Source organism: Carcharodon carcharias, chromosome 36, assembly GCF_017639515.1.
Source record: "Carcharodon carcharias isolate sCarCar2 chromosome 36, sCarCar2.pri, whole genome shotgun sequence".
NCBI classification, from domain to species: Eukaryota; Metazoa; Chordata; class Chondrichthyes; order Lamniformes; family Lamnidae; genus Carcharodon; species Carcharodon carcharias.
This window is the reverse complement of record NC_054502.1, coordinates 3,976,786-4,048,272: the sequence shown is the minus strand read 5'-3', so window position 1 is coordinate 4,048,272 and position 71,487 is coordinate 3,976,786. Positions and strand designations below refer to the sequence as shown.

Sequence of the window (71,487 nt, the reverse complement as noted above, 5' to 3'; positions counted from 1 at the left end):
TTCCTTCCTTATCAAACTTTGTAAATCTTTGCTGTTTTTTATATTCTGTCCAATCTTCTGACCTGCCACCCATCCTTGTGCAATTATATGCTTTTTCTTGAAGTCTTTAACCACAGATGCCGGGGTCCACCTGTTGGAATTTTTCTTTCTTGTTGGATTTTATCTATTCTGTGTTTTCTGAAAGAAGACCCTTAAATGCCTGCCACTGCATCTCTGTTAACCTAACTTGCCAGTTCACTTTAGCTAGCTCTGCTTTCATGTCCTCATAATTGCCCTTATATAAGTTTAAAATTCTAGTCTGAGACCCAATCTTCTCTCCCTCAAACTGAATGTAAAATTCAATCATTTTATGATAGCTGCTTCAGAGGGGTGCCTTGACTATGAGATTATTAATTAAACCTATTTCGTTGCATCATACCAGGTCTAGTATAGCCTGCGGCCTGGTTGGTGCCAGAACATGCTGTTCTAAGAAACTATCCCAACAACATTCTATGAATTCTATATCTAGGCTACCATTGCCCATCTGATTTTTCTAGTCTATATGTAGATTAAAAACCACCAAGATTGTTGCCTTACCTTTCTGACAGGCTCCCATTATTTCTTCCTTTATACCCTGCCCTACCATATGGTTACTGTTAAGGGGCCTGTACACAACACCCACAAATGACTTCTTGCCTTTATCATTTTTCATTTCTACCTAAACCGCTACTACACCCTGGTTTCCTGAACTTAGGTCACTTCTCTCTATTCTGCTAATATCATCATTAATTAAGAGAGCTACCTCTCCATCATTTCCTAGCTTCCTTTACCCCCTAAATGTCATGTACTCTTTAATACTCTTGTACTCTTCCTGCTCCTGATTACCATCCAGTGACCCCTGGGTTAGAGAGACAGGAAATCAGCCAGGGTTCCTGCTCCTGATCGCTGTCCAGTGACCCCTAGGTTAGAGAGAGAGGGGAAATCAGCCAGGGTTCCTGCTCCTGATCACTGTCCAGTGACCCCTGGGTTAGAGAGAGAGGGGAAATCAGCCATGGTTCCTGCTCCTGATCACTGTCCACTGACCCCTGGGTTAGAGAGAGAGAGGAAATCAGCCATGGTTCCTGCTCCTGATCACTGTCCAGTGACCCCTGGGTTAGAGGGAGAGGGGAAATCAGCCAGGGTTCCTGCTCCTGATCACTGTCCAGTGATCCCTGGGTTAGAGGGAGAGGGGAAATCAGCCAGGGTTCCTGCTCCTGATCACTGTCCAGTGATCCCTGGGTTAGAGGGAGAGGGGAAATCAGCCAGGGTTCCTGCTCCTGATCACTGTCCAGTGATCCCTGGATCAGAGGGAGAGGGGAAATCAGCCAGGGTTCCTGCTCCTGATCACTGTCCAGTGATCCCTGGGTTAGAGAGAGATAGGGGAAATCAGCCAGGGTTCCTGCTCCTGATCACTGTCCAGTGATCCCTGTGTTATGGAGAGAGGGGAAATCAGCCAGGGTTCCTGCTCCTGATCACTGTCCAGTGACCCCTGGGTTAGAGAGAGAGAGGGGAAATCAGCCAGGGTTCCTGCTCCTGATCACTGTCCAGTGATCCCCAGGTTAGAGAGAGAGAGGAAATCAGCCAGGGTTCCTGCTCCTGATCACTGTCCCTAGTTTAGAGAGGGGAGTATAGAAGGACATGGTGTGGGGGCTGTACCTGAGGGAGGCTCAGTGGGATATTGGCATAAAACAGGAGAAACCTGGCTGACTTATATCTGTGGGTAAAGTTTAAATGCTGGCCCGAATGAAGAGCTCATGTCAGTCGTCCATGGGTTATTTTGTAAATCCCCTTGGTCAGAGTCAGCCCTACAAATGGGAATGGGGAAACTGATGGAGCCCCTTCTAACATCACCTTTTTATTTTTGTGTTTCTTTCTCTCTCTCTCTCTTTCATGGTTCTGCGGCTGCCGTTGCTGACGAAACATTGGTTGGTGCTAATCTACCTCCTTATGTGTTGGACTACTCGGCCCGTGTGCCAAACCTGCATTACATCTACAACAACAAACCCCTCCCAATAACAAACCCGTTTTTCTTCCTGAGCTGTTGTTTTTGGGACTGTTGATTTTGCTATGTGTGTCTGTCTGTCTGTCTGTCTGTCTGTGTGTGTGTGTGTCTCTTGTTCTTTGCCTGTCTGTAGATCATCTTGGGGAGCCTTCGATGAAGATGAGGAGAATGGGCGACCGGGGATCGCGGCTTGTGTCCTACAGCGGAGACTCATCAGATGAAGAAGAAGAACATTCCAGAAGGAGGCAAAGCATGGCGCATGGCTGGAGTGCAGAGTGCCACTACACACTACCCCCGCAGCGGGCCCAGCAACAGATGCCCTTCTGGATGGCGCCATAGTCAACTGGTTCTTCAAGAGTAAGCCTGAACCAGCAGCCAACCCCCAACCCAGCTGAAGATTATGATGGCCCTTGATGTTACTGTGAACTATTGGCATGCAGACTGGCAAAAAGACACTTGGCTCAGTGGAACAAAACTCCTTGGCCCTGTGGTGAGGGTGCCAGAGTTCTGCTGGTGCATGGTTAGAGTGTTAGAGCTTCAACCATTATGCTTCTTTTTTTGGGAGGGTGAGGTGGGGAAGTTTACCAAGAAACACTGAGTTCTCAAACTTTGAAGTTTACTTTTTTTTGTTTCCCTTGTGGTTTGTTGGAGTCTTGGGGACTGGTGTGGTAATGTCCTCACATTGGTGCATGGTGATGGTCTCTGCACACAGGATTGCCACGTTTGTATACTGGCTAATGGAATCCCTACTAACGCTCAACGAACTGGCTCTGGAAGGAACTAGAGCTGCACTGACTGATGTTAAAGGTACATTTCCCATTTTACTGCCTGGGAGTCTCTAATCAAATCACAGACTGCGTTATGCTGTAAGTTTCTATAAATGCTGGAGAGAGACACAAAGTTGTGGGATTCTGATTTAATGCCTGCAACTACTAGAGCAGCAGCCAGACATTTCTGCCTGTGTTCCTTCTTGCTAAGGGCTGGCCTGTATATTCCAGAACATTTCCCCTCCATCTCTCCCAGGCTTTGGCCTCGCCATTCTCTATTCTTCATGTGTATGTTGACTGAAATGCAGTTGGCTGAGAGTTTGCAGAAAACATCCCAACCAAATCTGCTGCTGTTAGCTCCTGACCTGTCCACATGCAGGGCAGGAACCCTGCTCCTTGGGATCACCCTGACTGCAGCTCTGACCTTGCTGGGGAGTAAATTCCACATTGAGCTTGGTCCCCTGGGATCAGCCACCAAGCAGTGAATTACCTAGCGGGATGGTGTGGTCTGGGAGGAGGTGATCTGAAGGGCATGGCACAGAGTGTTTTCTATCCAAGCCCTGTTAGCCATGTTGTTGCTGAGACGTTCAGTCATCTGAACTTCAATGCAATTTGTGTGTGTGGCCCTGGAAACCAAGCCCAGTGTTTCTCCAGGCCAGATCAGAACATCTGTGTTTTGCTTGGCTGTTATTTGGCAGTGCTGATCCTAGAAGCCAGAATTGTGTCATGTACACACTGCAGTCAAGCTGGATTGAAGGTGCTGTGTTAGAGCTCACAGTTGTTGTCACAGGTGCCCAAGATAATAAGAAATAAGAGCAGTAGACCGTTCAGCCCCTTGAGCCTGCTTCGTTATTCAGTAAGATCATGGCTGATTTAATTATGGCCTCACATCCACTTTCCCTCCCTGACCCTTGATTCCCTTGTAGTTCAAAACTCTGTCAAACTCAGGCTTGAATATTTTCAATGACCCAGCTTCCACTGTTCTCTGGGAAAGCGAATTCTAAAAGCTAACGACCCTCTGAGAGAGGAAATCCTTCCTCACCTTTGGATCAAATGGACGACCCTTTATTCTGAAACTGTGCCAAGTTTATAGATTCCCTCACCAGAGGAAACATCCTCTTAGCATCCTCCTTGTCAAGCCCCCTCAGGACCTTATGTTTCAGTAAAATCACCTCATTCTTTTAAACTCCAGTGGGTGTAGGCCAGACCTTCCAAAAAGACAAACTCCTTCAACCCTTGAAGATCCGTTTTTACTGTCTTGATTGCCAGCTATACTGCTGGCTCTTAAGAGGCCTCAGCAGCTTCTGATCGCATCCTATGGAGCAACCAGACGAGCTGTAGTTTACAAGTGCAATAATCTGTAAGGAGCTTGCTGTACTCGAGAGATTTCCTGGGTCCCGTTCTCACAAGAGAATTGTCTTAGCTCTTCTGGAAAGGCACCTGCATTCTTGGGCATGTGTGTGTTAAATGGTTAAGTATTGAAACGCATGTGAGCTTTAATTAGTATAGAAAAAACACCGTCCCCTCCCCTCCCGGTGGCTGCCCTTAACCAGTTCATCAAACTTGAGCTAACATGAAGGGCCAAACCCAATCTGAATTCACTGCCTGGAACTCAATTCACAGCTGTGGTTCACTGGATAGTACTCTTGTGTGCATCAGAAAGTTTTGGCTTTGACCCACGAGCACAAAATCTAAGCTGAGACACCACTGTAGAACTAAGGGTCCTCAGTACTGTCAGAGGGTCAGTACTGAGGGATGCCGTGTTTCTGGAGGCTCAGTACTGAGGGAGCGATGCACTGTTGGGAGGCTCAGTACTGAGGGAGTGCCGCACTGTCGGAGGTTCAGTATTGAGGGAGCGCTGCACTGTCAGGAGGGACAGTACTGAGGGAGCACTGCACTGTTGGGGGGGTCAGTAGTGAGGGAGCACTGCAATGTTGGGAGGGTCTGGACTGAGGGAGCGCTGCAATGTTGGGAGGGTCTGGACTGAGGGAGCGCTGCAATGTTGGGAGGGTCAGTACTGAGGGAGTGCCGCGTTGTTGGAGGCTCAGTACTCGGAGTGCCGCGTTGTTGGAGGCTCAGTACTCAGGTAGTGCTGCACTGTCAGAAGGGACAGTACTCAGGGAGTGCTGACTGTCGGAGGGTCAGTACTGAGGGAGCGCTGCACTGTCGGAGGGTCAGCACTGAGGGAGCGCTGCTCTGTTGGAGGGTCAGTACTGAGGGAGTGCCGCACTGTTGGAGGGTCAGTACTGAGAGAGCGCTGCACTGTTGGAGGGTCAGTACTGAGGGAGCGCCGCACTGTCGGAGGTTCAGTGCTGAGGGAGTGTCGCACTGTTGGAGGGTCAGTACTGAGGGAGCGCTGCACTGTTGGAGGGTCAATACTGAGGGCGTGCAGCACTGTCGGAGGGTCAGTGCTGAGGGAGCGCCGCACTGTCGGAGGGTCAGTGCTGAGGGAGCGCCGCACTGTCGGAGGGTCAGTACTGAGGGAGCGCCGCACTGTCGGAGGGTCAGTACTGAGGGAGCGCCGCACTGTCGGAGGGTCAGTACTGCGGGAGCGCCGCACTGTCGGAGGGTCAGTACTGAGGAAGCACCGCACTGTCGGAGGGTCAGTACTGAGGGAGCGCCGCACTGTCGGAGGTTCAGTAATGAGGGAGCGCCGCACTGTCGGAGGGTCATTGCTGAGGGAGCGCCGCACTGTCGGAGGGTCAGTACTGAGGGCATGCAGCACTGTCGGAGGGTCAGTACTGAGGGAGCGCCGCACTGTCAGGGGGTAAGTACTGAGGGAGTGCTGCACTGTCAGGGGGTAAGTACTGAGGGAGTGCCGCACTGTCAGGGGGTAAGTACTGAGGGAGTGCTGCACTTTTGGAGGGGCAGTAGTGAGGGAGCACTGCAGTTGGAGGGCCCATTTTTTGGGTGAGATCTTAAACCAAGGCCTTGTCCACCATCTTTAAAGATCCAATGGAACTATTTTGAAGAGCAGTGTAAGTCTTGCTGCTGTCCTGGACTAGATTGATATTTACCTCTCAACCAACATCGCTAAAATAGATTATCTGGTCATTAAGTGGGATTTTGCTATGCACAAATTGGCTGCTGCATTTCCTACGCTACAACAGTGAGTAGACTTCAAAAAGCAATTCATTAACTTTAGTGCATTGGAATATCGTGGCAGCGAAAGATGCAGTAGAAATGTCGGTTTTTCTATGACTGGAGATAATTCATCAACTTAGTGTTAAATATTAAGGTGTCATGGATTAGGGATATTTTCTCTTGCTCAAACTTTTACCATTGAGAGTTGAATTTGAGCTGAATTAATACATAAACCTGTGCACGCTTCCCTTACCTGCATGTGTTCTGCATGCCTTCAAAAGGTAATGCTAATTATATTCCAAGGGTGGGCTGAATGCTCAGGGGAGCCTGAATGATGGGGGTTAATTTCTGGCTATTATACCTGTGTTGGTTATAATTTCTGGCCTTCTGTAAATATTGTGACAAAGTTCTTATCCTGCCCTTTGTAAATAAAATTAAGCTGAACATTGTTCTCTGAATTCCTTTTGAGCTGCTCAGAGTGCAGCCTTTCAATCCATCAGTTTGTTCAGCAGCTCCAGCTGCTCTTGTCTGCTGAGCCTTAACCAATTGAATCAGGCAGCAGTCAAGGAGATTAGAGCCCAGTCTGTTAGCTGAGTTCCCACTCGAGTTTGAGCAGCATTCCAGGTACAGGAATAGGATTCAGACTGCATTGGTAGCAGGTGTGTTTGAGGACAGTCTGGTGAATGGCAAAATGATGTGGATTTGTTGGAGGTACTGCCTTTGGGAATCCTGGCTGCCGCCCAGTCACCTTTGATTTTGCAGTTGTGGTTTTCTATCCACGGCCCAGTACATGGCAACTTTGGGGTATGGTTTTACACTTTTTTATTCTTTCACAGAATCTTTACAATGCAGGAGGAGGCCATTTGGCCCATCGAGTCAGCACTGCCTCCCTGAAAGATCATTCTACCTGGTCCCCGTAATCTTGCACATTCTCTCTTTTCAGATAGCAATCCAATTCCCTTTTGAATACCTCGATCGAACCTGCCTCCACCGACCTTTCAGGAAGTTTGTTCCAGACTCCAACCACCCTCTGGGTGAAAAAACTTTTCCTCATGTCACTTTTACTCGTTTTGCCAATTATTTTGAATCTGTGCCCTCTAGTTCTTGATGGTCTCGAGTGGGAATAGTTTCTCACTATTTACCCTTGGGATGTGGGTATTGCTGGCAAGGTCGAGCATTTGTTGCCTATCTTTCATTGCTACTGTTGTAGTCCATCTGGTGTCGGTGCAGCTACAGTGCTGCTAGGCTCAGCTGTTTCCTAACTCTGCCCCAACCAGTGAATCCTGGACCTCCTGTGAAATTGGCTGAGCAAGGAGCGATGTCTTCACCCATGGAAAAGCCCAGCTTCTTGCTAGTGAACCTCTGGGTGCTCCAGCCACAAGTGTAACAGGTATGTGTTGCAGTAGATAAGATGGATGTTTGCAGGCTGCATTATATTGTGGAGAGTAGCTTCTATCTATTAAATCAATCCTGGTAGAGCACTGTCACAACCTGCCATGCAGTAAACACTTTCAGAAATTAACATCTTAAATACAGGGTTTTTAAAATAATTTTATTTTTACCAAAAGAAAATCTTCTAGATGGAGATGTATTTGAAGAGAATGAAACTAACTCTACTGGATCAGTAAATGTTGCCAACCCTTTATTGCTGGAAGTGGGCCCAGGTTATGAACTGCTGTTACACATAGAGTTAGAGCTGGGAGTTCCTGTCTTACCAGGACCACCAATGAGGTACTCAGCTCCAACCCAAGAATTATAGGGTGGAGCTGGAGGAACAGCAATCTCACTCACTCTCTTACTCATCTTGAGAGATCAGTGGCCCAGACTGACTCTCAGCCCATGGCCAAGAAAAGGGGCAAATGTGGGGAAATAAAGCAATTATTGAAAGGTGATTACTGATTGAGGGCTGCATCCCTTCAACAGCAGCAACAACCCACATTTATATGACACCTTTAATCTAGAAAAATGTCCTGAGGATTTCACAAAGGTGTAATTAAGAACCAAAGGTCATGATGGAAAGCTTGGTTAATGAGGTGGCTTTTAAAGAGAAGGTGAAGCAGTTTTGGGGCTGGGGGGAATCTGGGCATGGCTGCAAAGGAGGCAGAATTACAGACTGTGTTTCTGGGATGAGGTGATGCTGAACGGATATAAACAGGATGAAAATCTTAAATAGGGTGATTAGGAAGCAGCATTTAAATGGAGGGGAGTGGTGGGTGAATGGAATAGGAAGGAGGTAAAGTTTATAGAAGGTAGAGGTTGGCCATGAGATAATCTGGAGGTGACAGATCCCTGGGCTTTAACAGCTGATAGGGCAAGGCTGGTTTGGAGGTGACAGATCCCTGAGCTTTAACAGCTGATAGGGCAAGGCTGGTTTGGAGGTGACAGATCCCTGGGCTTTAACAGCTGATAGGGCAAGGCTGGGATGGAGGTGATAGATCCCTGGGCTTTAACAGCTAATAGGGCAAGGCTGGGATGGAGGTGGTGTATCCGGTCCTTATGACTGAGAGGCACTGAGTCAGAAACTTTGGGTGGAAATTGACACAGAATTGTGATCAGTCTGGTTCAACAAAAGACAGTGGCCAGGCCAGGGGATGGAATCAGTGGAGAAGGCACTGATTTTGTGGTAGGAAATGCAGTGTGTTTAACAGGAGGAAATTATGGATCACCTATGACTGAATTTCTAACAACAGAGTCGATACAGAAGTAGAAGTGGGTGTTGTCAGTATACAGGTAGAAGCTGAACATTAAAGTGAATAATTGGGGCTGATCAGATTCCCGGGAAGTGGGGGGGGGGGAGGAGGGGTTATACGGGTGGGGTTCAAGTAATCCCAGGAAATGTCTATGTTCTCAGAATTTATAAAGGAATCTGATGTCACACTCGGCACTTCCACTCACCAAACAGTCCGGTACTCGGGGAATTAATCTTACAACAAACATGGTGGAAAAACACAAATGGCCCATCAACAATACAAAGGGTTGAAAAATCAACATCCTGCAGAGTCTTGTGATCAAAACATGCATTAGAGAGAAAAAGTTCAAACATTTAACAAACATCTTTTACAAAAATACATAAAAACCAGTTTTCATTTCATTGGTACTAGCTTCCGCTTATAAGATTGACTACAGGAGGTTGTTCCAGGACTAGGTCAGATTGATGGTAAACCACTGGGTGTTTAAAGCTGTGCTGTTTAGTAACGAGGTGTTGAGGTACTAGTGAGTGAGTAACAAGAGCATTTGCAACCCCTGCAAGAGACCCAGACCTGGGTTGCTGCAGGAGAGTGAAGCTCAGAGACAGGACTTTACTTGAGGGTGGATTAGTCTTACAGCAGTATCCCACACCCACACCACTCAAGCAGAAACTCGGTTAATTTCACACGTGTGAAAATAGTTTTTGGCATATCACGTGTTGAAATAAAAACCCAATGGCTCAAAACATGTGAGTGACATTTTTAGATTATTTTAAGATCTTTGGAAGACTGTGCACGATGTCAGTGTAGGTATTCATCCACTGCCACCTCACAGAACTTCTGTCATTAAAGGCCAGTGACTGGTTTCAGAAAGGAGAACATCATCAATGTATGCTTCTGAAAGTTCACTCTAAACCTTTGCAGTCTGCAGAACTGGCTGGGATGTGGAAATCCAGCTGGGGTGGTAGGCAAATCTTTTCAATGTGTCCCAGGCAGAATTATACAGGGCTGTAAGCTGCCAAATATTGTCTTATGTGATGGTACTTCGGACAGGTCGCTATTTAGTTGTACTCAGAGATCATGGGTCTTAGAGAAAGGGGAACAGGAAGAGCCCATTCATTCCCTTGTGCCTGTTCTACGATTCAGTTATATCAACATTTCTCATACAGGTCCACAGGGGCTATCCAGGGCTCTATAAAATAATTTGAAAGTGCTTGCTGAATTCGTAAGTGAAGGAGTGGACTGTGGCTGCCATGTGCAGCATGGCATGTACTGGCTATCTCACCTAGGAGAGCAGCATGCAGTACATATCTACTTCCTTAAAAGCATCTTAAAAACACACTTTACATGCAGCACTTCCATAATCTGAGTATTATAATTCAGTTGTGGGGCAGGGTTCGTGGTTACTAATCCACTGGAAACCAAATTTCAGCCATGGGGAGCTGTGTTACTCTTGGTCATGGTATCCCTGATCTAGGGAAGGGAAAGGTTAGTGAGCACTGCTGCAGAGAGAGAGACAGGAATAGTCTTCAATGTTATCCTCCCTCCACTCCTTATTACTTTCTGTAGCTCGGCCTCCATTAATTCTAACAGAGCTGGATTTCCTCACCCTGCCACTGCTTCAGATGGGGAGATTAAAGTTGAAATTTCAGAGTTTACCTTTCAACTGATTTATTTCAGTAACTTGATAAAGCTAAAGGTGACTGAAGAAAATAACGGGACATTTGTATTGTGAGTCTTAGTCACATCAATTCCCTTCTCGTACCATAAAAGTGAAATCATTGTTTATTTGAATCATGTCCTAGGATTGGGAACAAAGTATCTTTTGGTGAAAAATGGAAAGCTAAAGTCATCAAAACAGTAGCAACGTCGGAACATAATTCAACTAAATTCAAAGTAAACATTACATCTGTTGTAAATGGGATCTTGAAATAGATATAAAACACCCTGAATAATCAGGAATTCTAAATAGGATAATGTAAGGAGATTGTAAACCATGTATAATGGAGGGAGTGGCCCCAAGACACCATGTTATTGTAAACACTGGCCAAATGCACAGGTTCAGACCAGATTCCCCAGGGGATGTGTCCACAGTTGGAGGGATCTCCTCCACCTCACCCTGAGGCTGTGTAACCTGGGCCTGCAGCTGACTTTGGAGGAGGTGTCCTGCCTGACCCCTGCCTCCAAGATTCAGTAATAGGGGAGAAAGATGGGTATTTTGCAGACAGTGCCCCCTCAGTCCTCTCTGCTGTGGTCTTTAGGGCAATGCCTTCAGACAAGGCAAAACAACTTGCTTCCTACAGAAATGGTAAAAACGTGGGGGAAACTTTGGTATCAAACTCAACAATCTGAGTGCATGGTGATCTTTTAAAAACTGATATTTAAAATGTTTTGATATAAGGATTGTGTCTTTTTTGTATCATTGTTAAGATGAATAACTTTTTTCAGACAAAACAATTCACCAGAGTTAGGAGAGTGTTTATTTGGTATTGTATGAGAAAGGGGAGGACGATGATGGCAGGTGTCAAAGTAACCCCTTGTCTCAAGCTGACACTGCTTAACGTTTCTGACAGTCATGGGAACAAGAGGTGGCCACTCCAAATTTGGAGGCGGGTGGGGGGGAGAAAGGAGATTGTGGGACATCCTCGAACATAGTGAAATTAGCAGAAAACCTCCAGGTCAGGTTGTTTGTCTGCGTCTTTGGTCTTGGTGCAAGGAAGATCTCTTTCTTTCTCTCTCCTCTGATCACTCTGTTTCCTGGCTCTCACATCAACACCAGCCCTGGAGGCTGAGAAGGGATATGGGGAACCTGAGAGTCAGCTCCAGAGGGTTTGCAGGACACGATGGCTGCTTACTGACCATCTCTGGGAGTTGAAGCACAGTTATTTGATAAAAAATAAAGATAAATTCTATCACAATGTTCCTAAATCTCTAAAATCTTTGGATGCTTCTCAGCCAGTTTAAAATATTTGGATGTGTAAAATCTTATTGCGGGAACTGGAGGGATGTTCCACACACCCTTCAGGGTGTGGGGGAGCTCCCCTGTTGTATGAGTAGAATGCAGTGACACTGGAGGTAGTTCTACGTCAGTCCCTCGGTCACCAACACTGGCGGTTCCCGTGGATGTGGAGCTTTAAAAAATGGCTCAAGTTTGAAACATTCACGTCAATTGAGGTAGAAATCTTTGGAGTGCCCGATCACACCGGGTTAGCATGAAGAAACCCAGTTAAAGCTGGTTATAGACTGGTTAAAATTCCAGTTAAAGCAGGTTTCCGATACGGTTTCCTAGCAGGTTGGAAGCCGGTTTAGGACTCATGTCAGATCTTTGGATCAGAGAAAAAGAAGAAATGGAAATGTCAGGATGGTGGAGCTGACGTCTCTGCTGGATGCTCTCAGGGTTTGGGTGCTGTTGGGTGCTGCTCAATCACCACCTGGAGCTGGCTGGAGGCACCTTCTCGACTGTCCTCTGAAGCAGGATCTCCATTCTGAAACCCAAGGTGAGAATAGCGTCAGGGTGATGGTGAGAAACACATGATGAATAATTCCTAATGCAGTAATTAATTTGTACACGGTCTCACCACACTGACCAGTTCAGTCATCTCCATTACTCTCCCAACTTCATCCTTTTTATCTGCCTCCACGTGGCCATTCTGTCCCTCTTGGGCCATGCTATGTCCAGCCTGTGGGACTGTCCAACTTTCCTTGATGCCCTTACACCCAAACAGACTACAACACATGGAGACAGAGTGAGCACTTCATCCGAACACACCAGATCTCCTGCTCTCCCATCTCCCTCCTCCTCCCCTCCCACCACCTTACCTTTCCTCTCCTGCCCCTTGTTTTTTTCTTCCTCTTCCACCAGTTCCCTCACATTCTACCCTAGCCCATCCCCTCTGCCCCACCCTCCACTCTTGCTCCCTCTCTCCATCTTTTCTTTCCTCCCCCTCCCTCACTCACTCTCTCTCTCCCCTTCCCCTCCCTCTCTTCTCTCCTTCCCTGCCCCCTCCCACCCACTCGTCCCTTCCCCCTCCATCTCTCTTCCCTCATCCCAGTCTCTCCCCCTCCCTCTCTTCCCCCCTTCCTTCCCTCCCCATCTTCCCCCTCCCCTCCCCCTCTTCCTCTTTCCCCCCTCTCTTCTCCCTCCCACTCTCATCTTTTTCTCTCCCTCACTTGTCCTCTTCTCTCTCTCCCTCCCTCCCTCTCCCCTCTCCTGCTCCCGCCTCACCTTCTGCGATACCCAAGCAGGAGGAAGAGAACACAAAAGATAATGCAAGCCATTCCAATGTGAATGCCAACCACAATGCCAGTCAGTGGGCTTTCTGTTGACTTCTTACAGTCACAGCTGGGGTCTTGCAGAGCTGTGAGCAATGACAGGTGAATTAGTGAGCTCTCAGTGTATACTTTAACACACAAATAGGTACACAACACAATCAGTGTACACGTGCCTGGTATCTCAGTGCTGTCCCTCAGGGACACAAATCGTCCAGTTGTATTCCCATCTCCATGCTGGTTAAAAGCCAATAGCTTGAGCTCGTATAATGCAGACGGTTCTGCAAATGAAATGAATATATATCTCAAACAGCTTAAATAACCCAATAAAACATCAACATTTTGCTGACTTGAAACACTGAGTAGCAGATGCTGCCAGCCTTCTGACTGATATTAACTGCTCTTCTCCTCTGAGGGAGCTCCACACTGTCTGAGGTGCTGTCTTTTGGATGAGATGTTAATCTGCGGTCCCTGACTGCCTCCTCAGGTGGATGTAAATGATCTCACGGCCACAATTGGAAGAGAAGGGGAATTCTTCCCTCTGTGCTGGGACAATGTATAATCCCATAAACTAAAGATCAGTAAAACAGATCGTGTTCATCGCTGTTTGTGGAAGTGTGTTGAGCACAAACTGGCTTCTTGCCTTTCCAACATTGCTACAGTGATGATGCTTCATAAGTGCTTTGCAATGTCTTGCACATATAAATGCAATTCTGCCTTTCTCCAACCTTGTACCCACCCAAGCCACTTACCCAGATGGGTAATGGTGAAGCTGGTGGCAGAGCTGGACAGCAGAGTGGGTCCCAGGAGCTGGGAGCTCTGCACCTTCCTGTAGTAGAGCTTGTAACCTTCGATCAGCTCCTGACTGGGGCGTCGCTCCCAAAACACCTGCACTGCTGAAGAATTCAATACCCGTGTGAAGAACATCACTGCGTCTGGAACTGAGGGAATGATCATGGTAAAGGTCGATAATAACGATATATCTCAAAATCAATTGGTTTAGAAATTGCAATTAAATGTGATAACAGCACACATTTAACCAAAAGGCTTAATGGAAGGATAAATGAATTGAAGGAATTAAGGTAAGGGGACCAAAACTGCACTCAGTACACCAGGTGCAGTCTAATCTAGGTTCCGTACAACTGAAGCAAGACTTGATTCCTTTTGCGATAGAGTACAGGAGTAGTGAAGGCTAACATTGCATTAGTCTTCCCAATTGCCTGCTGCACCTACATGTTAGCTTTCAGTGACTTAGTGACGAGGACATCCAGGTCCCTCGGTAGCATCTACACTTTCTAATCTCTAACCGTTTAAGAAATACTCTGTGCATCTGTTCCTCCTACCAACACGGTTAACCTCATGGGGGGGAAAGGGGAGAGAGTGGGTACCACAGCATTTTTTTTTTGTTGCTCTTTCAAGTTGTTGCTACCTGAGGAGTAGGGGCATTTTTCATACTGCTCTGGCTCAGTATTTATCCTTCAGTCAACACCACAGCATTGCTGTTTGTGGTCGACCATCAATCAGCAGAGAATTTATTTTCCAAGACAGTAGGATTGAAGAAGGGTCCACAAGGAGGAAATAGAGATTTAGGAAGGGAGGAAAATTGTTTTGGGACATCCTGATGTGAAGGTTTGTTTGAAGAGCTCACACACCAGGTTTCCACTGGGAGGCACTTTTACCTTCTCCTGCTGTAGTGGCAGTGACTAGCACAGAGGGTCTGCTGGCTCCTACAGGGGAATAGGCTTTGATATACATGGAGTAGGTGGTGGTAGGTTCCAGGTTGGTGAATACATGCTGGAACGCAGTCTTGCTGACGGCCTCTTGAAACTCCTTCCCTTCCGGATCTGGAGATGAGCACATGCAAAACGTCAGGAAACAAAGATCAGGGAAAAACGGGGGTCAGGGGGAACGGGAGACGGAAGAGGGGTCGGGGAGACGGGGGCACAGGGGTCGGGGAAACGGATAAAAGCAAAAAACTGCAGATGCTGGAAATCTGAAACAAAAACAAAAAATAGCTGGAAAACCTCAGCAGGTCTGACAGCGTCTGTGGGGAGGGGGCACAGTTAACATTTCCAGTCCGATTGACCTCATTGGAAACGGGCCGGGGGGGGGAGGGGTAAGGGGTGGAGGGGTAAAGGGCCGGGGGTGGGGGGACGGAAGGCTGCGGGGAATGGGGCAATCTACCTGCAGCCGCTCGGATGTGCAGAACGTAGCCGATAATCTCCTCGGTGACGGCCAGTCCTGGCTCCTGCCAGGATAGACGTATGGCGTTTCTGGACAGAGCCTCGGCTCTCACATCGTCGGGTGGCTCGGGCAGCTCCTGGGACAGAGCCACAGCCAGTCGTGCGCTGGCCTGGTTGGAGCCGGCACCGTTTTTGGCGATGCATTGGTAAATGGCTTCATCAGATGAGGTGATGCGGTTTATAATCAGCGTGCTGACAGGGAGAGGCAGAGTTACAGTCACTCAGCATAAACCCCACTCAAAAATACCTTCAATAAAATTCCAGCCCAGGGCACTGACCCCCCCTACGGGAACCCTGTATTCCCACGGGAACCCCGTACCACGCCACCCCCCCCCCCAAACGGGAACCCTGTATCCCCACCCCCCCAACGGGAACCCCGTACCCCCCCCTCCCACGGGAACCCTGTATCCCCAGACACTGAGTCTGTGAGTGGGCTGAGGTAAAGGGAGTGTCACAACCTGAGACACTCTAGGTCAGGCTTGTCAAACCTGTTTGAGATGGGGGGGCGGGGGGGGGGGGGGGGCATGTTTCAATTTTTTTCTCACTCGAGGGGCCCCAATGAGAAAATTTCAGTGAGATAAGGTTTTAGGGTAACACTAAACGTGAATGACAAAAAAATAAGCTCACATATGAAAAGAAACAACTTGCTGAGCAAAAAGATGCCAAAACAACGGTTAATTTTTAAAAATGAGTAACAAATTAAAATGATCGTTTGAGTGTCAGTGTGTGTGTGTCAGTGTGTGTGTGAGACTGTGTGTCTGTGTGTGTGTCAGTGTGTGTGTGTGTATGTGTGTCAGTGTGTATCAGACAGTGTGTGTGTGTCAGTGTGTCTGTGTGTGTGTCAGACTCTGTGTCTGTGTGTGTCAGACAGTGTGTGTGTGTGTCGGTCAGATTCACTCCCAGTCTCGGGTCCTCCCTCATCCATCCTCCCACCGTGAGAGTGGGTGAGTGAGGGTGAATGAGAATCCGGAGGGTGGGAAAGAGCCATACAGACTCTCCCCCTCCCTCCCACACCCCTCACTCTCACACTCACAGTCCCCCCCCACCGTATCCCTTTCTCACACACACATACCCCTAACACTCAATCCTCCCTCTCAGAGAGCGGGGGAAACAGGGGAGAGAGTGGGGGAAAGGGCGGAGAGAACGGGGGAAAGAGCAGAAGAAAGGGACAGAGCGGGGGGGAAAAAAGAGGACAGAGCAGGGGAAAGAGGGCTGAATGGGGGAAGGAGGGGACAGTGGGGGAAAGCGGGGAGAGAACGGGAGAAATTGGGGAGGAAACAGCGGAAAGAGGGGAGACAACAGGGGAAAGCAGTTAGAGAGGGGAGAGCGGGGAAAAGAGGGGATGGACCATGGGAAAGACGGGAGGGAGCGGATGAAAGGGGGAGAGAGCAGGGGAAAGAGGAGAGAGCGTAGGAAAGCAGGGAGAAAGCGTGGAAAAGAGAGAGAGCAGAGGAAAGCGGGGAGAGAGCGGCAGAAAGAAGGGACAGAACAGGGCAAAAAGCAAGGGGGAGATCCAGGGAAAAGCCTGGCCCTGTGTGCCCCAGTCTCTCGACATATTTGCAGCTGCTGCTGCTAGACTCATTAGTGACTAAGTGCCAAACACAGGAAAGGAACAGGCTGTGACTGGAGGTGCAGGCCCTTGCAGAAATCTTCCAACTTCACTGACTTGTCTGAGTAGCATTTTGATTAGTGGCTCCATGGGACACCTAGAGGGGCTTCGCGGGCCACAAAGCGGACCATCTGCTACCGGTTGGACAAGCCTGGTCTAGGTGACTGATCTCAGTCAACAACCTCGTCTAAATAACACTTGGCATCTGATAGAGCCTTGAGTTAACATCTGGATCTAGCTAATGTCCAAGCTGCAGAACAGGAAACCAGAGTAAACAGATACTTGTACTGCCCTGCCATTCTGGTGTAGACCATTTGATATGTTAGTAGTGAGGTCTGGGCCTCAAGCAGTCAGGTTCCCAGAGGTAAAGCTGTGTTTCTCCCCTGTAACAGATAGAGACCAGTTACTGTGCTGACCTGTTGCTGTGGGTCAGTTTGATGTTTTCACTGGGTGTTGTCAGTACGTTGCCATTTTTCAGCCAGGTCAGGTGTGGCTCTGGGACCCCCTGGGCCACACAGGTGAAGACAGCTGTAGTTCCTGCTGGTTTGCTGACCGATTGTGGCCATTGGACAAACTCAGGTGGTGCTGTGGACAGAAGCAGAGAGTGAGTCAATGGCACAGGACAGGGGGCATAAAACAGCAAAGAGGACAACTTCAAACCTGTTCAGGTTATCCCTTCCAACCCCATCTACCTGACTGCCGACCCCCATGCCTGACCCCCGATCCCCATGCCTGAGCCTGATACATGACTCCTGACCCCAATAGGGCTGGAGAGGAACTTGGAGTGGGAGGGAAGGGATCCAGTTGTCATCATCTACGTTGGTACCAATGATATTGATAGGACTAGAAAGGAGGTCCTGCTGGAAGAATTTGAACAGTTAGGAGCTAAATTAAAAAGCAGAACTTCCAAGGTCATAATCTCAGGATTACTACCTGAGCTAAGGGCAAACTGGCATAGGGTAAATAAAGTCAAGGAGTTAAATGTGTGTCTCAAAGATTGGCATGGGAGGAATGGGTTTCAGTTCATGGGGCACTGGCACCAGTACTGGTGTAGAAAGGAACTGTTCTGCTTGGACGAGCTTCACTTGAACCACGCTGGGACCAGTGTCCTGGCGAATCAAAAAACTAGGGCTGTAGAGAGGGCTTTAAACTAAATAGGTGGGGGTTGGGGGGTGGGTTCTGGAAAGGAGATACATAGGCTTACGAAGCAAAAGGATATGGCAGCCTTGCAGGGCAGCTATTTAGATAATGATATCCAGAGTGTGACAGGAAGGGGCAGAATGTACAAACATAAATAAACAGCAGCAAATAGGGGGGAAAATGGTAAAAAGGCAAAATTAATGGCTCTTTACTTCAATGCACATAGTATTCGGAACAAAATAAATGAATTAATGGCACAAATAGAGGTTAATGGGTATGATCTTATATTCATTTCGGAGACATGGTTATAAAGAGATCAAAGCTGGGAACTAAATATTCAGGGGTATGTGACTTTTCGAATGAACAGGCAGGACAGAAAGGGTGGTGGGGTAGCTTTGTTAGTATGAGATGGAATAAGTGCAATAGCAAGAAATGATCTTGAATCGGAAGCTGTAGAATCCATTTGGGTGGAGGTAAAAAATAACAAGGGGAAGAAGACACTGATGGGAGTAGTCAATAGGCCCCCTAGCAGCAGCTATACTGTAGGACAGAGAATAAATCAGGAGATAATGAGGGCATGTAAAAAAGGCAGTACATTAATCACGGGTGACCTTAATCTACATGTAGATTGGGAAAATCAAATTGAGAGGTAGCCACGAGCAAGAATTCATAGAGTGTATTCAAGACAGTTTCCTAGAACAATATGTTGTGAATCCAACCAGGGATCAGGCTATTTTGGATCTGGTAATGTGTAATGAGGCAGGTTTAATAAATGATCTCAGCGTAAAAGATCCCCTAGGAAACAGTGACCATAATATGGTAGAATTTAGTATTCAGTTTGAAAGTGAGAAACTTGGGTCAGAAACAACTGTGCTAAACTTAAATAAGGGTAATTACAAAGGAATGAGGGCAAAGTTGGCTGGAGTGGACTTTGGGAAAGGAGTTTAGCAGAAAAAATGGTTGATGAACAATAGCAGATGTTTAAGAAAACAGTCCTGACTCACGACAAGAAATATCCCAGGAAGGGGATAAACCAACCATGGCTAACCAAGGAAGTTAAGGATAGTATCAAATTAAAATAAAAGACATACAATGTGGCAAAGATTAGTGGTAAGCCAGAGGATTGGGAAAGTTTTAAAAACCAACAAAAGATGACCAAAAAAAAGGGAGAAAATAAAATTTGAGAGTAAACTAGCAAGTAATATAAAAATGGACAGTAAGAGCTTCTTTAAATATATAAGAAGGAAGAGAGAGGCCAAAGTGAACATTGGCCCCTTAGAGAATGAGGCTGGGGAAATAATAATGGGAAACCAGGATATGGCAGAGGAGTTAAATAAATACTTTGCATTAGTCTTCACAGCAGAAGACACTAATAGCATTCCAATACTAAATAATTAGGGAGGGAGGAAATAAATACAATAACTATCACTAGAGAAAAGTATTAGGGAAACAAATGGGGCTTAAGGCCGATAAGTCTTCTGGACCTGGAGGGTTGCATCCTAGGATATTAAAGGAAGCAGCTACAGGGATAGTGGATGCACTGGTAGTAATTTTCCATGAATCCTCAGATTCTGGAGAAGTCCCAGAGGATTGGAAAACTGGCAATGTAACACCCTTATTCAAAAAGGGGGTGAGACAAAAAACAGGTAACTATAGGCCAGTTAGCTTAACATCTGTCATTGGGAAAATGTTGGAGTCTATTATAAAGGATGTAATAGAGCATTAGAATTACATAATCTAATCAAGCAGAGTCAGCATGGCTTCACGAAAGGGAAATCATGCCAGAAAAATTTATTAGAATTCTTTGAGGAGGTAACTAGCAGGATAGATAAAGGGGAACCAATAGATGTGATATATTTGGATTTCCAAAAGGTGTTCAATAAGGTACCGCGCATAAGGCTACTTAATAAGATAAGAGCCCATGGTGTTGGGGGTAGTGTATTAGCATGGATAGCGGATTGGATAACTAATAGAAAACAGAGTTAGGATAAGGGGGGCATTTTTAGGATGGCAACCTGTAACTAGTGGAGTGCCACAGGGATCAGTGCTGGGGCTGCAATTATTTACAATATGTATTAATACTTGGATAAGTGAAGTGAATGTACTATCGCCAAGTTTGGGGATGATACAAAAATAGGTGGGAAGGCAAGTGGTGAGGATGACAGAGTCTACAGAGGGATATAGACAGGTTAAATGAGTGGGCAAAAACTTGGCAGATGGGATATAATGTGGGAAAATGTGAGGTTATGCACTTTGGCAGGAAGAATAGAGGAGCTGAATATTACTTAAGTGGAGAAAGACTGCAGAAAGCTGCAGCACAGAGAGACTTGGTGGTCCTCATGCATGAATCACAAAAAGCTAACATACGAGTTCAGCAGGTAATAGGGAGGCAAATGGAATGTTGGCCTTTATTTCAAAGGGAATGGAGTACAAAAATAGGGAAGTCTTTCTAAAATGACACAAGGGACTAGTTAGACCACATCTAGAATACTGTGAACAGTTTTGGTCCCTTTATCTAAGGAAAGATATACTGGCATTGGAGGCAGTCCAGAGAAGGTTCAATAGGTTGATCCCGGGTATGGAGGGATTTTCTTATGAGGAGAGGTTGAGTAGGTTGGGCCTTTACTCATTGGAAGAATGAGAGGCAACCTTATTGAAACGTATAAGATTCTTAGGGGGCTTGACAGGGTAGCTGTTGAGAGGTTGTTTCCCTTTGTGGGAGAGTGTAGGACCAGAGGGCATAATCTCAGAGTAAGGGGTCACCCATTTAAGACAGAGATGAGGAGGAATTTCTTCTTTCATAGGGTAGTGAATCTGTGGAATTCTTTACTGCAGAGGGCTGTAGATGCTGGGTCATTATGTTTATTTAAGGCTGAGATAGACAGATTTTTAATCAGTAAGGGAATCAAGGGTTATGGAGAAAAGGCAGGAAAGTTGAGGATTATCAGATCAACCATGATCTGATTGAATGGCAGAGCAGACTCAATAGGCTGAATAGCCTACTTCTGCTCCTACGTCTTATGGTCTACCTGACTTCTGACCCCAATACCTAACTCCCGACCCTAATATCTGAGCCTGACCCTGACCCCAATACCTGAGCCCTGACCCCAATACCAGATTTCTGACCCCATTACCTGACCCTGAGACCCTGACCCCATTACCTCAGCCCTGACCTCAATACCTGGGCCCTGACCTCAAAACCTGGGCCCTGACCCTTGACCCTAATACCTGACCGCAATACCTGACTCCTGACCCTAATACCTGGGCCCTTCCTGCCCGGGGTGGGGGTGGGCACAACAAAAACCTGGTGGTGCATTCATTCACTGAGTCATTGGAAGAGTAGGAACCAGAGTTGAGAAATGTTTTCACAATATTAATTGAAAGTAAGTAGATCTCCAGCGCTGGTGAGGATGAAATTATCAGTGACAGCGTGGCTGAAACATAGTCACACATCCTGCCTTGCTGTGCTGCCGAGGTTAGTTTGAGGTCAATAGATACAGTGGACTGAGCCTGAGAGCTGTCCATATGTTATAGTCAGCAGGCTGGGAAGGATGGGAGAGAATTACAGCCACTAACACTGGCATCAGCATCAAACGCAATTCCCAAACTAAAGAGTGCTTCATCATGTGCCTTTGAACACATTAACTTCACCCTGTCTCGAGGGATCTCTGTGTGCCTTTCAGCTGTGCGAGATGGGCAGTGCTAATTTATTACTTTTAACCAAATGCTCACAATCGATTCTGGTCACTGTGGCCCCTTTCAATTCTCTGAGCCTTCACTCCAGACTGTTTGTATTACAAAGGAAGTCAGCAGACAATAGGGGCTGGGGAATCTCTCCTCCCCGAACTTGCCCTCCCCCAGCCCGCAGTCCCCATTATCTATTAGCAGGGTGGAGAATGGGTTTTGTCTGGCTATTCTTCCTTTCCAAACAAGTTCAGGGTGCAGAGGGCAGTGGGTCGCGATGTGTCCCAGGGACTCTGTTTTGACACACTCCGGTGAATCCTTTGTGTCCTGGAGTTATCCCAGATGTTCGGACAGCTGCTCGTGAGAAGACTTTGGGCTTTTATTTTTTAAAAATTAAAAGAGGGCAGTAATGGTTGGACTGCCCCCTCACAGATTTTAGCAACTCCACAGAAGAACTGACTTTAAACTTGATAACCCACCCCCACCCCACAAACCTCTCTGACCCAATCTCTCTCTCAGACTTTAAGACACTCCTGCTCACCTGTGCTAATATCTCCTTTTATGCGATTCAATGTCACTTCTTTCTGACCCATGATCCTGTGGAGCACCTTTGGAAACTCTATTACATTAAAGGCGCTATATAAATGCGAGCTGTTTTTGGACAGCACTGGTACTTTAGGAGGTGTCCATCCATACCCAGCTGTGATTTACACACCACATACCTTGCACCACCAGCCTGCCCTGGGCTGTGCGACGGACACGGGTTCCAGGTTTGTTGGCTGCACAAACGTATATCCCCGAATGATGGACAGTGACATCAGAGATCATCAGATTCCCTGTCCCAAGCACCTCGATCCCGTCGACTCCGATCGAACGTCCGTCTGGCACAGAATGGCAAAAAGAAACTATTGATTAGAGACTGGGCGAGAATTACGAAGGCACAGGGAGTGGGCTGCGCTCAGTCCGGGAGTGAGATACATGCAGTTCCGGGGTGAGTTATTTGCAGTCCCGGAGCGAGTTACGCACAATCTCGGGGTGAGTTACGCGCAGTCCCGGGGCGAGTTACGCGCAGTCCCGGGGTGAGTTACGCGCAGTCCCGGGGCGAGTTACGCGCAGTCCCGGGGTGAGTTACGCGCAGTCCCAGAGTGAGTTATGCAGAGATCGGGAGCGAGTTACACAGGGATCGGGAGCGAGTTACACAGGGATCGGGAGTGAGTTATGCAGAGATTAGGAGAGATCGGGAGTGAATTACGCAGGGATCAGGAGCAATCAGGAGTGAGTTACTCAGGGATCGGGAGTGAGTTACGCAGGGATCGGGAGCGAGTTACGCAGGGATCGGCAGTGAGTTACACAGGGATCGGGAGCGAGTTACACAGGGATCGGGAGCAAGTTACGTAGGGATCGGGAGCGAGTTACGCAGGGATCGGGAGCGAGTTACACAGGGATCGGGAGTGAGGTACAGACGAGTGATCAAATGAATGAAAAGCAACAAAGCCTGCGGCCCTGATGGTTTTCCAGCTGTAGGTGGCCTTTTGTTCACATCAAGTCTTCATTCACGCATTCCACAGACTTGGGACTAAAAAGATCTCTGCCTGACTTCAGGAATGCGTGAATTGCAACTATCTTCAAGAAGGGAGATAAATCATGCTGTTTAAACTATTGGGGTATTTTCCTCCTGTCCACAGCAGGTGAAATCCTGGGGCTGAGGAGATCATTCCAGAGGGACAGTGTAGCTTTAGATGTATCCAAGGAACCTCTGACATAGAGGTTCGTTACCAGACCAAACCAAGAAAAATGTGGAGAACAACGTCAGGAACTCTTTGCTGCATTCACCGACCTGACCAAAGCATGTGACTCAGTAAATCATGAGGCTCCAAAGATTTGAATGCCCCAAGTAACATCTTCACAATCCTGCGGCTGGTTCACGATGATACGACTGCAACAGTCTTGGTTGGGAGGTTTAAAACAGATGCTTTCAAAATCCAGACTAGTATCAAGCAAGCTGTTTACAATTTACTATCTGTCTGACATGGGCTATTCACCCCAACAAAAATCAATTGCTGTCACTTAAAGGCAACATCAACTACTGCCTAGAAGGAAAAACTTTTAGCCTTCATGCCAAAACTAAACTCACCACCACAGGCACACGTGATCTACAATGTGTGGATGACTGTGGTGTTGTTGACCACTCTGCACCATATTTGAAAGCCACTCCCAATCCCTTCAATGCCGTGTACAAGAGATTCGGCCTGTCTTGGAACGCTTCCTAAACAAAACTCGTATATCAACTCAGCTCCCATCAGTCAAATATTCCACCTCCCGGATATGTTGAGGGACTCTGGAATATGCTGTGCACTTCCCCACCTCTCTCAGGAGGACACCATTGACGAGGAGATCCAACACCAGATCAGCCGAGCCAGCTCGAACCTTCTACAAACTTACAGCAAAGACCTCCACAAGTCAAAGAGAGTCCTGGGGAGAAAAAACAGGTGATATCAGCACACCCCTGTACTGCAGCCAGACCTGGACTGTGCATCAGCGAGACATGAGAGCGCTAGAGAAATTCCGTCAGCAATGACTCTGCCACATCACCTGGATCCAATGGGAGGGATGTCCAACAAATGCTAGTGACCTTCTTGAAGCCAGCTCCACAAGCATTCAGATAAAACCGCAAAATCAACTTCAGTGGACGGGACACTGTGGTCGAAAAGTCTCTTCCCCATCAGGTCCTGTTGTCTCAAATCTCAAATGACCGGTGTTGCAGGGGAGGACTAGGAAAACATTTCAAAGATACTCTGAAGCCTCCTTTGAAGTGCAGCAGCACTGAAGTTAATGACTGGGAGGAGTTTGCTACCAATCGTTCAAAATGGTGACAACTTGCCCATCAAACTCGGAGCTCAAACATCTTAATGATGAGGCAGACAGGTGACAGAGAAGGAAAGAAAAGGAAGCAATTCCTGCACTCCGATCCCACTACCTCTGAGACGTTCTGCCCCATGGGCTCAAAGACCCGCGGGTCAAGAATTGGCCTGTTCAGTCACGTGGAAAACCATGGCGGAAACTCACAACCCTGAGTATATCTCATTCTCCAATCAAGGAACAGCCGACAACAACAACAGACAGTTCGGGAGTGAGTTACACAGGGATCAGGAGCGAGTTACGCAGGGATCAGGAGCGAGTTACGCAGGGATCGGGAGCGAGTTACAGGCTGTCCGGGAGCGAGTTACACAGAGATCGGGAGTGAGTTTCGCAGGGATCGGGAGTGAGTTACGCAGGGATCGGGAGTGAGTTACGCAGGGATCGGGAGTGAGTTACGCAGGGATCGGGAGTGAGTTACACAGGGATCGGGAGTGAGTTACGCAGGGATCAGAAGTGAGTTACGCAGGGATCGGGAGTGAGTTACGCAGGGATCGGGAGTGAGTTACGCAGGGATCGGGAGTGAGTTACGCAGGGATCGGGAGTGAGTTACAGGCTGTCCGGTAGTGAGTTACACAGAAATCGGGAGTGAGTTACGCAGGGATCGGGAGTGAGTTACGCAGGGATCGGGAGCGAGTTACCGGCAGTCCGGGAGCGAGTTACACAGGGATCAGGAGTGAGTTACACAGGGATCGGGAGTGAGTTACGCAGGGATCAGGAGCGAGTTACGCAGGGATCGGGAGAGAGTTACGCAGGGATCAGGAGCGAGTTACGCAGCGATCAGGAGTGAGTTACACAGGGATTGGGAGTGAGTTACGCAGGGATCAGGAGCGAGTTACAGGCTGTCCGGGATTGAATTATGCAGGGATTGGGAGTGAGGTACGCCGGGATCGGGAGCGAGGTACGCCGGGATCGGGAGCGAGTTACGCAGGGATCGCGAGTGAGTTACGCAGGGATCGGGAGCGAGTTACGCAGGGATCGGGAGCGAGTTACGCAGGGATCGGGAGTGAGTTACGCAGGGATCGGGAGCGAGTTACGCAGGGATCGGGAGTGAGTTACACAGGGATCGGAAGCGAGTTACGCAGGGATCAGGAGCGAGTTACGCAGGGATCGGGAGCGAGTTACGCAGGGATCGGGAGCGAGTTACGCAGGGATCAGGAGCGAGTTACGCAGGGATCAGGAGCGAGTTACAGGCTGTCCGGGAGTGAGTTACGCAGGGATCGGGAGCGAGTTACGCAGGGATCAGGAGCGAGTTACGCAGGGATCAGGAGCGATTTACGCAGGGATCGGGAGTGAGTTACACAGGGATCAGGAGTGAGTTACGCAGGGATCAGGAGCGAGTTACAGGCTGTCCGGGAGTGAGTTACACTGGGATCGGGAGCGAGTTACGCAGGGATCAGGAGCGAGTTATGCAAGGATCAGGAGCGAGTTACAGGCTGGCCGGGAGTGAGTTACGCAGGGATCGGGAGCGAGTTACGCAGGGATTGGGAGCGAGTTACGCAGGGATCGGGAGCGAGTTACGCAGGGATCAGGAGCGATTTACAGGCTGTCCGGGAGCGAGTTACGCAGGGATCGGGAGCGAGTTACGCAGGGATCAGGAGCGAGTTACGCAGGGATCAGGAGCGAGTTACGCAGGGATCAGGAGCGGAGTTACGCAGGGACCGGTAGTGAGATACGCAGGGATCAGGAGTGAGTTATGCAGGGATTGTGAGCGTGTTACGCAGGGATCGGGAGCGAGTAACGCAGGGATCGGGAGCGAGTTACATAGGGATCGGGAGCGAGTTACGCAGGGATCAGGAGCGAGTTACGCAGGGATCAGGAGCGAGTTACGCAGGGATCAGGAGCGAGTTACGCAGGGATCAGGAGCGAGTTACAGGCTGTCAGGGAGTGAGTTACGCAGGGATCGGGAGCGAGTTACGCAGGGATCGGGAGCGAGTTACGCTGGGATCAGGAGCGAGTTACGCAGGGAACGGGAGTGAATTACACAGGGATGAGGAGTGAGTTACGCAGGGATTGTGAGCGAGTTACGCAGGGATCGGAAGCGAGTTACGCAGGGATCAGGAGTGAGGTACAGGCTGTCCGGGAGCGAGTTACACAGGGATCGGGAGCGAGTTACACAGGGATCAGGAGTGAGTTACGCAGGGATCGGGAGCGAGTTACACAGGGATCAGGAGTGAGTTACGCAGGGATCAGGAGTGAGTTACAGGCTGTCCGGGAGTGAGTTACGCAGGGATCGGGAGTGAGTTACGCAGGGATCGGAAGCGAGTTACGCAGGGATCAGGAGTGAGTTACAGGCTGTCCGGGAGTGAGTTACGCAGGGATCGGGAGTGAGTTACGCAGGGATCGGGAGTGAGTTACGCAGGGATCGGGAGCGAGTTACGCAGGGATCAGGAGTGAGTTACAGGTTGTCCGGGAGCGAGTTACACAGGGATCAGGAACGAGTTACGCAGGGATCAGGAGCGAGTTACAGGCTTTCCGGGAGTGAGTTACACAGGGACCGGGAGCGAGTTACACAGGGATCGGGAGCGAGTTACGCAGGGATCTAGAGCGAGTTACACAGTGATCGGGAGTGAGTTTCGCAGGGATCAGGAGTGAGTTACGCAGAGATCGGGAGTGAGTTACACAGGGATCAGGAGCGAGTTGTGCAGGGATCAGGAGAGAGTTACAGGCTGTCCGGGAGTGAGTTACGCAGGGATCAGGAGTGAGTTACGCAGGGATCGGGAGTGAGTTACGCAGGGATGAGGAGTGAGTTACGCAGGGATTGTGAGCGAGTTACGCAGGGATCGGAAGCGAGTTACGCAGGGATCAGGAGTGAGGTACAGGCTGTCCGGGAGCGAGTTACACAGGGATCGGGAGCGAGTTACACAGGGATCAGGAGTGAGTTACGCAGGGATCGGGAGCGAGTTACACAGGGATCAGGAGTGAGTTACGCAGGGATCAGGAGTGAGTTACAGGCTGTCCGGGAGTGAGTTACGCAGGGATCGGGAGTGAGTTACGCAGGGATCGGAAGCGAGTTACGCAGGGATCAGGAGTGAGTTACAGGCTGTCCGGGAGTGAGTTACGCAGGGATTGGGAGCGAGTTACGCAGGGATCAGGAGTGAGTTACAGGTTGTCCGGGAGCGAGTTACACAGGGATCAGGAACGAGTTACACAGGGATCAGGAGCGAGTTACAGGCTTTCCGGGAGTGAGTTACACAGGGACCGGGAGCGAGTTACACAGGGATCGGGAGCGAGTTACGCAGGGATCTAGAGCGAGTTACACAGTGATCGGGAGTGAGTTTCGCAGGGATCAGGAGTGAGTTACGCAGAGATCGGGAGTGAGTTACACAGGGATCAGGAGCGAGTTGTGCAGGGATCAGGAGAGAGTTACAGGCTGTCCGGGAGTGAGTTACGCAGGGATCAGGAGTGAGTTACGCAGGGATCGGGAGTGAGTTACGCAGGGATCGGGAGTGAGTTACGCAGGGATCGGGAGTGAGTTACGAAGGATCAGGAGCGAGTTACGCAGGGATCAGGAGCGAGTTACGCAGGGATCAGGAGCGTGTTACGCAGGGATCAGGAGCGAGTTACGCTGGAATCGGGACTGAGTTACGCAGAGATCGGGAGTGAGCTTCGCAGGGATCAGGAGCGAGTTACATAGGGATCGGGAGCGAGTTACAGGCTGTCCGGGAGTGAGTTACACAGGGATCGGGAGAGAGTTACGCAGAGATCGGGAGAGAGTTATGCAGAGATCGGGAGTGAGTTACGCAGAGATCGGGAGTGAGTTACGCAGCGATCGGGAGTGAGTTACGCAGAGATCGGGAGAGAGTTACGCAGAGATCGGGAGTGAGTTATGCAGAGATTGGGAGAGAGTTACGCAGAGATCGGGAGTGAGTTACGCAGGGATCGGGAGTGAGTTACGCAGAGATCGGGAGAGAGTTACGCAGAGATCGGGAGCGAGTAACGCAGGGATCGGGAGCGAGTTACAGGCTGTCCGGGAGTGAGCTACGCAGAGATCGGGAGTGAGTTACGCAGAGATTGGGAGTGAGTTACGCAGAGATCGGGAGCGAGTAACGCAGGGATCGGGAGCGTGTTACAGGCTGTCCGGGAGTGAGCTACGCAGAGATCGGGAGTGAGTTACGCAGGGATTGGGAGTGAGTTACGCAGGGATCGGGAGTGAGTTACGCAGGGATCGGGTGTGAGTTACGCAGGGATCGGGAGTGAGTTACACAGGGATTGGGAGTGAGTTACGCAGGTATCGGGAGTGAGTTACGCAGGGATCGGGAGTGAGTTACGCAGGGATCGTGAGCGAGTTACGCAGGGATCGTGAGCGAGTTACGCAGGGATCGGGAGTGAGTTACGCAGGGATCGGGAGCGAATTACGCAGGGATCAGGAGTGAGTTACCCAGGGATCGGGAGTGAGTTACAGGCTGTCTGGGAGTAAGTTATGCAGGGATCGGGAGTGAGTTACGCAGGGATTGGGAGTGAGTTACGCAGGATCGGGAGCGAGTTACGCAGGGATCAGGAGCCAGTTACGCAGGGATCAGGAGCGAGTTACGCAGGGATCGGAGTGTGTTATGCAGAGATCGGGAGTGAGTTTCGCAGGGATCGGGAGCGAGTTACGCAGGGATCAGGAGCATGTTACGCAGGGATCAGGAGCGAGTTACGCTGGGATCGGGACTGAGTTACGCAGAGATCGGGAGTGAGTTTCGCAGGGATCAGGAGCGAGTTACATAGGGATCAGGAGCGAGTTACAGGCTGTCCGGGAGTGAGTTACACAGGGATCGGGAGAGAGTTACGCAGGGATCGGGAGAGAGTTACGCAGAGATCGGGAGAGAGTTACGCAGAGAACGGGAGTGAGTTACGCAGGGATCGGGAGTGAGTTACGCAGAGATCGGGAGAGAGTTACGCAGAGATCGGGAGTGAGTTATGCAGAGATTGGGAGAGAGTTACGCAGAGATCGGGCGTGAGTTACGCAGGGATCGGGAGTGAGTTACGCAGAGATCGGGAGAGAGTTACGCAGAGACCGGGAGTGAGTTACGCAGAGACCGGGAGTGAGTTACGCAGAGATCGGGAGTGAGTTACGCAGAGATCGGGAGTGAGTTACGCAGAGATCGGGAGAGAGTTACGCAGAGATCGGGAGTGAGTTACGCAGAGATCGGGAGAGAGTTACGCAGAGAGCGGAGTGAGTTACGTAGAGATCGGGAGTGAGTTACGCAGAGATTGGGAGCGAGTTACGCAGGGATCAGGAGCGAGTTACAGGCCATCCGGGAGTGAGTTACGCAGGGATCGGGAGTGAGTTACGCAGGGATCGTGAGCGAGTTACACAGGGATCGGGAGTGAGTTACGCAGGGATCGGGAGCGAGTTACGCAGGGATCAGGAGTGAGTTACAGGTTGTCCGGGAGCGAGTTACACAGGGATCAGGAACGAGTTACGCAGGGATCAGGAGCGAGTTACAGGCTTTCCGGGAGTGAGTTACACAGGGACCGGGAGCGAGTTACACAGGGATCGGGAGCGAGTTACGCAGGGATCTAGAGCGAGTTACACAGTGATCGGGAGTGAGTTTCGCAGGGATCAGGAGTGAGTTACGCAGAGATCGGGAGTGAGTTACACAGGGATCAGGAGCGAGTTGTGCAGGGATCAGGAGAGAGTTACAGGCTGTCCGGGAGTGAGTTACGCAGGGATCAGGAGTGAGTTACGCAGGGATCGGGAGTGAGTTACGCAGGGATCGGGAGTGAGTTACGCAGGGATCGGGAGTGAGTTACGAAGGATCAGGAGCGAGTTACGCAGGGATCAGGAGCGAGTTACGCAGGGATCAGGAGCGTGTTACGCAGGGATCAGGAGCGAGTTACGCTGGAATCGGGACTGAGTTACGCAGAGATCGGGAGTGAGCTTCGCAGGGATCAGGAGCGAGTTACATAGGGATCGGGAGCGAGTTACAGGCTGTCCGGGAGTGAGTTACACAGGGATCGGGAGAGAGTTACGCAGAGATCGGGAGAGAGTTATGCAGAGATCGGGAGTGAGTTACGCAGAGATCGGGAGTGAGTTACGCAGCGATCGGGAGTGAGTTACGCAGAGATCGGGAGAGAGTTACGCAGAGATCGGGAGTGAGTTATGCAGAGATTGGGAGAGAGTTACGCAGAGATCGGGAGTGAGTTACGCAGGGATCGGGAGTGAGTTACGCAGAGATCGGGAGAGAGTTACGCAGAGATCGGGAGCGAGTAACGCAGGGATCGGGAGCGAGTTACAGGCTGTCCGGGAGTGAGCTACGCAGAGATCGGGAGTGAGTTACGCAGAGATTGGGAGTGAGTTACGCAGAGATCGGGAGCGAGTAACGCAGGGATCGGGAGCGAGTTACAGGCTGTCCGGGAGTGAGCTACGCAGAGATCGGGAGTGAGTTACGCAGGGATTGGGAGTGAGTTACGCAGGGATCGGGAGTGAGTTACGCAGGGATCGGGTGTGAGTTACGCAGGGATCGGGAGTGAGTTACACAGGGATTGGGAGTGAGTTACGCAGGTATCGGGAGTGAGTTACGCAGGGATCGGGAGTGAGTTACGCAGGGATCGGGAGTGAGTTACGCAGGGATCGTGAGCGAGTTACGCAGGGATCGGGAGTGAGTTACGCAGGGATCGGGAGCGAATTACGCAGGGATCAGGAGTGAGTTACCCAGGGATCGGGAGTGAGTTACAGGCTGTCTGGGAGTGAGTTATGCAGGGATCGGGAGTGAGTTACGCAGGGATTGGGAGTGAGTTACGCAGGATCGGGAGCGAGTTACGCAGGGATCAGGAGCCAGTTACGCAGGGATCAGGAGCGAGTTACGCAGGGATCGGAGTGTGTTATGCAGAGATCGGGAGTGAGTTTCGCAGGGATCGGGAGCGAGTTACGCAGGGATCAGGAGCATGTTACGCAGGGATCAGGAGCGAGTTACGCTGGGATCGGGACTGAGTTACGCAGAGATCGGGAGTGAGTTTCGCAGGGATCAGGAGCGAGTTACATAGGGATCAGGAGCGAGTTACAGGCTGTCCGGGAGTGAGTTACACAGGGATCGGGAGAGAGTTACGCAGGGATCGGGAGAGAGTTACGCAGAGATCGGGAGAGAGTTACGCAGAGAACGGGAGTGAGTTACGCAGGGATCGGGAGTGAGTTACGCAGAGATCGGGAGAGAGTTACGCAGAGATCGGGAGTGAGTTATGCAGAGATTGGGAGAGAGTTACGCAGAGATCGGGCGTGAGTTACGCAGGGATCGGGAGTGAGTTACGCAGAGATCGGGAGAGAGTTACGCAGAGACCGGGAGTGAGTTACGCAGAGATCGGGAGTGAGTTACGCAGAGATCGGGAGTGAGTTACGCAGAGATCGGGAGAGAGTTACGCAGAGATCGGGAGTGAGTTACGCAGAGATCGGGAGAGAGTTACGCAGAGAGCGGAGTGAGTTACGTAGAGATCGGGAGTGAGTTACGCAGAGATTGGGAGCGAGTTACGCAGGGATCAGGAGCGAGTTACAGGCCATCCGGGAGTGAGTTACGCAGGGATCGGGAGTGATTTACGCAGGGATCGTGAGCGAGTTACACAGGGATCGGGAGTGAGTTACGCAGGGATCGGGAGCGAGTTACGCAGGGATCAGGAGTGAGTTACCCAGGGATCGGGACTGAGTTACAGGCTGTCCGCGAGTGAGTTACGCAGGGATCGGGAGAGAGTTACGCAGGGATCGGGAGAGAGCTACGCAGGGATCAGGAGTGAGTTACGCAGGGATCGGGAGTGAGTTACGCTGGGATCGGGAGTGAGTTACAGGCTGTCCAGGAGAGAGTTACGCAGAGTTCGGGAGCGAGTTACGCAGGGATCAGGAGCGAGTTACGCAGGGATCAGAAGCGAGTTACGCAGGGATCAGGAGTGAGTTACGCAGGGATCAGGAGTGAGTTACGCAGGGGTTGGGAGTGAGTTACAGGCTGTCCGGGAGAGAGTTACGCAGAGATCGGGAGTGAGTTACGCAGGGATTGGGAGTGAGTTACAGGCTGTCCGGGAGATAGTTACACAGGGATCGCGAGTGAGTTACGCAGGGATCGGGAGCGAGTTTCGCAGGGATCAGGAGCGAGTTACACAGGGATCAGGAGTGAGTTACGCAGGGATCGGGAGTGAGTTTCGCAGGGATCAGGAGTGAGTTACACAGGGATCGGGAGTGAGTTTCGCAGGGATCGGGAGCGAATTACGCAGGGCTCAGGAGTGAGTTTCGCAGGGATCAGGAGTGAGATACGCAGGGATTGGGAGCAAGTTACAGGCTGTTCGGGAGAGAGTTACACAGGGATCGGGAGTGAGTTATGCAGGGATTGGGAGCGAATTACACAGGGATCAGGAGTGAGTTACGCAGGGATCGGGAGTGGGTTTCGCAGGGATCGGAAGCGAATTACGCAGGGCTCGGGAGTGAGTTTTGCAGGGATCAGGAGTGAGATACGCAGGGATTGGGAGCAAGTTACAGGCTGTTCAGGAGAGAGTTACACAGGGATCGGGAGTGAGTTATGCAGGGATATGGGCGTGTGTTACGCAGGGATCAGGAGTGAGTTACGCAGGGATCGGAAGTGAGTTACAGGCTGTCCGGGAGAGAGTTACACTGGGATCGGGAGTGAGTTACGCAGAGATCAGGAGTGAGGTACAGGCTGTCCTTGGGCAAGTTATAGGCTGTCCCTGGGCGAGTTACAGGCTGTCCAGGAGCGAGTTACAGACTGGGAGCGAGTTTCAGGCTGTCCGGGAGCGAGTTACACAGGGATCGGGAGTGTGTTACAGACTGTCCGGGAGCGAGTTACAGGCTGTCCAGGAGCGAGTTACAGGCTGTCCGGGAGCGAGTTACAGGCTGTCCGGGAGCGAGTTTCAGGCTGTCCGGGAGTGAGTTTCAGGCTGTCCGGGAGCGAGTTACACAGGGATCGGGAGTGTGTTACAGACTGCCTGGGAACGAGTTACACAGGGATTCGGAGCGAGTTACAGGCTGTCCGGGAGCGAGTTACAGGCTGTCCGGGAGCGAGTTTCAGGCTGTCCGGGAGCGAGTTACACAGGGATCGGGAGTGTGTTACAGACTGCCCGGGAACGAGTTACACAGGGATTGGGAGTGAGTTACAGGCTGTCCTTGGGCGAATTACAGGTGGTCCGGGAGCGAGTTACACAGGGAATCGGGAGTGAGTTACAGGCTGTCCTTGGGTGAGTTACAGGCTGTCCTTGGGCGAGTTACAGGCTGTTCGGGAGTGTGTTACAGACTGTCCGGGAGCGAGTTACACAGGGAATCGGGAGTGAGTTACAGACTGTCTGGGAGCGAGTTACAGGCTGGCTGGGAGCGAGTTACACAGGGATCGGAAGTGAGTTACAGGCTGTCCGGGAGCGAGTTACACAGGGATCGGGAGCGAGTTACAGACTGCCTGGGAGCGAGTTACACAGGGATCGGAAGTGAGTTACAGGCTGTCCGGGAGCAAGTTACACAGGGATTGGGAGTGAGTTACAGGCTGTCCGGGAGTGAGTTACACAGGGATCGGGAGTGAGTTACAGACTATCCGGGAGTGAGTTACACAGGGATCGGGAGTGAGTTACAGGCTGTCCGGGAGCAAGTTACACAGGGATCGGGAGTGAGTTACAGGCTGTCCGGGAGTGAATTACAGACTGTCCGGGAGCGAGTTACACAGGGAATCAGGAGTGAGTTACAGGCTGTCCGGGAGCGAGTTACAGGCTGTCCGGGAGCGAGTTACACAGGGATTGGGAGTGAGTTACAGGCTGTCCTTGGGCGAATTACAGGTGGTCCGGGAGCGAGTTACGCAGGGATCAGGAGTGAGTTACAGGTTGTCCGGGAGCGAGTTACACAGGGATCAGGAACGAGTTACGCAGGGATCAGGAGCGAGTTACAGGCTTTCCGGGAGTGAGTTACACAGGGACCGGGAGCGAGTTACACAGGGATCGGGAGCGAGTTACGCAGGGATCTAGAGCGAGTTACACAGTGATCGGGAGTGAGTTTCGCAGGGATCAGGAGTGAGTTACGCAGAGATCGGGAGTGAGTTACACAGGGATCAGGAGCGAGTTGTGCAGGGATCAGGAGAGAGTTACAGGCTGTCCGGGAGTGAGTTACGCAGGGATCAGGAGTGAGTTACGCAGGGATCGGGAGTGAGTTACGCAGGGATGAGGAGTGAGTTACGCAGGGATTGTGAGCGAGTTACGCAGGGATCGGAAGCGAGTTACGCAGGGATCAGGAGTGAGGTACAGGCTGTCCGGGAGCGAGTTACACAGGGATCGGGAGCGAGTTACACAGGGATCAGGAGTGAGTTACGCAGGGATCAGGAGCGAGTTACACAGGGATCAGGAGTGAGTTACGCAGGGATCAGGAGTGAGTTACAGGCTGTCCGGGAGTGAGTTACGCAGGGATCGGGAGTGAGTTACGCAGGGATCGGAAGCGAGTTACGCAGGGATCAGGAGTGAGTTACAGGCTGTCCGGGAGTGAGTTACGCAGGGATCGGGAGTGAGTTACGCAGAGATCGGGAGTGAGTTACGCAGGGATCGGGAGTGAGTTACGCAGAGATCGGGAGCGAGTAACGCAGGGATCGGGAGCGAGTTACAGGCTGTCCGGGAGTGAGTTACGCAGGGATCAGGAGTGAGTTACGCAGAGATCGCGAGAGAGTTACGCAGAGATCGGGAGTGAGTTACGCAGAGATCGGGAGTGAGTTACGCAGGGATCGGGAGTGAGTTACGCAGAGATCGGGAGTGAGTTACGCAGAGATCGGGAGCGAGTAACGCAGGGATCGGGAGCGAGTTACAGGCTGTCCGGGAGTGAGCTACGCAGAGATCGGGAGTGAGTTACGCAGAGATTGGGAGTGAGTTACGCAGAGATCGGGAGCGAGTAACGCAGGGATCAGGAGCGAGTTACAGGCTGTCCGGGAGTGAGCTACGCAGAGATCGGGAGTGAGTTACGCAGGGATTGGGAGTGAGTTACGCAGGGATCAGGAGTGAGTTACGCAGGGATCGGGTGTGAGTTACGCAGGGATCGGGAGTGAGTTACACAGGGATTGGGAGTGAGTTACGCAGGTATCGGGAGTGAGTTACGCAGGGATCGGGAGTGAGTTACGCAGGGATCGTGAGCGAGTTACGCAGGGATCGTGAGCGAGTTACGCAGGGATCGGGAAGAGTTACGCAGGGATCGGGAGCGAATTACGCAGGGATCAGGAGTGAGTTACCCAGGGATCGGGAGTGAGTTACAGGCTGTCTGGGAGTGAGTTATGCAGGGATCGGGAGTGAGTTACGCAGGGATTGGGAGTGAGTTACGCAGGATCGGGAGCGAGTTACGCAGGGATCAGGAGCCAGTTACGCAGGGATCAGGAGCGAGTTACGCAGGGATCGGAGTGTGTTATGCAGAGATCGGGAGTGAGTTTCGCAGGGATCGGGAGCGAGTTACGCAGGGATCAGGAGCATGTTACGCAGGGATCAGGAGCGAGTTACGCTGGGATCGGGACTGAGTTACGCAGAGATCGGGAGTGAGTTTCGCAGGGATCAGGAGCGAGTTACAGAGGGATCGGGAGCGAGTTACAGGCTGTCCGGGAGTGAGTTACACAGGGATCGGGAGAGAGTTACGCAGGGATCGGGAGAGAGTTACGCAGAGATCGGGAGAGAGTTACGCAGAGAACGGGAGTGAGTTACGCAGGGATCGGGAGTGAGTTACGCAGGGATCGGGAGAGAGTTACGCAGAGATCGGGAGTGAGTTATGCAGAGATTGGGAGAGAGTTACGCAGAGATCGGGCGTGAGTTACGCAGGGATCGGGAGTGAGTTATGCAGAGATCGGGAGAGAGTTACGCAGAGACCGGGAGTGAGTTACGCAGAGATCGGGAGAGAGTTACGCAGAGATCGGGAGTGAGTTACGCAGAGATCGGGAGAGAGTTACGCAGAGATCGGGAGTGAGTTACGCAGAGATCGGGAGAGAGTTACGCAGAGAGCGGAGTGAGTTACGTAGAGATCGGGAGTGAGTTACGCAGAGATCGGGAGCGAGTTACGCAGGGATCAGGAGCGAGTTACAGGCCATCCGGGAGTGAGTTACGCAGGGATCGGGTGTGAGTTACGCAGGGATCGTGAGCGAGTTACATAGGGATCGGGAGCGAGTTACAGGCTGTCCGGGAGTGAGTTACACAGGGATCGGGAGAGAGTTACGCAGGGATCGGGAGAGAGTTACGCAGAGATCGGGAGAGAGTTACGCAGAGAACGGGAGTGAGTTACGCAGGGATCGGGAGTGAGTTACGCAGGGATCGGGAGAGAGTTACGCAGAGATCGGGAGTGAGTTATGCAGAGATTGGGAGAGAGTTACGCAGAGATCGGGCGTGAGTTACGCAGGGATCGGGAGTGAGTTATGCAGAGATCGGGAGAGAGTTACGCAGAGACCGGGAGTGAGTTACGCAGAGATCGGGAGAGAGTTACGCAGAGATCGGGAGTGAGTTACGCAGAGATCGGGAGAGAGTTACGCAGAGATCGGGAGTGAGTTACGCAGAGATCGGGAGAGAGTTACGCAGAGAGCGGAGTGAGTTACGTAGAGATCGGGAGTGAGTTACGCAGAGATCGGGAGCGAGTTACGCAGGGATCAGGAGCGAGTTACAGGCCATCCGGGAGTGAGTTACGCAGGGATCGTGAGCGAGTTACACAGGGATCGGGAGTGAGTTACGCAGGGATCGGGAGCGAGTTACGCAGGGATCAGGAGTGAGTTACCCAGGGATCGGGACTGAGTTACAGGCTGTCCGCGAGTGAGTTACGCAGGGATCGGGAGTGAGTTACGCAAGGATTGGGAGTGAGTTACACAGGGATCAGGAGTGAGTTACGCAGGGATCGGAAGCGAATTTCGCAGGGATCGGGAGAGAGTTACGCAGGGATCGGGAGAGAGCTACGCAGGGATCAGGAGTGAGTTACGCAGGGATCGGGAGTGAGTTACACAGGGATCGGGAGTGAGTTACGCTGGGATCGGGAGTGAGTTACAGGCTGTCCAGGAGAGAGTTACGCAGAGTTCGGGAGCGAGTTACGCAGGGATCAGGAGCAAGTTACGCAGGGATCAGAAGCGAGTTACGCAGGGATCAGGAGTGAGTTACGCAGGGATCAGGAGTGAGTTACGCAGGGGTTGGGAGTGAGTTACAGGCTGTCCGGGAGAGAGTTACGCAGAGATCGGGAGTGAGTTACGCAGGGATTGGGAGTGAGTTACAGGCTGTCCGGGAGATAGTTACACAGGGATCGCGAGTGAGTTACGCAGGGATCGGGAGCGAGTTTCGCAGGGATCAGGAGCGAGTTACACAGGGATCAGGAGTGAGTTACGCAGGGATCGGGAGTGAGTTTCGCAGGGATCAGGAGCGAGTTACACAGGGATCAGGAGTGAGTTACACAGGGATCGGGAGTGAGTTTCGCAGGGATCGGGAGCGAATTACGCAGGGCTCAGGAGTGAGTTTCGCAGGGATCAGGAGTGAGATACGCAGGGATTGGGAGCAAGTTACAGGCTGTTCGGGAGAGAGTTACACAGGGATCGGGAGTGAGTTATGCAGGGATATGGGCGTGTGTTACGCAGGGATCAGGAGTGAGTTACGCAGGGATTGGGAGCGAGTTACAGGCTGTCCGGGAGAGAGTTACACTGGGATCGGGAGTGAGTTACGCAGAGATCAGGAGTGAGGTACAGGCTGTCCTTGGGCAAGTTATAGGCTGTCCCTGGGCGAGTTACAGGCTGTCCAGGAGCGAGTTACAGACTGTCTGGGAGCGAGTTTCAGGCTGTCCGGGAGCGAGTTACACAGGGATCGGGAGTGTGTTACAGACTGTCCGGGAGCGAGTTACAGGCTGTCCGGGAGCGAGTTACAGGCTGTCCGGGAGCGAGTTTCAGGCTGTCCGGGAGTGAGTTTCAGGCTGTCCGGGAGCGAGTTACACAGGGATCGGGAGTGTGTTACAGACTGCCCGGGAACGAGTTACACAGGGATTCGGAGCGAGTTACAGGCTGTCCGGGAGCGAGTTTCAGGCTGTCCGGGAGCGAGTTACACAGGGATCGGGAGTGTGTTACAGACTGCCCGGGAACGAGTTACACAGGGATTGGGAGTGAGTTACAGGCTGTCCTTGGGCGAATTACAGGTGGTCCGGGAGCGAGTTACACAGGGAATCGGGAGTGAGTTACAGGCTGTCCTTGGGTGAGTTACAGGCTGTCCTTGGGCGAGTTACAGGCTGTTCGGGAGTGTGTTACAGACTGTCCGGGAGCGAGTTACACAGGGAATCGGAGTGAGTTACAGACTGTCTGGGAGCGAGTTACAGGCTGGCTGGGAGCGAGTTACACAGGGATCGGAAGTGAGTTACAGGCTGTCCGGGAGAGAGTTACACTGGGATCGGGAGTGAGTTACGCAGAGATCAGGAGTGAGGTACAGGCTGTCCTTGGGCAAGTTATAGGCTGTCCCTGGGCGAGTTACAGGCTGTCCAGGAGCGAGTTACAGACTGGGAGCGAGTTTCAGGCTGTCCGGGAGCGAGTTACACAGGGATCGGGAGTGTGTTACAGACTGTCCGGGAGCGAGTTACAGGCTGTCCAGGAGCGAGTTACAGGCTGTCCGGGAGCGAGTTACAGGCTGTCCGGGAGCGAGTTTCAGGCTGTCCGGGAGTGAGTTTCAGGCTGTCCGGGAGCGAGTTACACAGGGATCGGGAGTGTGTTACAGACTGCCTGGGAACGAGTTACACAGGGATTCGGAGCGAGTTACAGGCTGTCCGGGAGCGAGTTACAGGCTGTCCGGGAGCGAGTTTCAGGCTGTCCGGGAGCGAGTTACACAGGGATCGGGAGTGTGTTACAGACTGCCCGGGAACGAGTTACACAGGGATTGGGAGTGAGTTACAGGCTGTCCTTGGGCGAATTACAGGTGGTCCGGGAGCGAGTTACACAGGGAATCGGGAGTGAGTTACAGGCTGTCCTTGGGTGAGTTACAGGCTGTCCTTGGGCGAGTTACAGGCTGTTCGGGAGTGTGTTACAGACTGTCCGGGAGCGAGTTACACAGGGAATCGGGAGTGAGTTACAGACTGTCTGGGAGCGAGTTACAGGCTGGCTGGGAGCGAGTTACACAGGGATCGGAAGTGAGTTACAGGCTGTCCGGGAGCGAGTTACACAGGGATCGGGAGCGAGTTACAGACTGCCTGGGAGCGAGTTACACAGGGATCGGAAGTGAGTTACAGGCTGTCCGGGAGCAAGTTACACAGGGATTGGGAGTGAGTTACAGGCTGTCCGGGAGTGAGTTACACAGGGATCGGGAGTGAGTTACAGACTATCCGGGAGTGAGTTACACAGGGATCGGGAGTGAGTTACAGGCTGTCCGGGAGCAAGTTACACAGGGATCGGGAGTGAGTTACAGGCTGTCCGGGAGTGAATTACAGACTGTCCGGGAGCGAGTTACACAGGGAATCAGGAGTGAGTTACAGGCTGTCCGGGAGCGAGTTACAGGCTGTCCGGGAGCGAGTTACACAGGGATTGGGAGTGAGTTACAGGCTGTCCTTGGGCGAATTACAGGTGGTCCGGGAGCGAGTTACGCAGGGATCAGGAGTGAGTTACAGGTTGTCCGGGAGCGAGTTACACAGGGATCAGGAACGAGTTACGCAGGGATCAGGAGCGAGTTACAGGCTTTCCGGGAGTGAGTTACACAGGGACCGGGAGCGAGTTACACAGGGATCGGGAGCGAGTTACGCAGGGATCTAGAGCGAGTTACACAGTGATCGGGAGTGAGTTTCGCAGGGATCAGGAGTGAGTTACGCAGAGATCGGGAGTGAGTTACACAGGGATCAGGAGCGAGTTGTGCAGGGATCAGGAGAGAGTTACAGGCTGTCCGGGAGTGAGTTACGCAGGGATCAGGAGTGAGTTACGCAGGGATCGGGAGTGAGTTACGCAGGGATGAGGAGTGAGTTACGCAGGGATTGTGAGCGAGTTACGCAGGGATCGGAAGCGAGTTACGCAGGGATCGGAAGCGAGTTACGCAGGGATCAGGAGTGAGGTACAGGCTGTCCGGGAGCGAGTTACACAGGGATCGGGAGCGAGTTACACAGGGATCAGGAGTGAGTTACGCAGGGATCAGGAGCGAGTTACACAGGGATCAGGAGTGAGTTACGCAGGGATCAGGAGTGAGTTACAGGCTGTCCGGGAGTGAGTTACGCAGGGATCGGGAGTGAGTTACGCAGGGATCGGGAGTGAGTTACGCAGAGATCGGGAGTGAGTTACGCAGAGATCGGGAGCGAGTAACGCAGGGATCGGGAGCGAGTTACAGGCTGTCCGGGAGTGAGTTACGCAGAGATCGGGAGTGAGTTACGCAGGGATCGGGAGTGAGTTACGCAGAGATCGGGAGTGAGTTACGCAGAGATCGGGAGCGAGTAACGCAGGGATCGGGAGCGAGTTACAGGCTGTCCGGGAGTGAGCTACGCAGAGATCGGGAGTGAGTTACGCAGAGATTGGGAGTGAGTTACGCAGAGATCGGGAGCGAGTAACGCAGGGATCGGGAGCGAGTTACAGGCTGTCCGGGAGTGAGCTACGCAGAGATCGGGAGTGAGTTACGCAGGGATTGGGAGTGAGTTACGCAGGGATCAGGAGTGAGTTACGCAGGGATCGGGTGTGAGTTACGCAGGGATCGGGAGTGAGTTACACAGGGATTGGGAGTGAGTTACGCAGGTATCGGGAGTGAGTTACGCAGGGATCGGGAGTGAGTTACGCAGGGATCGTGAGCGAGTTACGCAGGGATCGTGAGCGAGTTACGCAGGGATCGGGAGTGAGTTACGCAGGGATCGGGAGCGAATTACGCAGGGATCAGGAGTGAGTTACCCAGGGATCGGGAGTGAGTTACAGGCTGTCTGGGAGTGAGTTATGCAGGGATCGGGAGTGAGTTACGCAGGGATTGGGAGTGAGTTACGCAGGATCGGGAGCGAGTTACGCAGGGATCAGGAGCCAGTTACGCAGGGATCAGGAGCGAGTTACGCAGGGATCGGAGTGTGTTATGCAGAGATCGGGAGTGAGTTTCGCAGGGATCGGGAGCGAGTTACGCAGGGATCAGGAGCATGTTACGCAGGGATCAGGAGCGAGTTACGCTGGGATCGGGACTGAGTTACGCAGAGATCGGGAGTGAGTTTCGCAGGGATCAGGAGCGAGTTACATAGGGATCGGGAGCGAGTTACAGGCTGTCCGGGAGTGAGTTACACAGGGATCGGGAGAGAGTTACGCAGGGATCGGGAGAGAGTTACGCAGAGATCGGGAGAGAGTTACGCAGAGAACGGGAGTGAGTTACGCAGGGATCGGGAGTGAGTTACGCAGGGATCGGGAGAGAGTTACGCAGAGATCGGGAGTGAGTTATGCAGAGATTGGGAGAGAGTTACGCAGAGATCGGGCGTGAGTTACGCAGGGATCGGGAGTGAGTTACAGGCCATCCGGGAGTGAGTTACGCAGGGATCGGGTGTGAGTTACGCAGGGATCGTGAGCGAGTTACACAGGGATCGGGAGTGAGTTACGCAGGGATCGGGAGCGAGTTACGCAGGGATCAGGAGTGAGTTACCCAGGGATCGGGACTGAGTTACAGGCTGTCCGCGAGTGAGTTACGCAGGGATCGGGAGTGAGTTACGCAAGGATTGGGAGTGAGTTACACAGGGATCAGGAGTGAGTTACGCAGGGATCGGAAGCGAATTTCGCAGGGATCGGGAGAGAGTTACGCAGGGATCGGGAGAGAGCTACGCAGGGATCAGGAGTGAGTTACGCAGGGATCGGGAGTGAGTTACACAGGGATCGGGAGTGAGTTACGCTGGGATCGGGAGTGAGTTACAGGCTGTCCAGGAGAGAGTTACGCAGAGTTCGGGAGCGAGTTACGCAGGGATCAGGAGCAAGTTACGCAGGGATCAGAAGCGAGTTACGCAGGGATCAGGAGTGAGTTACGCAGGGATCAGGAGTGAGTTACGCAGGGGTTGGGAGTGAGTTACAGGCTGTCCGGGAGAGAGTTACGCAGAGATCGGGAGTGAGTTACGCAGGGATTGGGAGTGAGTTACAGGCTGTCCGGGAGATAGTTACACAGGGATCGCGAGTGAGTTACGCAGGGATCGGGAGCGAGTTTCGCAGGGATCAGGAGCGAGTTACACAGGGATCAGGAGTGAGTTACGCAGGGATCGGGAGTGAGTTTCGCAGGGATCAGGAGCGAGTTACACAGGGATCAGGAGTGAGTTACACAGGGATCGGGAGTGAGTTTCGCAGGGATCGGGAGCGAATTACGCAGGGCTCAGGAGTGAGTTTCGCAGGGATCAGGAGTGAGATACGCAGGGATTGGGAGCAAGTTACAGGCTGTTCGGGAGAGAGTTACACAGGGATCGGGAGTGAGTTATGCAGGGATATGGGCGTGTGTTACGCAGGGATCAGGAGTGAGTTACGCAGGGATTGGGAGCGAGTTACAGGCTGTCCGGGAGAGAGTTACACTGGGATCGGGAGTGAGTTACGCAGAGATCAGGAGTGAGGTACAGGCTGTCCTTGGGCAAGTTATAGGCTGTCCCTGGGCGAGTTACAGGCTGTCCAGGAGCGAGTTACAGACTGTCTGGGAGCGAGTTTCAGGCTGTCCGGGAGCGAGTTACACAGGGATCGGGAGTGTGTTACAGACTGTCCGGGAGCGAGTTACAGGCTGTCCGGGAGCGAGTTACAGGCTGTCCGGGAGCGAGTTTCAGGCTGTCCGGGAGTGAGTTTCAGGCTGTCCGGGAGCGAGTTACACAGGGATCGGGAGTGTGTTACAGACTGCCCGGGAACGAGTTACACAGGGATTCGGAGCGAGTTACAGGCTGTCCGGGAGCGAGTTACAGGCTGTCCGGGAGCGAGTTTCAGGCTGTCCGGGAGCGAGTTACACAGGGATCGGGAGTGTGTTACAGACTGCCCGGGAACGAGTTACACAGGGATTGGGAGTGAGTTACAGGCTGTCCTTGGGCGAATTACAGGTGGTCCGGGAGCGAGTTACACAGGGAATCGGGAGTGAGTTACAGGCTGTCCTTGGGTGAGTTACAGGCTGTCCTTGGGCGAGTTACAGGCTGTTCGGGAGTGTGTTACAGACTGTCCGGGAGCGAGTTACACAGGGAATCGGGAGTGAGTTACAGACTGTCTGGGAGCGAGTTACAGGCTGGCTGGGAGCGAGTTACACAGGGATCGGAAGTGAGTTACAGGCTGTCCGGGAGAGAGTTACACTGGGATCGGGAGTGAGTTACGCAGAGATCAGGAGTGAGGTACAGGCTGTCCTTGGGCAAGTTATAGGCTGTCCCTGGGCGAGTTACAGGCTGTCCAGGAGCGAGTTACAGACTGGGAGCGAGTTTCAGGCTGTCCGGGAGCGAGTTACACAGGGATCGGGAGTGTGTTACAGACTGTCCGGGAGCGAGTTACAGGCTGTCCAGGAGCGAGTTACAGGCTGTCCGGGAGCGAGTTACAGGCTGTCCGGGAGCGAGTTTCAGGCTGTCCGGGAGTGAGTTTCAGGCTGTCCGGGAGCGAGTTACACAGGGATCGGGAGTGTGTTACAGACTGCCTGGGAACGAGTTACACAGGGATTCGGAGCGAGTTACAGGCTGTCCGGGAGCGAGTTACAGGCTGTCCGGGAGCGAGTTTCAGGCTGTCCGGGAGCGAGTTACACAGGGATCGGGAGTGTGTTACAGACTGCCCGGGAACGAGTTACACAGGGATTGGGAGTGAGTTACAGGCTGTCCTTGGGCGAATTACAGGTGGTCCGGGAGCGAGTTACACAGGGAATCGGGAGTGAGTTACAGGCTGTCCTTGGGTGAGTTACAGGCTGTCCTTGGGCGAGTTACAGGCTGTTCGGGAGTGTGTTACAGACTGTCCGGGAGCGAGTTACACAGGGAATCGGGAGTGAGTTACAGACTGTCTGGGAGCGAGTTACAGGCTGGCTGGGAGCGAGTTACACAGGGATCGGAAGTGAGTTACAGGCTGTCCGGGAGCGAGTTACACAGGGATCGGGAGCGAGTTACAGACTGCCTGGGAGCGAGTTACACAGGGATCGGAAGTGAGTTACAGGCTGTCCGGGAGCAAGTTACACAGGGATTGGGAGTGAGTTACAGGCTGTCCGGGAGTGAGTTACACAGGGATCGGGAGTGAGTTACAGACTATCCGGGAGTGAGTTACACAGGGATCGGGAGTGAGTTACAGGCTGTCCGGGAGCAAGTTACACAGGGATCGGGAGTGAGTTACAGGCTGTCCGGGAGTGAATTACAGACTGTCCGGGAGCGAGTTACACAGGGAATCAGGAGTGAGTTACAGGCTGTCCGGGAGCGAGTTACAGGCTGTCCGGGAGCGAGTTACACAGGGATTGGGAGTGAGTTACAGGCTGTCCTTGGGCGAATTACAGGTGGTCCGGGAGCGAGTTACGCAGGGATCAGGAGTGAGTTACAGGTTGTCCGGGAGCGAGTTACACAGGGACCGGGAGCGAGTTACACAGGGATCGGGAGCGAGTTACGCAGGGATCTAGAGCGAGTTACACAGTGATCGGGAGTGAGTTTCGCAGGGATCAGGAGTGAGTTACGCAGAGATCGGGAGTGAGTTACACAGGGATCAGGAGCGAGTTGTGCAGGGATCAGGAGAGAGTTACAGGCTGTCCGGGAGTGAGTTACGCAGGGATCAGGAGTGAGTTACGCAGGGATCGGGAGTGAGTTACGCAGGGATGAGGAGTGAGTTACGCAGGGATTGTGAGCGAGTTACGCAGGGATCGGAAGCGAGTTACGCAGGGATCAGGAGTGAGGTACAGGCTGTCCGGGAGCGAGTTACACAGGGATCGGGAGCGAGTTACACAGGGATCAGGAGTGAGTTACGCAGGGATCAGGAGCGAGTTACACAGGGATCAGGAGTGAGTTACGCAGGGATCAGGAGTGAGTTACAGGCTGTCCGGGAGTGAGTTACGCAGGGATCGGGAGTGAGTTACGCAGGGATCGGAAGCGAGTTACGCAGGGATCAGGAGTGAGTTACAGGCTGTCCGGGAGTGAGTTACGCAGGGATCGGGAGTGAGTTACGCAGGGATCGGGAGCGAGTTACGCAGGGATCAGGAGTGAGTTACAGGTTGTCCGGGAGCGAGTTACACAGGGATCAGGAACGAGTTACGCAGGGATCAGGAGAGAGTTACAGGCTTTCCGGGAGTGAGTTACACAGGGACCGGGAGTGAGTTACACAGGGATCGGGAGCGAGTTACGCAGGGATCTAGAGCGAGTTACACAGTGATCGGGAGTGAGTTTCGCAGGGATCAGGAGTGAGTTACACAGAGATCGGGAGTGTGTTACACAGGGATCAGGAGCGAGTTGTGCAGGGATCAGGAGAGAGTTACAGGCTGTCCGGGAGTGAGTTACGCAGGGATCAGGAATGAGTTACGCAGGGATCGGGAGTGAGTTACGCAGGGATCGGGAGTGAGTTACGCAGGGATCGGGAGTGAGTTACGAAGGATCAGGAGCGAGTTACGCAGGGATCAGGAGCGAGTTACGCAGGGATCAGGAGCGTGTTACGCAGGGATCAGGAGCGAGTTACGCTGGAATCAGGACTGAGTTACGCAGAGATCGGGAGTGAGCTTCGCAGGGATCAGGAGCGAGTTACATAGGGATCGGGAGCGAGTTACAGGCTGTCCGGGAGTGAGTTACACAGGGATCGGGAGAGAGTTACGCAGAGATCGGGAGAGAGTTATGCAGAGATCGGGAGTGAGTTACGCAGAGATCGGGAGTGAGTTACGCAGCGATCGGGAGTGAGTTACGCAGAGATCGGAAGAGAGTTACGCAGAGATCGGGAGTGAGTTATGCAGAGATTGGGAGAGAGTTACGCAGAGATCGGGAGTGAGTTACGCAGAGATCGGGAGTGAGTTACGCAGGGATCGGGAGTGAGTTACGCAGAGATCGGGAGTAAGTTACAAAGGATCAGGAGCGAGTTACGCAGGGATCAGGAGCGTGTTACGCAGGGATCAGGAGCGAGTTACGCTGGAATCGGGACTGAGTTACGCAGAGATCGGGAGTGAGCTTCGCAGGGATCAGGAGCGAGTTACATAGGGATCGGGAGCGAGTTACAGGCTGTCCGGGAGTGAGTTACACAGGGATCGGGAGAGAGTTACGCAGAGATCGCGAGAGAGTTACGCAGAGATCGGGAGTGAGTTACGCAGAGATCGGGAGTGAGTTACGCAGGGATCGGGAGTGAGTTACGCAGAGATCGGGAGAGAGTTACGCAGAGATCGGGAGCGAGTAACGCAGGGATCGGGAGCGAGTTACAGGCTGTCCGGGAGTGAGCTACGCAGAGATCGGGAGTGAGTTACGCAGAGATTGGGAGTGAGTTACGCAGAGATCGGGAGCGAGTAACGCAGGGATCGGGAGCGAGTTACAGGCTGTCCGGGAGTGAGCTACGCAGAGATCGGGAGTGAGTTACGCAGGGATTGGGAGTGAGTTACGCAGGGATCAGGAGTGAGTTACGCAGGGATCGGGTGTGAGTTACGCAGGGATCGGGAGTGAGTTACACAGGGATTGGGAGTGAGTTACGCAGGTATCGGGAGTGAGTTACGCAGGGATCGTGAGCGAGTTACGCAGGGATCGTGAGCGAGTTACGCAGGGATCGTGAGCGAGTTACGCAGGGATCGGGAGTGAGTTACGCAGGGATCGGGAGCGAATTACGCAGGGATCAGGAGTGAGTTACCCAGGGATCGGGAGTGAGTTACAGGCTGTCTGGGAGTGAGTTATGCAGGGATCGGGAGTGAGTTACGCAGGGATTGGGAGTGAGTTACGCAGGATCGGGAGCGAGTTACGCAGGGATCAGGAGCCAGTTACGCAGGGATCAGGAGCGAGTTACGCAGGGATCGGAGTGTGTTATGCAGAGATCGGGAGTGAGTTTCGCAGGGATCGGGAGCGAGTTACGCAGGGATCAGGAGCATGTTACGCAGGGATCAGGAGCGAGTTACGCTGGGATCGGGACTGAGTTACGCAGAGATCGGGAGTGAGTTTCGCAGGGATCAGGAGCGAGTTACATAGGGATCGGGAGCGAGTTACAGGCTGTCCGGGAGTGAGTTACACAGGGATCGGGAGAGAGTTACGCAGGGATCGGGAGAGAGTTACGCAGAGATCGGGAGAGAGTTACGCAGAGAACGGGAGTGAGTTACGCAGGGATCGGGAGTGAGTTACGCAGGGATCGGGAGAGAGTTACGCAGAGATCGGGAGTGAGTTATGCAGAGATTGGGAGAGAGTTACGCAGAGATCGGGCGTGAGTTACGCAGGGATCGGGAGTGAGTTACGCAGAGATCGGGAGAGAGTTACGCAGAGACCGGGAGTGAGTTACGCAGAGATCGGGAGAGAGTTACGCAGAGATCGGGAGTGAGTTACGCAGAGATCGGGAGAGAGTTACGCAGAGATCGGGAGTGAGTTACGCAGAGATCGGGAGAGAGTTACGCAGAGAGCGGAGTGAGTTACGTAGAGATCGGAAGTGAGTTACGCAGAGATCGGGAGCGAGTTACGCAGGGATCAGGAGCGAGTTACAGGCCATCCGGGAGTGAGTTACGCAGGGATCGGGTGTGAGTTACGCAGGGATCGTGAGCGAGTTACACAGGGATCGGGAGTGAGTTACGCAGGGATCGGGAGCGAGTTACGCAGGGATCGGGAGCGAGTTACCCAGGGATCGGGACTGAGTTACAGGCTGTCCGCGAGTGAGTTACGCAGGGATCGGGAGTGAGTTACGCAAGGATTGGGAGTGAGTTACACAGGGATCAGGAGTGAGTTACGCAGGGATCGGAAGCGAATTTCGCAGGGATCGGGAGAGAGTTACGCAGGGATCGGGAGAGAGCTACGCAGGGATCAGGAGTGAGTTACGCAGGGATCGGGAGTGAGTTACACAGGGATCGGGAGTGAGTTACGCTGGGATCGGGAGTGAGTTACAGGCTGTCCAGGAGAGAGTTACGCAGAGTTCGGGAGCGAGTTACGCAGGGATCAGGAGCAAGTTACGCAGGGATCAGAAGCGAGTTACGCAGGGATCAGGAGTGAGTTACGCAGGGATCAGGAGTGAGTTACGCAGGGGTTGGGAGTGAGTTACAGGCTGTCCGGGAGAGAGTTACGCAGAGATCGGGAGTGAGTTACGCAGGGATTGGGAGTGAGTTACAGGCTGTCCGGGAGATAGTTACACAGGGATCGCGAGTGAGTTACGCAGGGATCGGGAGCGAGTTTCGCAGGGATCAGGAGCGAGTTACACAGGGATCAGGAGTGAGTTACGCAGGGATCGGGAGTGAGTTTCGCAGGGATCAGGAGCGAGTTACACAGGGATCAGGAGTGAGTTACACAGGGATCGGGAGTGAGTTTCGCAGGGATCGGGAGCGAATTACGCAGGGCTCAGGAGTGAGTTTCGCAGGGATCAGGAGTGAGATACGCAGGGATTGGGAGCAAGTTACAGGCTGTTCGGGAGAGAGTTACACAGGGATCGGGAGTGAGTTATGCAGGGATATGGGCGTGTGTTACGCAGGGATCAGGAGTGAGTTACGCAGGGATTGGGAGCGAGTTACAGGCTGTCCGGGAGAGAGTTACACTGGGATCGGGAGTGAGTTACGCAGAGATCAGGAGTGAGGTACAGGCTGTCCTTGGGCAAGTTATAGGCTGTCCCTGGGCGAGTTACAGGCTGTCCAGGAGCGAGTTACAGACTGTCTGGGAGCGAGTTTCAGGCTGTCCGGGAGCGAGTTACACAGGGATCGGGAGTGTGTTACAGACTGTCCGGGAGCGAGTTACAGGCTGTCCGGGAGCGAGTTACAGGCTGTCCGGGAGCGAGTTTCAGGCTGTCCGGGAGCGAGTTTCAGGCTGTCCGGGAGTGAGTTTCAGGCTGTCCGGGAGCGAGTTACACAGGGATCGGGAGTGTGTTACAGACTGCCCGGGAACGAGTTACACAGGGATTCGGAGCGAGTTACAGGCTGTCCGGGAGCGAGTTACAGGCTGTCCGGGAGCGAGTTTCAGGCTGTCCGGGAGCGAGTTACACAGGGATCGGGAGTGTGTTACAGACTGCCCGGGAACGAGTTACACAGGGATTGGGAGTGAGTTACAGGCTGTCCTTGGGCGAATTACAGGTGGTCCGGGAGCGAGTTACACAGGGAATCGGGAGTGAGTTACAGGCTGTCCTTGGGTGAGTTACAGGCTGTCCTTGGGCGAGTTACAGGCTGTTCGGGAGTGTGTTACAGACTGTCCGGGAGCGAGTTACACAGGGAATCGGGAGTGAGTTACAGACTGTCTGGGAGCGAGTTACAGGCTGGCTGGGAGCGAGTTACACAGGGATTGGAAGTGAGTTACAGGCTGTCCGGGAGCGAGTTACACAGGGATCGGGAGCGAGTTACAGACTGCCTGGGAGCGAGTTACACAGGGATCGGAAGTGAGTTACAGGCTGTCCGGGAGCAAGTTACACAGGGATCGGGAGTGAGTTACAGGCTGTCCGGGAGTGAATTACAGACTGTCCGGGAGCGAGTTACACAGGGAATCAGGAGTGAGTTACAGGCTGTCCGGGAGCGAGTTACAGGCTGTCCGGGAGCGAGTTACACAGGGATTGGGAGTGAGTTACAGGCTGTCCTTGGGCGAATTACAGGTGGTCCGGGAGCGAGTTACACAGGGAATCGGGAGTGAGTTACAGGCTGTCCTTGGGTGAGTTACAGGCTGTCCTTGGGCGAGTTACAGGCTGTTCGGGAGTGTGTTACAGACTGTCCGGGAGCGAGTTACACAGGGAATCGGGAGTGAGTTACAGACTGTCTGGGAGCGAGTTACAGGCTGTCTGGGAGCGAGTTACACGGGGATCGGAAGTGAGTTACAGGCTGTCCGGGAGCGAATTACACAGGGATCGGGAGCGAGTTACAGGCTGTCCGGGAGCGAGTTACAGGCTGTCCGGGAGCGAGTTACACAGGGATCGGGAGTGAGTTACAGGCTGTCCGGGAGCAAGTTACACAGGGATCGGGAGTGAGTTACAGGCTGTCCGGGAGTGAGTTACACAGGGATTGGGAGTGAGTTACAGGCTGTCCGGGAGCAAGTTACACAGGGATCGGGAGTGAGTTACAGGCTGTCCGGGAGTGAATTACAGACTGTCCGGAAGCGAGTTACACAGGGAATCAGGAGTGAGTTACAGACTGTCCGGGAGCGAGTTACAGGCTGTCCGGGAGCGAGTTACAGACTATCCGGAGTAAGTTACAATGCATCTTTTTCAGGATTTTGAATTACATTTACAGTAATCTAAGATGTTCCCTGACAGGTACAACAACAGAATACTGACCTATTGCTGCTGTCCCTCACAGTGTTGTAAATGTACCCCAGAGGCTCTGCTCACTGTCTGACACTCACCAAGTCTGCTCCATGATACGATTGGTTTTGGATTTCCCGTGGCAATACATTCCAAAATGGCAGTCTGGTGAATGGTGAGGGTGAGGTTCTGAGGACCTGATAGGATCACAGGCTCCTGGTCAGCACGGGGGGACAAAACTGGGAAAGGAATAAACATCCATCAGTGACATTGAGCAGCTTAGCCTCATCCAACATGGATCAGCTATGATGGTGAGAGGGGGTGGTGAGGGACGGGGCTGAGTGGGAGGGGCGGTGAGAGGAGAGATGATGAGAGCGAGGGAGATTGGGTGAGGGTGAGGGAGCAGATGATGAGGGTGGAGGGGTGAGGGGGTGATGCTCAGGGCAGGGGTGGGGTGATGGTGAGGGGGATGAGATAATGAGGGCGAGGTTGAGGGTAATACGATGATGAGGGTGAGGGGGAAGCAAAGATAAGGGTGAGGGTGATGAGATCCTAAGGGTGAGGGTGGGGGTGGGGGATGAGATCCTGAGGGTGGGGACGTGATGAGGGTGAGGGTGGAGTTAGGGGTGTGGTGATGAGGGTGATAGTGAGGGTGGGGGTGGGGGTGAGGGTGAGGGTGGGGGTGAGGGTGAAGGTGAGGGTGGGGGTGTGGTGGTGAGGGTGAGGGTGGTGGTGAGGGTGGGGGTGTGGTGGTGAGGGTGAGGGTGGGGGTGGGGGTAGGGGTGGTGGTGAGGGTGAGGGTGGGGGTGAGGGTAGGGGTGTGGGGTGGTGTTAGGTGTGTGGTGGTTAGGGTTGGGGTGGGGGTAGGGGTGTGGTGATGAAACGAGGCTGCGAGTGATGGTTAGGGTGGGTGAGTCTGATGAGAGTTGAGCTGTCGTACTGACCCGACAGGCTCAGTGTAGCCTCCTGACTGGCTCTTGTATTTGCAATGTTGACAGCCACACAGCGATAAGTGCCGAGGTCCCGTTGCTGTACTCTGGTGATCTGGAGAACACCAGTTGGTAGCAGAGTATACCTGGAAACCAAGGCAGAGGCAGTCAGTCCAACAACGCTATGTGAACCTGCAGGGAGTGCACCTCCACATTGACACTTCACATCGTAAAGGGCTTTACAATTCAATGAAATACTTTTAAAGGGCAGAAAACACTGCAGGAACCAAGTTACACACAGCAAACTCTCACAAACTTTAAAGCAAAATATGATCAAATAATCACTTGTTTGAGATATTGGGTGAGGTGTAAAAATTCACCCAGGACACGAGAGAATACTCTGCCCTGCTTTTCAACATAGCAACTGCTGGATCTTTTACAGCAAGACAGGCCCTCAGTTTAATGCCTCATCTGAAAGATGGCCCGCCAACAGTGCAGCACTCTCTCAGCATTGACCCTCTGACAGTGCGGCTCTCCCTCAGTACTGACCCTCTGACAGTGTGACACTCTCTCAACACTGACTCTCTGACAGTGCAGCACTCCCTCAGTGCTGACCGTCCGACAGTGCAGCCCCCCCCCCCCCTACTCAGTACAGACCCCTTGATAGTGCAGAACTCCCTCAGTACTGCATTGGGAGTTTAGGTGTAGATTATGTGCTCAAGTCTCTGGATTGGAACTTGAACCCAGGTCCATCTCATTCAGGCGAGAATGCTACAAATTATCTCACAGCTGACACAGTTTTTGAAAATAAATAAAAATGTATATAAATTTAACGATGGGAAGGTGGGAGCCATAATTCTACAGATCTGCTGATGCCCTGGTGTGACAGGAGGCACCAAGTCTCCCAGGAATAATGTATACACCTATCACTGTACAGTATACTAAAAATCTCCCCGCCATTTGTACATCCTTTCAACTATTTCCATAAGAAATACTAGCATTTCCAATTGCATTGGAATCTGCCTATATAAACTTTCACACTGCTACTCCACTCTCAGGAGCTACAGCATCACCTCTGGTCAGAGGGTGTCATTACAGCGTTACGAGTTTACATAGGCTCTGACCATTATGAATGCTGACATAGAAAATTATAAAGGAAATACAAAGATGAACGATTTGGGGAGTGAGTTACCTCTGATGTTCTGTTACCTCTGCTTCCCTCTCTGTAACTCCTATTTCTGCTAAGCACAGCTCCTGGCCTTGTGCATTGCCACACGCCATTGACTCAATAGATATAAATCCTATGAGTTGGTTGGAAATGTGTGACTCACCTTGCATCATCCATGTTCAAAGGAACACGATTGAGTTCCCAAGTTATTGTGGCTTCAGGAACACCATAGATGTGACATTCAAAACGGGCCACACCTCCCAGCTGCACCTTCATAGACTGCGGGTGGGTCTGAAATCGAGGCAGAGCTGGGTTGGAAAGGCAACGGGAAAAAGAAGGTTCATTATTAGATCATAGTCAGCAAATTGGCAGAGGTCTCAGACAAGGCAGAGAGTTTTGAAGAGTCACAGAAAGAGATGAAGAATGACAAGGAGATAGAGTGAGTGATAGAGATGGAGGGAATGGGAAGGAGAGAGGGAGACACACAGAGACGAAGAGACAGTAACACAAAGAAAGGGAGATAAACCGATGGAATAGAGGAATGGAAAGATGGAACAGAGACAGAGACAGACAGAGTAAGAAATAGTGTTAGCAATAGATAGAGAGGGGGAAGTGAAAAGGGAGGTAGAAAGAGATATAGAAAGCCAGAATGGGAATTAAGACAGATCAAAGAGATACAGAGAGAAAGGGAAGTCGACATTGTGAGGGAAGATGAGATAAAGGAGAGAGGTAATAGAGGGAGAGAGATACATACAAATGGATAGAAATGGTACATAATGCTAGGCAACATGCAGGAAAGAGAGAGTGAGGGATCATAGGGGGCGAGGGGACTGGGATGAGGCGTGGTAAAGGGGGAGGGGTGTCATAATGAGGAACGGAGGGGAGGGCCAGGTGAGGGGGAGGGTGTCCGGGTAAGGGGAGGGTGTCTTTTTTTTAATGATTAATTTATGGGATGTGGTCTTCGCTGGCTGGGCCAGCATTTATTGCCCATTCCTATGGCCCTTGAGAAGGTGGTGCTGAGCTGCCTTCTTGAGCCGCTGCAGTCCCTGTGGTGTAGGTACACCCATGGTGCTGTTAGGGAGGGAGTTCCAGGATTTTGACCCAGCGATAATGAAGGAAAGGCCAATATATTTCCAAGTCAGGATGGTGAGTGACTTGGAGGTGAATTTCCAGGTGGTGGTGTTCCCCATGTGTCTGCTGCCCTTGTCCTTCTAGATGGTGGAGGTTGTGGGTTTGGAAGGTGCTGTCTAAGGAGCCTTGATGAATTCCTGCAGTGCATCTTGTAGATGGCACACACACTGTTGCTACTGTGTGTTGGTGGTGGAGGGAGTGAATGTGTGGATGTGGTGCCAATCAAGCGGGGCTGCTTTGTGCTGGATGGTGTCAAGCTTCTTGAGTATTGTGGGAGCTGCACTAGTCAGACAAGTGGGGAGTATTCCATCACACTTGTCCCTTGTAGATGGTGGACAGGCTTTGGGGAGTCAGGAGGTGAGTTACTTGTTGCAGGATTCCCAGCCTCTAACCTGCTCTTGTAGCCACAGTATTTATATGGCTAGTCTAGTTCAGTTTCTGGTCAATGGTAACACCCAAGATGTTGATAGCAGGGGATTCAGTGGTGGTAATGCCATTGAATGTCAAGGGGCGATGGTTAGATTCTCTCTTGTTGGAGATGGTCATTGCTTGGCACTTGTGTGGCGTGAATGTTACTTGCCATTTGTCAGCCCAAGCCTGGATATTGTCCAGGTCTTGCTGCATTTGGACATGGAGTGCTTCAGTATCTGAGGAGTCGTGAATGGTGCTGAACATTGTGCAATCGTCAGCGAACATCCCCACTTCTGATCTTATGATGTTAAGGAAGGTCATTGATGAAGCAACCGAAGATAGTTGGGTCGAGGATACTACCCTGAGGAACTCCTGCAGTGATGTCCTGGGACTGAGATGATTGATCTCCAACAACCACAACCACCTTCCTTTGTGCTGGGTATGACCCCAACCAGCGGAGAGTTTTCCTCCCGATTCACATTGACTCCAGTTTTGCTAGGGGTCCTTGATACCACACTTGGTCAAATGCTGCCTTGATGTCAAGGACAGTCACTCTCAACTCACCTCAGGAGTTCAGCTCTTTAGTCCATGTTTGAACCAAGGCTGTAATGAGGTCAGAAGCTGAATGACCCTAGTGGAACCCAAACTGAGCATCAGGGAGTAGGTAAGTGTCACTTGATAGCACTGTTGATGACATCTTCCATCGCTTTGCTGATAATCGAGAGTAGACTGATGGGGCAGTAATTGGCTGGGTTGGATTTGCCCTGTTTTAGGTGTACAGGTCATATCTGGGCAATTTTCCACATAGCTGGATAGATGCCAGTGTTGTGGCTGTACTAGAAATGTGTGGCTAGGGATGTGGCAAGCTATGGAGCACAAGTCTTCAGTACTATTGCCGGGATATTGTCAGGGCCCATAGCCTTTGCAGTCAGTATCTAATGTCTTCAGCCATTTCTTGATATCACATGGAGTGAATCGAATTGGCTGAAGACTGGCATCTGTGATGCTGGAGACCTCTGGAGGAGGCCGAGATGGATCATCCATTCGGCACTTCTGGTTAAAGATGACTGCAAATGCTTCAGCCTTATGTTTTGCACCGAAGTGCTGGGTTCTTCCATCATTGAGAATGGGGATATTTGTGGAGCCTCCTCTTCCAGTGAGTTGTTTAATTGTCCACCACCATTCACGACTGGTGTAGAGGACTGCAGAGCTTAGATCTGATCCGTGGGTTGCGGAATCGCTTAGCTCTGTCTATCACTTGCTGCTTATGCTGTTTGGATGCAAGTAGTCCTGTGTTGTTGCTTCTCCAGGTTGACACTTCATTCTCAGGTATGCCTGGTGCTGCTCCTGACATGCCCTCCTGCACTCTTCATTGCCACCAAGCCAGAGGATCAACCCTGTTCAATGAAGAATGGGGGATATGAGGTTACAGATTGTGGTTGAGTAAAATTCTGCTGCTGATGGCCCACAGCGCCTCATGGATGCCCAGCTTTGAGTTGGTAGATCTGTTTGAAATCTGTCCCATTTAGCTCGGTGGCAGTGCCACACAGCACGATGGAGGGTATCCTCAATGTGAAGGTGGGACTTCGTGTCCACAAAGACTGTGCGGTGGTCACTCCTACCGACACATTGATGGACAGATGCATCTGTGGCAGGCAGGTTAGTGAGGAGGAGGTCAAGTATGTTTCTCCCTCTTGTTGGTTCCCTCACCACCTGCCACAGACCCAGTCTAACAGCTATGTCCTTTAGGACTCGGCCAGCTCAGTCTGTGGTGGCCCTACCAAGCCACTCTTGATGATGGACGTTGAAGTCCCCTGCCCAGAGTACATTCTGTGCCCTTGCCATCCACAGTGCTTCCTCCAAGTGGTGTTCAACATGGAGGAGCACTGATTCATCAGCTGAAGGAAGGCGGTACATGGTAATCAGCAGGAGGTTTCCTAGTGCATGTTTGACCTGATGCCATGAGACTTCATGGGGTCCAGAGTCAATGTTGAGAACTCCTAGGGTAACTCTCTCCCAACTGTATACCACTGTGCTGCCATCTCTGCTGGGTCTGTCCTGCCAGTGGGACAGGACATACCCAGGGATAGTGATGGTGGTGTCTGGGACATTATCTCTAAGATATGATTCTGTGAGTATGGTTATGTCAGGCTGTTGCTTGTCTAGTCTGTGAGACAGCTCTCCCAATTTTGGCACTTGCCCCCAGATGTTAGTTAGGAGGGCTTTGCAGGGTCAACAGGGCTGAGTTTGCTGTTGTTGGTTCCGATACCTAGGTCAATACCGGGTGGTCCGTCCGGTTTCATTCTTTTTTTGATGACTTTGTAGCCGTTTGTTACAACTGAGTGGCTTGCTAGGCCATTTCAGAGGGCATTTAAGAGTCAACCACATTGCTGAGAGTCTGGAGTCACATGTAGGCCAGACCAGGTAAGGACAACAGATTTCCTTCCCTAAAGGACATTAGTGAACCAGATAGGTTTTTACAACAATCGACAATGGTTCCATGGTCATCATTAGGCTTCTAATTCCAGATTTTTGTTGAATTCAAATTCCACCATCTGACGTGGTGGGATTCATACCCGGGTCCCCAGAGCATTACCCTGAGTCCCTGCATTACCACTCCAGTGACAATACCATGACACCAGGGAGAGGGGCTCTGGGTGAAGGAGTCCTGGTGAGGGGAGGGGTTGAGGGTGCCAGGGGGAAGGGGTCCAGGGAAGAGCATCTGGGAGAAGGTGAGGAGTTAAGGTCTGGCAGGTGGGTCCAGGTGTGGGGAGGGGGGCCAAGGATGAGGCTCCAGAGGAGGGGGTCTGGGTGGGGGAGGAAGGGTCTGGGTGAGGGGATCCAGGTGAAGGGTGGGGTCCGAAGGGTCAGGGGGTGGGGATCTGTGAGAGGTGGACAGGGTCCAGGGGAACGGAAGGGGTCTGGAAATAGGGGAAGAGGTGGGTGGGGGCAGGGAAAATTGGGAGAGGGTGTATAGGTGAGGGGGTCCAGGGGAGGAGCCCTGGGTAAGGAAGAGGGGATCCAGTTGAGGGGGAAGAGTTCTGGGTGAGGGGACAGGGTCCGGAGGAACAGAAGGGGCCTGGAAGAAGGGGACAAGGGTAGGTGGGAATCGGGAGACGCTGCCCAGTTGAGCAGATCCAGGTTGGGGGGGCGGGGAGAGGCCTGTGTAAGGAGGAGGGGGTCCGGGTGGTGGAGTCTGGTTGAGGGGGAGGAGGGTCTGGGTGAAAGGGAGGAGGGTCTGGGTGATGGAGCCTGGGTGAGGGGGAGGGGGTCCGGGTGGTGGAGTCTGGGTGAGGGGGAGGAGGGTCTGGGTGAAGGGCAAGAGGGTCTGGGTGATGGAGCCTGGGTGAGAGGGCAGAGGGTCTGGGTGAGGGGTAGGAGGATCTGGGCGATGGAGTCCGGGTGAGGGGGAGGGGGTCTGGGTGAGGGGGAGGGGGTCTGGGTGAGGGGGAGGGGGTCTGGGTGAGGGGGACAGAGGGTCTGGGTGAGGGGGAGGGGGTCTGGGTGAGGGGACAGAGGGTCTGGGTGAGGGGGAGGGGGTCTGGGTGAGGGGGACAGAGGGTCTGGGTGAGGGGGAGGGGGTCTGGGTGAGGGGACAGAGGGTCTGGGTGAGGGGGAGGGGGTCTGGGTGAGGGGGACAGAGGGTTTGGGTGAGGGGGAGGGGGTCTGGGTGAGGGGACAGAGGGTCTGGGTGAGGGGGAGGGGGTCTGGGTGAGGGGGACAGAGGGTTTGGGTGAGGGGGAGGGGGTCTGGGTGAGGGGGAGGGGGTCTGGGGGGTGAGGGGGAGGGGGTCTGGGTGAGGGGGAGGAGGGTCTGGGTGAGGGGGAGGGGTTCTGGGTGAGGGGGAGGGGGTCTGGGTGAGGGGGAGGGGGTCTGGGGGGTGAGGGGGTGAGTGGGTTACCACATACTTGCCACCTGCACCCTGGCCTTGCGGCTGAGTAAGAGACCGAATCGGTTGTGTGCTGTACAGTCGTACTCCCCAGCGTCAGACTCATTGTTTTCCTTCTTCTTCAGGAAGTTTCGGATACAGAGAGAGCCGTTGTTGAGTAATGAGACCCGGGGACTCTCCCTCAGCGCAAAACCATCTTTCCTCCACGTGATGGTAATGGGTTCAACTCCTTCCACCCGGCAGTTTAACACCAGGGGCCGATCCTTCACTGCAATCACATCACTGGGCTCCTCCACAAAGCTGAGTTCAGACAACAACCCAACATCTGCAACCAAACACAGGAACAAGTCAGACCACAGCAGGACAGCGTGAGTCAGACCCCCGTCGACATTCACAAAATGAAAACAAAAACTGCTGGGGACACTCAGCAGCTCTGTCAGCATCTGTGGAGGGAGGGAGAGATATAAACAGTTAACCTTTCGAGTCCGTAGGACCCTTCTTCATGAGCCAAGAAGGGTCATATGGACTCGAAACGTTAGCTCTGTCTCTCTCTCTCTCTCTCCCTCCCTCCACAGATGCTGACAGAGCTGCCAAGTTTCCCCAGCAGTTTTTGTTTTTGTTTCCGAATACCAGCACCGGCAGTATTTTTTCTTTATTACCCATCTACATTCAGTTCTGGGCACTGCACCTCAGAAAGGAATTCCGCCCCCCTCACCATCTGCATCTGTTGATGATTAAAATGGTTGATGTTTAGAGGCAGCGTGGGGCAGATTCACCAGAACAAGCCCGGGGTTAAAACAGTTCAATATTGAGGACTGGTTGCACGGAGTAGGCTTGTGTGTAGGACACGGCTGGGTGATCTGATTGAGATGTTTAAGATGTTAATATGATTTGATGTGGTTAATAAAGATTTCCTCTTGCCGATCACTACTTGACAGCCCATGTACATTCCTCAAAGACAAACACTCCCAGGACAGGTACAGCACGGGGTTAGAAACAGAGTCAAGCTCCCTCTACACTGTCCCCATCAAACATTCCCAGGACAGGTACAGCACGGTGTTAGATACAGAGTAAAGCTCCCTCTACAGTGTCCCCATCAAACACTCCCAGGACAGGTACAGCACGGGGTTAGATACAGAGTAAAGCTGCCTCTACAATGTCATCATCAAACTCACCTGCTCAGTGTCTGGGGCTCCTGGTATAATGTTTGCCTCTGGACAGCTCAGGTGAGAACAGCAGAGGAGTTTGTGGCAGGGCCACACAGTGGAGTAGCTAGACTCAGACTTTCAGATGGGTACAGATGAGGTAGCAGAGTATAGCCCCAGAGGAGCCAGTAGCCCAGCAAGTGTTTGGGGTTTAGGGGACTGAGCTGAAAGATGACACTATTGCTTGCTTTTCACTGTGGTCACTGAGCAATACAACAGTTCCTTCATTGTTGTCACAGCCTGAATAAGAGTTTTGATGCTGATAGGTTTTACTGTTTGAACTGTCGGCCTGCCTGTGAATTGCATGGTGAACAATGTGCCTGCGGGTGGTGGTGAATACTGGTTGACACCCTCGGGGAGAGATTGGTGGCTGGCTCCCAACTCCATAGAAACCCAGGCCATCAGTGGACCCTGCCTGTCTGTGGACAGGCTGGAGTTCAGGATGTGTAAATGCTGGAGGTCAGGAAAGCCACTCAGGACAACAGGAGCTCCCCCCCACCACCAAACTCCATCCCTTCCCCCACCAAGAGGGAAGCTCAAACGCCCAGGAATCCATCTGCCCAGCCTCAGCTGCATGTGTCAGTGGAAGGGGATGTTCCCATGACTCAATGTCAGTCAAAACCCTTTCCTCTGCTTTCTGAAGAATGATTAGATTATCCTGGGGATGAGATGTTGAATGATACCATTCAGTCCACCTCTGAGACCTGACTCTTGCCCCTAAATGCATCTCGCCCTTGGCCTGGAGCTGCAGGAGACAGGGCCCAGAAAACAGCTGCCCTCATAACCCAATCGTCATGGGAAGCCTGTCAGTCAGGATGAGGAGAACAGTGAAACCATCAGTAGACAATATCCATCCCTGTAGGCAACTCACTGCAATGCCCAGCCATCTCCTCTCTACCCCAACATCCCTCAAAGCCTTGATACCTTGGTCACTGCTCCAATTCCCTTTGCTGCCACGCCCCTTGATGGCCACATGGGCCTCCCCCTCGCTTCCCCGAAGGCCCCACCACCCGGCTTGCTGCTCCCACGGTGCCCTCCCTTGCTGCCCCCTCCTCCGTTGCTGCCCCCACCATGCCCCCCTCACTGCCCTGACATCCTTCTCACCACATTGGCGCCATCTCTACCCTGACAAGCCACTCACTATACCAAGACCCCTTCCCTACACCAGTATTATATACTGCACTATGACACAGTGTAACACACGGTATTATATACCGCACTGTGACACAGTCTAACACACGGTTTTATATACTGCACTGTGACACAGTCTAACACACGGTATTATATACCGCACTGTGACACAGTCTAACACACGGTATTATATACCGCACTGTGACACAGTCTAACACACGGTATTATATAGTGCACTGTGACACAGTCTAACACACGGTATTATATACCGCACTGTGACAGTCTAACACTCAGTATTATATACCGCACTGTGACACAGTCTAACGCACAGTATTATATACCGCACTGTGACACACGCTAACACAGTATTATATACGGCACTGTGACACAGTCTAACTCACGGTATTATATACGGCACTGTGACACAGTCTAACTCACGGTATTATATACAGCACTGTGACACAGTCTAACACACGGTATCATATACCGCAGTGACACAGTCTAACACACGGTATTATATACCGCACTGTGACACAGTCTAACACACGGTTTTATATACTGCACTGTGACACAGTCTAACACACGGTATTATATACCGCACTGTGACACAGTCTAACACACGGTATTATATACTGCACTGTGACACACTCTAACACAGTATTATATACGGCACTGTGACACAGTCTAACACACGGTATTATATACAGCACTGTGACACAGTCTAACACACAGTATTATATACCGCACTGTGACACAGTCTAACACACAGTATTATATACCGCACTGTGACACAGTCTAACACACGGTATTATATACTGCACTGTGACACAGTCTAACACACGGTATTATATACCGCACTGTGACAGTCTAACACACGGTATTATATACCGCACTGTGACACAGTCTAACACACAGTATTATATACTGCACTGTGATACAGTCTAACACACGGTATTATATACTGCACTGTGACACATGCTAACACAGTATTATATACCGCACTGTGACACAGTCTAACAAACGGTATTATATACCGCACTGTGACACAGTCTAACACACGGTATTATATACTGCACTGTGACATAGTCTAACACACGGTATTATATTCTGCACTGTGACACAGCCTAACACACGGTATTATATACCGCACTGTGACACAGCCTAACACACGGTATTATATACTGCAGTGACACAGCCTAACACACGGTATTATATACCGCACTGTGACACAGTCTAACACACGGTATTATAAACTGCACTGTGACACATGCTAACACAGTATTGTATACCGCACTGTGACAAAGTCTAACACCCGGTATTATATACAGCACTGTGACAGTCTAACACACGGTATTATATACTGCACTGTGACACAGTCTAACACACGGTATTATATACTGCACTGTGACAGTCTAACACACGGTATTATATACTGCACTGTGACACAGTCGAACACACAGTATTATATACCGCACTGTGACACAGTCTAACACACGGTATTATATACTGCACTGTGACAGTCTAACACACGGTATTATATACTGCACTGTGACACATGCTAACACAGTATTGTATACCGCACTGTGACACAGTCTAACACACGGTATTATATACCGCACTGTGACACAGTCTAACACACAGTATTATATGCTGCACTGTGCCACATGCTAACACAGTATTGTATACCGCACTGTGACACAGTCTAACACACGGTATTATATACCGCACTGTGACACAGTCTAACACACGGTATTATATACTGCACCGTGACACATGCTAACACAGTATTGTATACCGCACTGTGACACAGTCTAACACACGGTATTATATACCGCACTGTGACACAGTCTAACACACGGTATTATATACAGCACTGTGACACAGTCTAACACACGGTATTATATACCGCACTGTGACACAGTCTAACACACGGTATTATATACCGCACTGTGACACAGTCTAACACACGGTATTATATACTGCACTGTGACACAGTCTAACACACGGTATTATATACCGCACTGTGACACGGTCTAACACTCGGTATTATATACAGCACTGTGACACAGTCTAACACACAGTATTATATACCGCACTGTGACACAGTCTAACACACGGTATTATATACAGCACTGTGACACACTCTAATACACAGTATTATATACAGCACTGTGACACAGTCTAACACACGGTATTATATACTGCACTGTGACAGTCTAACACACGGTATTATATACTGCACTGTGACACATGCTAACACAGTATTGTATACCGCACTGTGACACAGTCTAACACACGGTATTATATACTGCACTGTGACACAGTCTAACACACAGTATTATATGCTGCACTGTGCCACATGCTAACACAGTATTGTATACCGCACTGTGACACAGTCTAACACACGGTATTATATACCGCACTGTGACACAGTCTAACACACGGTATTATATACAGCACTGTGACACAGTCTAACACACGGTATTATATACCGCACTGTGACACAGTCTAACACACGGTATTATATACCGCACTGTGACACAGTCTAACACACGGTATTATATACTGCACTGTGACACAGTCTAACACACAGTATTATATACCGCACTGTGACACAGTCTAACACACGGTATTATATACAGCACTGTGACACACTCTAATACACAGTATTATATACAGCACTGTGACACAGTCTAACACACGGTATTATACACCGCACTGTGACACAGTCTAACACACTGTATTATACACCGCACTGTGACACAGTCTAACACACGGTATTAAATACAGCACTGTGACACAGTCTAACACACGGTATTATATACCGCACTGTGACACAGTCTAACACACGGTATTATATACCGCACTGTGACAGTCTAACACACGGTATTATACACCGCACTGTGACACAGTCTAACACACGGTATTATATACCGCACTGTGACACAGTCTAACACACGGTATTATATACCGCACTGTGACACAGTCTAACACACGGTATTATATACCGCACTGTGACAGTCTAACACACGGTATTATATACAGCACTGTGACAGTGTAACACACGGTATTATATACCGCACTGTGACACAGTCTAACACACGGTATTATATACCGCACTGTGACACAGTCTAACACACGGTATTATATACAGCACTGTGACACAGTCTAACACACAGTATTATATACCGCACTGTGACACAGTCTAACACACGGTATATACCGCACTGTGACACAGTCTAACACACGGTATTATATACAGCACTGTGACACAGTCTAACACATGGTATTATATACCGCACTGTGACATAGTCTAACACATGGTATTATATACGGCACTGTGACAGTGTAACACACGGTATTATATACCGCACTGTGACACACTCTAACACAGTATTATATACGGCACTGTGACACAGTCTAACACATGGTATTATATACCGCACAGTGACACACTCTAACACAGTATTATATACCACACTGTGACACAGTCTAACACGGTATTATATACCGCACTGTGACGCAGTCTAACACACAGTATTATATACCGCACAGTGACACAGTCTAACACACAGTATTATATACCGCACAGTGACACAGTCTAACACACGGTATTATACACCGCACTGTGACACAGTCTAACACACAGTATTATATACCGCACTGTGACACAGTCTAACACACAGTATTATATACCGCACTGTGACACAGTCTAACACACAGTATTATATACCGCACTGTGACACAGTCTAACACACGGTATTATATACCGCAATGTGACACAGTCTAACACTGTATTATATACCGCACAGTGACACAGTCTAACATACGGTATTATACACCGCACTGTGACACAGTCTAACACAGTATTATATACCGCACTGTGACACAGTCTAACACACGGTATTATATACAGCACTGTGACACACTCTAACACACAGTATTATATATCGTACTGTGACAGAGTCTAACACATGGTATTATACACCGCACTGTGACACAGTCTAACGCAGTATTATATACCGCTCTGTGACAGATTCTAACACACGATATTATATACCGCACTGTGACACAGTCTAACACACGGTATTATATACCGCACTGTGACACAGTCTAACACACGGTATTATATACCGCACTGTGACACAGTCTAACACACGGTATTATATACAGCACTGTGACACAGTCTAACACACGGTATTATATACCGCACTGTGACACAGTCTGACACACGGTATTATATACCGCACTGTGACACAGTCTAACACACGGTATTATATACCGCACTGTGACACAGTCTAACACACAGTATTATATACTGCACTGTAACACAGTCTAACACACAGTATTATATACCGCACTGTGACACAGTCTAACACACGGTATTATATACCGCACTGTGACACAGTCTAACACACGGTATTATACACCGCACTGTGACACAGTCTAACACTGTATTATATACCGCACAGTGACACAGTCTAACATACAGTATTATACACCGCACTGTGACACAGTCTAACACAGTACTATATACCGCACTGTGACACAGTCGAACACAGTATTATATACTGCAGTGACATAGACTAACAGTGTTATACCACACACAGATGGAGTATAACATACGGTATTATATATCACTGTCTATTTACTTGGCTGTTAATGAGAACAGTGTTGAACTCAAATGTGCTGCTTTTCAGTTCAATTGCCTCCACTCACTGTGTAGGCTGATACTTGGGGGTATCCAAGGGGAAGATGTCGATTGTGACATGCTATCCCAGTAAAACTCAGCAGCCTGAGGCGTGAAGAGGAGAAAATCACAAGATACAATCTGCTTGGGTGTCACAGTGATGGCTGACTGCTGACTTTGACTCTGTGAAACAGGAGCTAGAGTTGACAAATGACTTGTGTTGAATAGGACCTGGGTGCTCTTGAACCCTTTGCCTGTTCCATTGTACGGGCTGACAGGCTGTGAATGCAGCGCTGAACTCCTGCTGCTTCTGTGGCTCAGACACTCCAAATAATTTCATTAAAGCCTTAAAAGGACACTGGATTCACTTTGGAGAAAGACGGAGAGGAGCTGGTGCAGAGTTCATCCAACCCCAGTCGTCTGGGTCTGCTGCAGGGTACAATAGGGCAGAGACACAAAGTGAATTCACATTTATCTTTGGGGGAGAGGGTTTCAGCTTTACTACTTTAGACAGGGATCGTCCACATAAGAGACAGTCATCCACATGTAAAAATAATACACCAAACACAATTTAAATTCACCTCGATATAGACCTTCACACCCTGCTTTCTGGGATGGGCTGATATTGGGGTACCGCGCCCACAGAGACTGATTCTTAATGGGTTACAGTTCCCCACACAGGAAGTTTCTGTGGGTCCACACACACTGACTCTCACTGGGGTATGGGTCCCACACACACTGATACTCACTGGGGTATGGGTTCCACACGCACTGACACTCACTGGGGTACAGGTTCCACACGTACTGACTCTCACTGGGGTACGGGTCCCACACACACTGACTCTCACTGGGATACGGGTTCCACAAGCACTGACACTCACTGGGGTACAGGTTCCACACGCACTGACACTCACTGGGGTACGGGTTCCACACACACTGACTCTCACTGGGGTACGGATCCCACACACATTGACTCTCACTGGGGTATGGGACCCACACACACTGACTCTCACTGGGGTACGGGTCCCACACACGCTGACACTCTTTTGGGTATGGGTTCCACACACACTGACTTGCAATGGTGTATGTATGGTTTCCACATCTGTTGTCTACGACGGAATGTCCCAACACTAACTGTGTTGTTAGAAGAACTGTAATTATATCTGCAGTGTATTGCAATTCAATCTTGATATAAAACATCTTCAGTCAACTGTGTAACTTTACCTAGACTTAACCTCGGCCCTGGGGACAGGGGTTAAGTTGACGGCTGCCTGCTACCTGATGAGTTGGGTGGAGGTGCATTTTGTGAGTTATGCCTCCTTCTGACATGTTTAGGGTATCAGGATCTGAACACCATCATCTGTAGACAGCAGGGACTGTATTAAACAGAAGCTGGGATGTACTGATATATAGTTCACGCCTGCCCCCTCGCTAACTGGTCTTTTCAACTAGTGAGAGACCGTCACTAGCCATTAACTAGTCAAAGTAAGCAGCAACAGGCCAGTTATAGAACAAACTCAGTCCCTTCCTTGAGGACCAATAACCTTCTTTAGCAAGGTTCAGAATGCTACCCTGCTGGGTAAATGCACTCCTCCCATCCACACTGAGGTCAACCCCTCCCCACAAACTGAGGTCAACACTGAGCAATACAAAACAGGAAGATCCCACAGGCTTTGTTGAGTTAGCTGATCTTGGCAGGACCAGGAGGTCATGTGGAATTGGTCTCAGTCTGTCTGGGATAAGGAGAGGTGCATTGGGAGGGTGGGGGTCAGCCTGCATTCCTGCTCCTAACCTGTGACCCATGTTGATAAGTGGACAGATGTCAGGGGGTTGGGAAAGAAGACGATGGTGGGGGTGGGGCAGTGTAGGCGGTAGGTGGGAAGAGGCAGATCTGGGGATCAGGGGCTTCTATGTTGAGCATAGACAGGTGAGATATGGAGGTCAGCTGGAGATTTCCCCCAGCTAGTCAGAGGCTTCAAACAAGATTGGGGGGCAGAATGACAAGGGAGTGATATATTTCAAAGAAACACGCAGACAGTTCTAATGCTCAGCATTGCTCCTAAACTTCTTGCGCTCTCTCAGTACTGACCCTCCGACAGTGCGGCGCTCCCTCGGTACTGACCCTCCAACAGTGCGGCACTCCCTCGGTACTGCATTGAAATGTTGATTATTTATAAAGTATTAAATTTGACATTGAGAAACTGACTGAGGCCTGCGCGATTTATATCTGATTCCACCCAACCCCCCAACTCTTTATCTCTCCATCCTCTCTCTGCTTACATGGGAAAATCTGAATCCACACACGGAGCAGGGACTATGGCCCACAGCACTGCCCTTCCTAAATCACTGCAGTGCCCCTGACTCACTCTCCAAACCTTTGTGACCAATTACACATTTCAGACATGGCTATGTAGGATTCCTTCCAAAATCTGCTGGGAATGTGTTGAAACCCCAAACAGAGAAAGCTCAGAGAGAAGCCGCTGCTTATCAGGAACTTGCGATCAGTGAGCAACACATTTCACATGAATAAAAGGACAATCAGTTAGCCTCGATATCAAGGGAAGAGATTTGTATGAAGAGATTACACAGCATCTGGCAACAAGGCATCAAACTTTTCACTACTGCAGTGGGGAAAGAACTGGAAATTTCTTAGTGTTAAACTCTCCAATTTAAGTGAAGACAATTTTTATGCAGAAAGGGTTTTGTTTTGAAATGCAAATGGTGTGAAGTTTTTTAGACCCAGCACCCCCTCACAGGGCGCCCCCCAACCCATTGTTTCACAAAAAGGAGACAAACTGCAATCCACGACTTACCCAACGTTAGCGACAGCAGCAGCAACGTGAGCCAAACTCCAGCCTGTGGCTCGGGTGCAAACTCCGTCATTCTGTGAATTTTAACAAACTCAGGGATGGCAATGTGGAGTCTCCAACATTATCGTCTTGCTCGGACAGGCAGTTTGTGCGGGGAACCTCTGCTGTTTTGGTCCCTTTCGGTTTCCAAGTAGGTTTGTAAAGCTGAGAGATTCCTTTGCCCCTTCTCGCTCGCTCGCTGACCAAGTCTGATTGCCTACAGTTGAGGACAACCTCCCCCCACCACCCCCACCCCCACCGTTTCTTATTGTTTACCCTTCATTCACAGTCTGTCAAAAGACAGACACTGATATATGCAGGGGTGTGGGGGAATAATCTCACAGGGCTGGTCAATTAACTGGCCAATTACCAGATAGAAATTGATTAGGACCAGGGGGTAATTAACTGAAGGTTAAACACTCAAAAGCTCCCTGATGTGATGTGGAAAATAAAACAAGGGCACAATTTAACACCCCACAGAGTCTTTTATTCAGAGGATACTGATAGGACAATGTGGTTAGAGATCAGTAAGTGGAGAGGAACAGGAGCTGACCAAGCTTAAAAAACTCAGCAGGTCTGGCAGCATCGGCGGAGAAGAAAAGAGTTGACGTTTCGAGTCCTCATGACCCTTCGACAGAACTTGAGTTCGAGTCCAGGAAAGAGCTGAAATATAAGCTGGTTTAAGGTGTGTGTGTGGGGGGCGGAGAGATAGAGAGACAGAGAGGTGGAGGGGGTTGGTGTGGTTGTAGCGACAAACAAGCAGTGATAGAAGCAGATCATCAAAAGATGTCAACAACAATAGTACAATAGAACACATAGGTGTTAAAGTTAAAGTTGGTGATATTATCTAAACGAATGTGCTAATTAAGAATGGATGGTAGGGCACTCAAGGTATAGCTCTAGTGGGTTTTTTTTTTATTTTATATAATGGAAATAGGTGGGAAAAGGAAAATCTTTATAATTTATTGGGAAAAAAAAAGAAGGGGGAAACAGAAAGGGGGTGGGGATGGGGGAGGGGACTCACGACCTAAAGTTGTTGAATTCAATATTCAGTCCGGAAGGCTGTAAAGTCCCTAGTCGGAAGATGAGGTGTTGTTCCTCCAGTTTGCGTTGGGCTTCACTGGAACAATGCAGCAAGCCAAGGACAGACATGTGGGCAAGAGAGCAGGGTGGAGTGTTAAAATGGCAAGCGACAGGGAGGTTTGGGTCATTCTTGCGGACAGACCGCAGGTGTTCTGCAAAGCGGTCGCCCAGTTTACGTTTGGTCTCTCCAATGTAGAGGAGACCACATTGGGAGCAACGAATGCAGTAGACTAAGTTGGGGGAAATGCAAGTGAAATGCTGCTTCACTTGAAAGGAGTGTTTGGGTCCTTGGACGGTGAGGAGAGAGGAAGTGAAGGGGCAGGTGTTGCATCTTTTGCGTGGGCAAGGGGTTGTGCCATAGGAGGGGGTTGAGGAGTAGGGGGTGATGGAGGAGTGGACCAGGGTGTCCCGGAGGGAGCGATCCCTACGGAATGCCGATAAGGGGGGTGAAGGGAAGATGTGTTTGGTAGTGGCATCATGCTGGAGTTGGCGGAAATGGCGGAGGATGATCCTTTGAATGCGGAGGCTGGTGGGGTGATAAGTGAGGACAAGGGGGACCCTATCATGTTTCTGGGAGGGAGGAGAAGGAGTGAGGGCGGATGCGCGGGAGATGGGCCGGACACGGTTGAGGGCCCTGTCAACGACCGTGGGTGGAAAACCTCGGTTAAGGAAGAAGGAGGACATGTCAGAGGAACTGTTTTTGAATGTAGCATCATCGGAACAGATGCGACGGAGGCGAAGGAACTGAGAGAATGGGATGGAGTCCTTACAGGAAGTGGGGTGTGAGGAGCTGTAGTCGAGATAGCTGTGGGTGTCGGTGGGTTTGTAATGGATATTGGTGGACAGTCTATCACCAGAGATTGAGACAGAGAGGTCAAGGAAGGGAAGGGAAGTGTCAGAGATGGACCACGTGAAAATGATGGAGGGGTGGAGATTGGAAGCAAAATTAATAAATTTTTCCAAGTCCTGACGAGAGCATGAAGCAGCACCAAAGTAATCATCGATGTACCGGAGAAAGAGTTGTGGAAGGGGGCCGGAGTAGGACTGCAACAAGGAATGTTCCACATACCCCATAAAGAGACAGGCATAGCTGGGGCCCATGCGGGTACCCATAGCCACACCTTTTATTTGGAGGAAGTGAGAGGAGTTGAAGGAGAAATTGTTCAGCGTGAGAACAAGTTCAGCCAGACGGAGGAGAGTAGTGGTGGATGGGGATTGTTCGGGCCTCTGTTCGAGGAAGAAGCTAAGGGCCCTCAGACCATCCTGGTGGGGGATGGAGGTGTAGAGGGATTGGACGTCCATGGTGAAGAGGAAGCGGTAGGGGCCAGGGAACTGGAAATTGTTGATGTGACGTAAGGTGTCAGAGGACTCACGGATGTAGGTGGGAAGGGACTGGACAAGGGGAGAGAGAAGGGAGTCAAGATAACGAGAAATGAGTTCTGTGGGGCAGGAGCAAGCTGAGACGATCGGTCTACCGGGGCAGTTCTGTTTGTGGATTTTGGGTAGGAGATAGAAGCGGGCCGTCCGAGGTTGGGCAACTATCAGGTTGGAAGCTGTGGGAGGGAGATCCCACAGCCCGCTTCTATCTCCTACCCAAAATCCACAAACAGAACTGCCCCGGTAGACCGATCGTCTCAGCTTGCTCCTGCCCCACAGAACTCATTTCTCGTTATCTTGACTCCCTTCTCTCTCCCCTTGTCCAGTCCCTTCCCACCTACATCCGTGAGTCCTCTGACACCTTACGTCACATCAACAATTTCCAGTTCCCTGGCCCCTACCGCTTCCTCTTCACCATGGACGTCCAATCCCTCTACACCTCCATCCCCCACCAGGATGGTCTGAGGGCCCTTAGCTTCTTCCTCGAACAGAGGCCCGAACAATCCCCATCCACCACTACTCTCCTCCGTCTGGCTGAACTTGTTCTCACGCTGAACAATTTCTCCTTCAACTCCTCTCACTTCCTCCAAATAAAAGGTGTGGCTATGGGTACCCGCATGGGCCCCAGCTATGCCTGTCTCTTTATGGGGTATGTGGAACATTCATTGTTGCAGTCCTACTCCGGCCCCCTTCCACAACTCTTTCTCCGGTACATCGATGATTACTTTGGTGCTGCTTCATGCTCTCGTCAGGACTTGGAAAAATTTATTAATTTTGCTTCCAATCTCCACCCCTCCATCATTTTCACGTGGTCCATCTCTGACACTTCCCTTCCCTTCCTTGACCTCTCTGTCTCAATCTCTGGTGATAGACTGTCCACCAATATCCATTACAAACCCACCGACACCCACAGCTATCTCGACTACAGCTCCTCACACCCCACTTTCTGTAAGGACTCCATCCCATTCTCTCAGTTCCTTCGCCTCCGTCGCATCTGTTCCGATGATGCTACATTCAAAAACAGTTCC

At 51.2% G+C, this 71,487-nt stretch overlaps 2 protein-coding genes across 4 annotated transcripts in view; one reads left to right on the top strand and one right to left on the bottom strand.

Moving 5' to 3' along the window:
* khdc4 (KH domain containing 4, pre-mRNA splicing factor) overlaps nt 1-2,912 on the top strand; it is a 118,014-nt gene extending 115,102 nt beyond the window's left edge. For all 3 annotated transcript variants that reach the window (XM_041179703.1, XM_041179702.1, XM_041179704.1), the window contains exon 14: nt 2,154-2,912. In XM_041179703.1, coding sequence (XP_041035637.1) covers nt 2,154-2,359 — 206 coding nt within the window. In that variant the 3' untranslated portion in view covers nt 2,360-2,912. The remainder of the gene's footprint in view (nt 1-2,153) is intronic.
* Nucleotides 2,913-11,865: 8,953 nt separating this feature from the next.
* LOC121272864 (immunoglobulin superfamily DCC subclass member 3-like) lies at nt 11,866-68,033 on the bottom strand. Its single transcript, XM_041179698.1, has 14 exons — nt 67,964-68,033; nt 58,144-58,449; nt 52,857-53,001; nt 51,541-51,671; nt 50,698-50,835; nt 22,226-22,384; nt 17,096-17,264; nt 15,012-15,262; nt 14,507-14,671; nt 13,580-13,768; nt 12,998-13,108; nt 12,784-12,916; nt 12,146-12,284; nt 11,866-12,043 (listed from the first exon to the last, which is right to left on the bottom strand). Exons 1-14 carry the CDS (start codon nt 68,031-68,033, stop codon nt 11,951-11,953), a joined length of 2,199 nt encoding a protein of 732 aa, XP_041035632.1. The 3' UTR covers nt 11,866-11,950.
* Between the last annotated feature and the right edge of the window lie 3,454 nt (nt 68,034-71,487).

Excerpts from the sequence above, each read along its gene's own strand:
- LOC121272864 (XM_041179698.1), bottom strand. The coding sequence starts at position 68,033 with ATGACGGAGTTTGCACCCGAGCCACAGGCTGGAGTTTGGCTCACGTTG. Across the intron at positions 53,002-58,143 it reads GGCCAGGGTGCAGGTGGCAA|CTCTGCCTCGATTTCAGACC; the intron begins GTATGTGGTAAC and ends TTTCCAACCCAG. Across the intron at positions 17,265-22,225 it reads GGGCAGGCTGGTGGTGCAAG|CACCACCTGAGTTTGTCCAA; the intron begins GTATGTGGTGTG and ends TTCTGTCCACAG.